The following is a 72,089-nucleotide window of genomic DNA, read 5'->3' on the forward strand; positions in this document are numbered from 1 at the left end:
GAATTATAGATTTATTTTAAAATCGGATCTATCAAACATTGAGTAGAAATTTAACTTCTAAATGTTTCGAGTTATATAGAATTGAAAAAACCCTGATAAGTCAATGGGAAAATTCTCTAGAATGCAATAGGACTCATCAGTTTCCTATCAAATAGAACAATTTAAAATTTTAAGAACATTTATGCAAAGAGAAATCGAGTAATTGTGAAATGATTGAATGGAATAGAATTTGTACTAAATATTATTCTACAGGAGAAAAGAAGGACAATGTTAAAGGGATTCAAGAATGAATGTAAAATACCACCTATTACAGAGGAAATCTAATTTAATATGACATATATTCACTACTGGTTGTGGTTAATTGTGTTTATCTCAGGCAGTGAGGAGGAATGATTGTTATCCTCCTCACCCAGGTTCAACTCCCACAAGTGATATATTGAGCTTATATTAAGTATATTGTTGTAACAACTTTGAATTTTGTTGTTAAATGACCCTATACCCTAAAGATTCTAGGGTTTAACCATCCTCAAAATGAGGGAGAGTACACTTTTCCCAAATTTTGTAACTTGGAAAAAAATGTTCACTACTGAGCATAAATGGCTAATGAGTGGATGTTGGGAGTGTTGAAGCATCACCATGAGAGTTGTGAAAGAAATAAAGATAGCTATGTTGCAAAATTTTGTGAGATGGGGATGGGAGAATGAGTTTTGAGGACAATTAAAAGTTTCTCTCAAATTGACATCATCTAAAAAATGATTTTTTTAATTTTTATTTTTGTATAATTTGTGTACGGTAGGTAGAAAATTTGTATTAGATCATATCAAAATGAGTAACATCAGACAATCTTTCTATGCTTACTTTCCTGTCACAAGGGAAACCAGACCAAAGACATAACATTAATTTTATTGTCCAAATAAAAGGCCTGAAACTGATAGAAAAAACCCATTACATTGTACCCACTAAAGATATTATAGCCTATTTTGCAGGCTTGAGACCCTATTCTATCCTTATTTGTCATTAAAATAACATAAACAAGTGTGTTGTAAGCTGCTTGTAGAATTTCCACGAAATTATGATCTGCTAATAAGAACAATCTGAAAAACACTTTCTTTTCTTACAAACACAGAATTTCTCTACTCATTTTGTAGTAGAATTAGGAACATAAATAAAACATAGTCACACATTTTTATTTTTTTACTAGGGAACCCAACTGGAAAAAACCCTTTGCTTGATGAGAATTTTATTGATAGAAAAAACTAAGCAATTGATCTCTTACAAAATATAGTTGTTTCAATCTAAAAGACAAACTTGTCCATTAGGGGAATTTTGAGGTCTAAAATGGGCCTCCTAAGGAAATTATAAAATAATAGTGGAAATAATACAATAATATTAGATTACATCATCAAATTTTAGAGGGGAAAAAAACTATTTTTCAACTCGTATTTTCAACTTATCTCCAAATTTCAAGTGGAAACACTCGTTGGATGAAAAATTTGATTTCTCGTCCAAGGAGTACTCATGTTGCATATTTTCAATGGACCCTATTACATGAAAAATGAGAAATACAAGAAAAACATGATTGCAATCACGTTTTTTCATGTATTTCTCATTTTTCGTGTAGCAGGGTCCATCGAAAGTATGCAACATGGGTAATCCTTGGATGAGGAATTAAAATTTTCATCCAATGAGTACTCTCAATCATAATTTGAGTAAAAACTTAGGGAGATAAGTTGAAAATATGAGTTGAAAAAATAGTTATATTATTTTATTATTTTTTAATCTTTTTACTTTTTTACTCCAAAAATGGTGAATCATCCCCCATGGTTGACACCATCATCTTTAATCCTATTGGTTCTTGTAAAGTTTATTTTGGTTGTACATTTTTCTTAGGAGGCCCATTTTAGACCTCAAAATTCCCCTAATGCTTTTTTGGTTGATCTAAGATTGAAACCCTTGCAAGACTGCTAATCTCTGTTGCCCTCTACCAACCTGTTCACAAGCTTCTTTTGCACACTCTTCCTCTCACAAGCTCCACGCACAAACATGTGCTTCCTATTTCTTAGTCTCACCAACTCGTGCTCACCAAAATAATGATTAAACTTGTGCCTTTGTTCCTTCTTTTAAAGGAAATTTGAATGATTAAAATTAGTGAGTTTTCTAATTAAGGGATGATTTTGTGATTGATTGAGTTAGCATGAGTTAACTTCTCATGCAACTCATCTTATTTCAAGTCAACCACTTGAAACTCAATCACTTGTGTTTTCCTTAATTAACTCACACTAGAAAATCAAGAAATCGACCTTCAATTTCAACAAATCAGTTACCTTCCACCTAACTCGTCCTATTTTTCAGGGACTAGTTCCTAAATTAAAAGAACTAGTCCTAATTTATAGGGAATCTCCTAATTTTTAGGAACTTGAGTCATGCACAAGAAGGAACTTGTTCTGGCTCCTATGATTACGACACAAATCAAGGAACCCTTTTCTTGCTAATATTTTCAACACTCCCTCTTAGCGAGGAAGGTGTTCCTGGAAGAACCTCGTCCACCTGGATCTGTCTTCAACTCTACCAAGTTCTCCGCTGCTGTAGCTGCTCCCTCTTAACTAGAAGAATTTCTTGCTTTCTTCTACAGAACCTGCTTTGAAGACCTGTTCTTTCCCACCATGCTCTGTGAGTCCACCACTTTAGTTATAAGTGCCATGTACCCAGTGTATCCCTGCGACTGCTTCTTGATTCTGGGAGGCTCAACTATCTTCTGATCTCCCTTAACCAAATCCTCTACCCACCTAGCTTGAACTCTCCAAATACTGGAAGTCTCTGACTGAGTGACTGCCTCTACTCACCCTAGGCTATGGTCCTCATCATCATCATCTTGCTAGTCAACCCAACTTCCAACTAGCTTAGACTAAAACTGAGATATTGGTCGAGGCTCCATCTTGAGAGCTCCATCCTGCTCTCGCTCAACCATCACTTCTCTACTCTGTGCACTACCTGCCTTGCTACTCAGGGCTGCACCTATCTCTACCTGCAACTTGTAGAGATTCTTCACCCTCAAACCTATCTGCTTCTTACATCCAAAAGTTAAGTGTTGGAGCTACGCCTTACCTCTATTGAAGATGACATCATATCGCTTGTCCTCAAGGGTGGCTACCGAAACAAAATTCTGCCTCAATCCTGGAACATAAAGAACATCTCTGAGGTGAAGGGAATTACCTGGCTCCCTCTAAAAGCTGACAGTACCAACTCCTCTAGCTGCATATTGACCATCATCTCCTAGCTCAATTTGAACCTATATTTCCTTCTCCTTCAGGTGGCTGAAACTCTTCCTATTCCTGATCATGTGGAAGGAAGCTCTTGCCACATAATGCTATCTGTTGAGCTTGCCATGCAAGCCATCAATGAGAAATCCTTCTCGAACTGGGTAGAAAAGTCATCTACCTCCTTTGATGTAACAACATGATCCTTCTCAGCCCTCTTCTTCTTACCAAGACACTTAGAAGCATAATGTCCAAACTCATGGCAATGGAAGCACTTGATCTTACTTAGATCCTTCTTCTTTCCCTTCTCATTGGACCTAGCCTCTCCTTGGCCCTTCTTGCCCTTAGCCTTGCTACCCTTGCCTTCCAGGGCATAGTTCTCCTCATCCTCTGTCATAATCGATCTCCCTTCTATGGTTCCTCTTCAGATCTCTTCCTGTATGCAGTCAATCCAAAACCTTTCCCACTTTGGGAAGTTCTCTCTCCCAGTAACAACATCCTGGAACCCTTTCGACGACTTGTGAAGTCTGAGTAAGGAAAAACTCACAAGATCATGATCAAATACAACCTTTCCCACCCCACCTAGTTCATCTCATACCTGAGTGAACCTTGAAAAATATGGGATGATGGGCTCATCATTTCTCATCTAGATACTCCTCAACTTCTCCTTAAGAGCAAGATTCCTGGTATCACTGGTACTCTGATACAACTTCAGGATTGTATTGTACATCTCATATGATGTCTTCTTCTCATGGATATGAGGCCCTATTTTATCTTTGACCCCTTCTAGAATGATCCTCTTTGCCTTGATATCATTCTTATTATGTTGGGCCAATTGCTAGGGGTCTTGAGGTGGTGCTATCACCTTCTTGATCTACTCTCCCACCCCATTATCTTCCAGCACTATCGTGATCCTCCCTTTCCAAGCTATGAAGTTCGATGCTCCCTCTAGATAGTGATCTTCTCTCAACCCTTGGTAAGCCATACCGCTTCCCCTAAGAGCTCTCTAAAAAACGTGCCCACTAACAGTCTTGTAGTCCTTCACAAGAAGTTGTACTTAGGGCTCAAATAATTTTGCCTCTCCTATCAGTCTTGTAGTCCTTCACAAGGATTGAACTTAGGGCTTCTTTTGTCAACCCTCTAACAGTGTTCCAACCTGTACACAAGATTTGTTGAAATATATATGTGTGTGTGTGTGTGTGTACAAAAGCTTTGTTGAAAAAAAATAAAAACCTATACATGAGTTCCCACTTCTATCCAAACACGACCTCTACCAACCTAGCATCAACACGATACTTGAAAGGAGGAATATCATACCTGAAGGATCAACTTCTTTCTCAATTCTTATGGACCTTTTCTTGTACAAGTGTCAGCAACCTTTGGCCTTGGTTAGGGCTACTGTAGCAGCTGCTACAACGCTCCTCTCAGCCTTCTATTGCCTTCAACACCTACGTTGAGCCTTCTTCTAGCACCCTTTCCACTTGAGTTGTGCCTGGGTTCTACTTGGCCCCTATAGAAACTTCTTTTGAGGCCTTACGACCCTCCCAAATCTCTATTACGAGAGCTCGGTCTATCTCTAAGAGACAAAGTTATTGTGGCCCATTCTGAAGAGATTATGCCCACTAATCTTGCACAGAAAACCTTTCAGACTTCAACCTTGCCACACAATGACCACCTTCCCAATCTCTTCTACCCTAAAACACAAGAAGAAACACTATCTCAGCTTCCTTTCACTTCAGACCAACACATAAGGGACTCAGCTACCACAAACCTCCTTTTCCTTGTGTGATGCACTCATGATGATCTTAAATATGTTCCAAGAGCTCTGATACCATGTTGAATTTCCATGAAATTCTGATCTACTGATAAGAACAATCTGAAAAACACCTTTTTTCTTACAAACACAAAATTTCTCTACTCAATTTGCAGTGGAATTAGGAACAAAAATAAAACACAGTCACACAATTCAAGACATTTTTTTTTACTAGGGAACCCAACTGGGAAAAACCCTCTGCTTGATGAGAATTTTATTGATAGAAAAAATTGAGCAATTGATCTCTTACAAAATAAATTTGTTTCAATCTATTGAAGCCCCGAAAATCCGGTCGACAACAAGGGGGATACCCCCCCAGTCCGGACCTTGGTTGGCAGCTCCTTATCTGTTTGGTATAGCGGGTCCGACTGGGGATAATGGGACCAGTTTCCCAATCTATGGGTGTGTGTGTGTAGAATTGGATGTTGCTGATCTAACAATAACTATCTAAGCTATTCTAATTCAAACTTTAATCTAATTCTATAGTATGGTAATCTAATAAAAACAGCACATCTAATCTATGCTAACCTGGGATGTAATTCTTCTATTATGCAATCTAAAGAGATTTCATATAACAACTGCTAATAAAGATCATTCAGTGATTATAAGAAAGGAAATCAATTAAGAAGAACTATTTCGCATATAAAGTTAGGCAAAACAGTTATGAACAGCGTATCGCATAATAAGCTATTCATACATTAAACATAAATAAATAGCTACCACCGTACAAAAGTGCCAAATGGTAACTCAAGCATTCATGCAATAACATATAAACAACTAAAAACTGTATATCACTTTAACATATAAGTAGAAATGGTCAAGAGATAAAAGTACCATTTATGACTGGTCCTACTCATAAGCTTCAAGCAACAATGATTTATTTCTCCTTGCTCTAACATCTACTAAGAGTATAGGAGTGCAACATCAGTAGCAGATATCAAATGCAAACATCAACAAATCTTGATCCATTCATTCACCAAAACCTCCTCGGAGGGTGAAAAAGTGCATGTTCTGAGAACAAGTTTTTGATAAATTTCTAGACCCCTCTCTAAATGCATGAGAAGGGTTAAATACTACTAACTAAATAACTTAATTACACATATTCAAGATACGGTTTAAATGACTGCCCTTTTTCTAAGCAAATTATTTCTAAAAATTAAATCTAATATCTAACTATTTCTGCATTTTCTCCTTAATGTTGCGAGCATTCAATATTTGCCTGGGTAGAGTCGGCTGACTGTCTTCCACTTTTGGTTGAGCTAAGCAAACAGAAATGGCAAGTGTTGGCACCATTTTTTCCAACAAAATAGCAGATATGATTTAGAATCATCTCTGGCTATGTGGATTTACTGTGTATGCTCAGTAATAATCCAAATTCCACTTGGTTAACCCTCAAATTGCCTCTGCCTTTACTTTCTTGCGTTTCCGGGCTTACGAGTGACTAAGCAGTTAGGGACTTTGCTTTTTGAGCAATTTTCTCAGCGATGTGCGATTAGTGCTAGGTGCTAATCGCGCATCGAAAACTGCCTCCGTTCTTTAATCCAGGCCTTTCTAGTGCGTTTTTCGCCTTTAGCGTCTTACCTTCACCGGGTATAAGCTTTAAAATTTTGTAAACATACTGCTTTTTGTGAACTTCTACCCTTGAGCGTTAAATCGTCTGTTGATATCAGCATTGTTCAACTATTCTTTGAACCGTGGCTCTGACTGGTAGATCTGTAATGGGTAGCTCAGTAGCGCTCTGGAATTTGTGGCTCTTTTGCATGTGGTATCAGTTCATGAGGGCATTTCTTCTCTGCTTCCGAGCTTTGGATCTTTATCCTTTTTCCTTAATCGCTCCCTGCACATTGCTTCATATTGTTTCTGTTTTTCATTCCTGCAGTTCACACATAAGGAGAGAGTAATGATAATAAAAATTGACAAGAAAGCTCTGAATTCTACAGATGTACCAAAACATGCCACCTGACGTGAACTAACTCTTCGAAAAACACAAAACTTGTATTTCATTAACACTTGGCATACATTCATTAATTTTCATTAATGCACGTATTCAATTTTTCTTCAATGTTGAGCCGAGGAAAATCTGCGATGGACGATCTGTGCGATTCGCATCGCAGCATCGCATCATTGCGTTATCGCGTTATCTCATTTTCATCAAGATGTGTTATCGCAGGGTTGACCGATCACACCGATCGCAAGATTACGGATTGTTGTTTCGCGCGATCACAAGATCGCTGATCGCAGTATCGCATTATCGCAGGATCGCAGATTGTTACAATTCGTTAAATAGTTATGTGTTGTTTTTGTGATGTTACGATATGCGATGTCGCATATCGGCCATCGGCGATTTCTTAAAGTTTTCGTTTATGAGCGTTTCTTAATGCATGCGATGTGATGGATTTCGCGTCGCATGCTCGCAATTTATCATTCTAGTCACAAGGAAATGTCCTATCTTCTTTGCGCGATGCGATATTTTCTTAAGGAGTATAATACATGAGTTTTAATTGAATTTTTTGAATTTTTTTACTAAGGGTCCCCACTTATCTAGTGTTATTGCTAATACTAAATAAGGAGGGGGGTTGTTGGTGGCCACAACAATTGGCGATTCACATGGAAGAACCAGTTATTTGTGTTTTCCTGTTGAATTTTTCAAACTTCCAAAACAGAAAGTTTTTTAAGAAAAATAAATTTTGTTATGGACAGATAGAGTACATTATGCTTTAAACTGTCAATGATATTTTTTTTCAACCTCTTTTCATTCTAATTAGTTGCTTCCTTAGGCTATTCCTTGTATTTACATCAGCCATTACTCGGTCTTGTAAAGATAAAATAAAGTCTCCTCTGTAAACCAGTTTTAAATATGTTCATTTTTCGTAGGTAGAGCCTCTACTGCCAGCAGGCGTTTATAGCCTCGACAGGGTTACCTATTACCCAGCAATGATCTTGTATCCTACTTAAGGTGACCTACAACTTTCAAAGAAAAATCCATATTTACACTTATTGCTTTGATTTTCTTTTTATTCTTAAAGAACAATGTCTTGGTTTGGTAGCCAAATTATGACACAGTCACTCACTTGATTCATAACTTTGCTGAACAAGCTAGCTCGTGATGAGACCCCTTGTCTTTTGATTGCAACAATCTTGAGTCATTGCCCTGTTGTGGTAGACAGTATTGGCAAATTCAGCAAGTTATGATATCTGTGATCATGATAAGCCGGCTCGTGATGACACCTCTTATTCTTCAAGATATAGTGTATCCTTGGATTATCTCTCTGAAAGCTGCGATTCTCCTTAGCAGGGAGGAAGTCATCATTTCATTAAGATAGCTCTGGACGACAATAATAGAGTTTTTGGGAACAACTGTTCTACAGAGAATCTTCATTTTCTTATTGATACCTTTCATTATGCTGATACAAAACAATTTATTCACTAAAGGTTGCTTCCCTCAAATTTCTTGAAGTTGAAACTCGTATCATATCTAGGATAAAGTTTTTAACTGTATCTGTCAATAATAAAGACCAATTTTCCAAAAGATTTGCTATTTATACAAGCGAAAAGCTCAAAATCTGAAAGAGAATTGGTGTCTTTTTCGTAAATACCTAATGTAACCACTCACAACTGGTTTTATTATGAAAAGAAAAACTATTCTACAAAAAAAATAGAAGAATAATCTTCTATGGAAAATATTTCTTGAGAATTTGTCCATTAACAGGCAAAGGATCCCTCCTGCCTGCTACATCCTGTAACACAAATGTTGATGGACCTATGACTTCAACAATCTGAAAAGGACCAAGCCACATCCTTTGAAATTTTGTGTGTTTGCCCTTTTCTTCATGAGCCTTATCCCACTTTAAAACTAAATCTCCCATCTGAAAATCTTTTCTGGTCATTATGTTTGAATCAAAAGAGGATTTTACAAGCGCTTGATGATGAGCATGCGTTTTCTTAGCTTGTTCTCGTTGTTCTTCTAATTTAATTATTTCCATTTGTCTCAGCTGTAAGGAGGAAGTGGGTACTTCATCAATGTATTGTACTAAAGACAAAGAGGGGATGGCTAAGTGAGTTGGAAGAACCACTTCTTTCCCATAAACTAAATTAAAGGGAGAAGTGCCGATTGAAGCTTTTTTCATTATCCTATCTGCCCATAAAGCATATACCAAAGCTTTGTGCCAATTCTTTTGATTCTGGTCAACTGTTCTTTTAATAATCCTAATTAGGTTTTTATTTGTTGACTCAGCTAACCCATTACCTTGCAGATAGTAATTGGCTGAATATTTAAGTTTGAATCCTCTTTTAAGTGCAAAACCAGTCATTGCATTTCCAGAAAAGTATGATGCATTGTCAAACATTAAAGCAGATGGAAATCCAAACCTAGTGATTATAAATTGATCAATGAACTCAATAATATTTTCAAAATTAGCTGTCTTGAGCGGAACTGCTTCTACCCATTTTGTGAAATAATCTGCTGCCGTGAGGATGTATCTATGCTACTTAGAAGAGTGAGGAACAATCTCACGTATTATGTCCAAGCCCCACTGACTGAAAGGTTGCTCGATGTTTACCGGCTGTAGTGGCATGGATGGCTTCTTTTGTCTTCCAGCAGTTGTTTGGCATACTTGGCATTTCCTCACATAACTATGTGAGTCTTTGAACAGCGTGGTCCAGTAATATCCTGCGCGTAAGATTTTATGTGCAGTAGCATCTCCAGCATAGTGTCCACCTGCTGGCCCATCGTGAAGTTCCTGCAAAAATTTTTCAGCTTCAGTTTTTTCAAGACACCTAAGAAGGACAGAATCATAATTTTTTCTGAAAAGAATATCATTTATGAGCTGATATTGTTTAGCTTTCAATCTTAGAGCTCTTTTCTTAGTATGATCAAGGTGTGAAGGAGCATACCCGTTCTTAAGATAATAAATGATATCAGCATATAATGATTCTGCATCGTTTAGGCTTACCTCACCCATTTGTACCTCTTCAGATGGAGTTTCAGAAATTTGCGATGCTCCGGACAGCATTTTGCAGAAGCCTTGACCTCTTACAATGTTTGCTGGTTTGATCTCAAGGTTGTATTCCTGTAAGGCAGTAACCCAATTGGCCCTTTTCTCACCCACATCCTTCTGCACTAGAAGATTCCTTACCGCTGGAAACGGTACTATGATCTTAGTATGGGTTTTAAGTAAGAAGGGTCTAAAGTACTTGACCGCTTTGAAAACAGCATAAGCCTATTTCTCCACGTCAGAATAATTGAGTTCAGCACCTTGTAAATTTGAGCTAAAAAACGCAATTGGAGCTTCCGCTTTTTCTTGATTCGCTTGAGTTAGTATCGCGGCATATGACTTATCTGAGGCAAATGTGTATAAAATAAAAGATTCTAAAAAATTTGGGGTTGCTAAAGATGGAGCATTAATAATAGCTTACTTGATCAGGTTGAATGCTTCATGTTTATCTTGACCCCATTTAAAATTTGAATTCTTTTTAATCATGGTTTGCAAAGGAGACACGATTCACGAAAAATCTGGAATGAATCTCTTTACAAAATTGATTTGACCAAGGAAAGATTGCATGGCTTTTTTGTTATGAGATAGGGATATTTCAGAAATTTCTTTGATTCTGTCGGGATCAATGTGAATAGCAGACTTTGACACTATGAATCCTAGAAGTTTCCCTTCACTTAATGCGAAAAAATATTTCTTTGGGTTAAGTGAAATTCCATACCTTAAACACCGTTGAAAGATTTGTTTCAGGTCTTTGAGATGGTCGCTTCGCTTCTTGGAGTACACTGTTATATCATCCAAATAAATTACTACAGATTTATTGACTAAACCTTTGAATGCGATGTCCATGGCTCTCTGAAATGTAGCACCAACATTAATCAAACCAAATGGCATCTTCCGATATGCATATGTGCCCCATTTAGTTCTGAATGTGGTTTTCAACTGATCATCAGGATGTACCAACACTTGATTGTACCCCGAAAATCCATCCAAGAAAGACATTAGTTCTGAACCTCCCACCACCTGCAGTATTTGCTCCATAGGTGGAAGAGGAAAATTGTCTTTTTGACAGGGTTTGTTAAGATTCCGAAAGTCAATGCAAATCCTAATATCTCCATTTTTCTTTCTAACGGGTACCATATTGGAGACCCATTTGGAATGCTTGACGGGAAAAATTATCCTGGCTTTCAGTAACTTGTTGAGTTCGGTTTTTATCTGATTTTCTAAATTGGGGTGGATTTTTCTCAGTTTTTGTTGGACAGGTTTTTCATTATCGATCATGGGAATAGTATGCTGGATGATAGAAGTGTCGTATGTTTTCAACTCATCATAATTCTAGGCAAAAACATTTTTATATTGTCTCAAAAGACGAATATACGCTAGTTTCTCTTCCGGGGCTAGGCCGAGGCCTAGATTAATGTTTTGTGGTTTAGTACCGGTCCCTAGGTTTACTAATTCATAGTTCAAGGTTGAACTGTAGAGTTTTGAATTGGTAGACCTCTTAAACTGATCTTTCAAATCATATAAGTCTTCTAACTTAACCACCGACTTCGGTATAGCATTATTAGTGCTATTTTGTTGCAATTGTCGATCGTGCTGGTCTTCATCGATTATTTGATTGGAGTAGGATCCTTCAGATGTGAGGAAATTTATGATATCTGGATCATCATTGAATACTCTCCAATTTGTGATGTTGTCAGGAATGGACGGTCTAAAGATTAATTCTATTGAGAATCTATCTGGACTAAAATCTTCGGAGGGAATAAGCTTAGAAGCTACGTTAGCCAAAAGGTCTGCACTAGCATTTTGGAGTCTGGGGATTGAAGAAATATTAAACGCTATGAAATGCTCAGTCAGATCTTGTACTAAAGATTGATAGTGTTTTAAGTGACCTGATAAGCAATGTATAGTGTTACGTATCTGCTTAACCACAATCTCAGAGTCTCCAAAGACTTGAATATACTTGACATCTAACCCGATTGCCTTGTATAGGCCTTGAACCAAAGCCTCGTATTCTGCTGTATTGTTTGTGCAATCAAATTTGAGTCTGCATGTGAGCATGATCTTTTCTCCTTCTGGACTAATCAGAATGCATCCTTCTCCTGCTCTTTCGTTAGATCTAGAGCCATCAAAAAATAATTTCCAAAACAAAGATGTATTTACAGGTTTATCTAAAAAATTAGTACATTTTGAACTATCAGTTCGAGAAAAATTTTCAACTTGGGACAAAACTGAATTTTCTAAATAAGGTGACGCATGAGCATTGAAATTGTCGAGGAAAGAATCTGCCGAGTAATTGCCAATGATACTGTTGTTATACGCTACCGGTCCATTTTCTCCCTCTAACTCTGTTACTATGTACTTCTGGTGTAGCTCTCGTTCAACTTTTATTTGATTTGGTTTACCGTTGTAGGGCAGCCACATGTGCGACCAATCAGTTGCGAAGTATCCATGGAGTTTTTCTGACCAATCCCTGCTAAGGATTAAGCCATAGAATTCTGGGATGTCAGCAACTAGAATGTCAATAACCTAACATACCTTCGGGTTGGATGACAATCTTATGGTTGCTTGATTTAGTTTTCCGATCACTTCGACTTGAGATCGATCGAGCTGAACTATGTGCACTGCGGATTTCTGTGGTTGAACATTTAATTTGGCACATATAGATTTGGGTAAAATATTCGATGAAGCACCGGAATCTATCAAACAATTGTGCACATTTTTATTAAAGATTTCATAAGTGAGGAGAAACGGGGGAGTGTGAGATATTGATCTTCCTCCAATCAAGGCAATGTCATTTGGATCAATCTTACTTATCGCGTTCATTGCAGGTGTTCCCATGTTGTGGGAAGCTTGAGAAAGTACAGCGGCAGGAAAAGGTGCAACTGGCACGGCATGTAATTCTTTCATCATTATCTTCTGTTGTTGTTTCAATTTGATCAGTTCGTAAAGGGTGATATTAGCCCTAGTCTTTTTCATGTCATCAATAATATTGTACTCCATTTCATCCGATGCTATCAGTGTTTTTGATGGAGTCGTATCATCTTCTTGGACTGGGCTAGTTTGAGTCGCTTTGGAAGTCGTTTTCTTTGTTGCGACTTTATCTTTTGTTGCAGAGCTTGCGCTCTTTTTCTTAGGGGTAGTTTGGGGAGGATCAAGCTGATTTTTACTTTGTGTGCTAACTGGAAATACTTCTTGATCTTCCTCTTGTGGGAGGATGAAGTCCCACATTCCTTGTAATTCCACAACTTCTTCATCATCGGTCTACCCTTCAGCGGCAATTTCCTCTTCCTCTTCCTCGGATTCAGCATTTGAAACGGCATTGGGTGGCTTTACATCCGTTGAAGGACCTCTTTTAAAAGCTCTGTAGGGCTTTTTTGAAGAAGTTTCTGCTACTTGCTTTTTTATGTCAACCATCTCATTGGACATGGTCTTTAGAACTTTCTGCAATCCTTCCAAATCAAAAGGATATTTTGGTTGTTTCTTCTTGGAGTCTTCCTTGAAGGTGACTTTTTTGGACTTACGTTCCTCTATCGCGGATCTCTTTTCCAGGGCTACTATTCATTTTTCTACTACTGTCGCCTCTTTCATGTTTTCAGCTAAGGTTTTTTTATTTGGCCTGTCCACGAAGATGGCTATGTTTGATGGCAGAGCGGTAATATACCATTCGTATCGTACTTCTTCACTGGGCTGAGAAGCAGTAGGAATTTTGTTGAAAATTTTGTTGAACCGTAAATTGAAATCCTTAATAGGCTCTCTAGCTTCGACTTTAAGATTGGATAGGTCTTTGATTAATGTTTCCGTTGATCTGTCATCACCAAACTTGGTTAGAAATTGGTCCTGGAAGATATCCCAACTTGTAATGGATCTGGAGGGTAATGAAAAGTACCATGACCCGGCTATCCCTTGCAGTGTATAGGGAAAAATCCAAACAACAACATCTTCATTAGTAACCCCGTTGAGATTAATGGAAAGCATGAAGTTATTTATGTGCTCTTCTGCTAGCATACCTGCCTCGGGATTGAATTTGGGCAGCCATTTCTCAGGATGGGCCGGTATTTGACTCAAGGGTGCAGGCATTAAGACTGCCCCAGGGTTGTTCCATGGAGACTAGGCCATCGTTGAAAGGCAAATAAAGGGAAGTGCAGAAGATGATGCCTGTGGCTGGGAGGATGAGGATATTATGATCATAGATGATTGAACAGGGGTTGTGGGGGTTCCAGTGGACGGATGGACGATAATCTGGAGTGGAGGTGTGGATGGTTGACTTCGCGGTGAAGTAGTTGAGATGGATGATGCGGACGAAAGAGTCTCACTGTCAGACTCTTGCGGTGATTTCCTTGCTCTTTTCCTAGTGGGAAGAGGTAATTCGGTTGGCTGAATGCCAAAATTTTCACTCTTTAACCTGGTCAGGGGATGAGCAGGGTTGTACTGCGAAGTCACGCTGCCTTGAGATTTATCAGACCTCTGAGGGGAGATGGAAAATCGTTGAAGTTTGTGAATCAGGGATTCGACTTCAGGAGGTTCAATGGTAGATTGGTCTGAAATATCAGGGTGGGTAGCAGCGGTTGATACTCGAGCAACTTCTGACTCTGGATTTAAATGTAATGGGGAAGTCGGGGAGATGACGAGGGCAATTTACTCTCAGAATGGTATTCAGATTTGGATTTACTTGCCATTCATAGTTCAGGCCCTCCTTCTAGCGCCAAATATGTTGAAGCCCCGAAAATCAGGTCGACAACAAGGGGGATACCCACCCGGTCCAGACCTTGGTTAGTAGCTCCTTATCAGTTTGGTATAGCAGGTCCGACTGGGGATAATGGGACCAGTTTCCCAATCTATGGGTGTGTGTGTAGAATTGGATGTTGCTAATCTAACAGTAACTATCTAAGCTATTCTAATTCAAACTTTAATATAATTCTATACTATGGTAATCTAATAAAAACAGCACATCTAATCTATGCTAACCTGGGATGTAATTCTTCTATTATGCGATCTAAAGAGATTTCATATAACAACTAGTAATAAAGATCATTCAGTGATTATAAGAAACGAAATCAATTAAGATGAACTATTTCACATATAAAGTTAGGCAAAATAGTTATGAACAGCGTATCGCATAATAAGCTATTCATACATTAAACATAAATAAATAGCTACCACCATACAAAAGTGCCAAATGGTAACTCAAGCATTCATGCAATAACATATAAACAACTAAAAATTGTATATCACTTTAACATACAAGTAGAAATGGTCAAGAGATAAAAGTACCATTTATGACTGGTCCTACTCATAAGCTTCAAGCAACAATGATTTATTTCTCCTTGCTCTAACATCTACTAAGAGTACAGAAGTGCAGCATCAGTAGCAGATATCAAATGCAAACATCAACAAATCTTGATCCATTCATTCACCAAAACCTCCTCGGAGGGTGCAAAAGTGCATGTTATGAGGACAAGTTTTTGATAAATTTCTAGACCCCTCTTTAAATGCATGAGAAGGGTTTAAATACTACTAACTAAATAACTTAATTACACATATTCAAGATACGGTTTAAATGACCGCCCTTTTTCTAAGCAAAATTATTTCTAAAAATTAAATCTAATATCTAACTATTTCTGCATTTGCTCCTTAATGTTGCGAGCATTCAATATTTGCCTGGGTAGAGTCAGTTGAATGTCTTCCGCTTTTGGTCGAGCTAAGCAAACAGAAATGGCAAGCGCTGGCACCATTTTTTCTAACAAAATAGCAGATATGCTTTAGAATCATCTCTGGCTATGTGGATTTACTGTGTATGCTCAGTAATAACCCAAATTCCACTTGGTTAACCCTCAAATTGCCTCTACCTTTGCTTTCTTGCGTTTCCGGGCTTACGAGTGACTAAGCAGTTAGGGACTTTGCTTTTTGAGCAATTTTCTCAGCGATGGGCGATTAGCGCTAGGCGCTAATCATGCATCGAAAACTGCCTCCGTTCTTTAATCTGGGCCTTTCTGGTGCGTTTTTCGCCTTTAGCGTCTTACCTTCACCGGGTATAAGCTTTAAAATTTTGAAAACATACTGATTTTTGTGAACTTCTACCCTTGAGCATTAAATCGTCTATTGATATCAGCGTTGTTCAACTATTCTTTGAACCGTGGCTCTGACTGGTAGATCTGTAATGGGTAGCTCAGTAGCGCTCTGGAATTTGTGGCTCTTTTGCATGCGGTATCAGTTCATGAGGGCATTTCTTCTCTGCTTCCGAGCTTTGGAGCTTTATCCTTTTTCCTTAATCGCTCCCTGCACATTGCTTCATATTGTTTCTGTTTTTCATTCCTGCAGTTCACACATAAGGAGAGAGTAATGATAATAAAAATTGACAAGAAAGCTCTGAATTCTACGGATGTACCAAAACATGCCACCTGACGTGAACTAACTCTTCGAAAAACACAAAACTTGTATTTCATTAACACTTGGCGTACATTAATTAATTTTCATTAACGCGCGTATTCAATTTTTCTTCAATGTTGAGCCGGGGAAAATCTGCGATGGACGATCTCTCTGATTCGCATCGCAGCATCGCATCATCGCGTTATCGCGTTATCACATTTTCATCAAGATGTGTTATCGCAGGGTTGACCGATCACGCCAATCGCAGGATTACGGATTGCTGTTTCGCGCGATCACAAGATCGCTGATCGCAGTATCGCATTATCGCAGGATCATAGATTGTTACAATTCGTTAAATAGTTATGTGCTATTTTTGCGATGTTGCGATATGCGATGTCGCATATCGGCCATCGGCAATTTCTTAAAGTTTTCATTTATGAGCGTTTCTTAATGCATGCGATGTGATGGATTTCGCGTCGCATGCTCGCAATTTATCATTCTAGTCACAAGGAAATGTCCTATCTTCTTTGCGCGATGCGATATTTTCCTAAGGAGTATAATACATGAGTTTTAATTGAATTTTTTGAATTTTTTTACTAAGGGTCCCCACTTATCTAGTGTTATTGCTAATACTAAATAAGGAGGGGGGTTGTTGGTGGCCACAACACAATCTAAAAGAAACTTGTCTTTCCTGCTTGATCTAAGCTCGAAACCCTTGTGTTGTAGTGGCTACAAACTCGTCCAAAATTTTGACTTAGCCCATCGTTACATAGTAATTTGTCACTGACCCCGCATTCCCTAATCCCGAACATTGTCGATCTGTGTTATTGACATCTGCCTTGTGTCATGTTGTAAATTATGTGTCAATGTCTTCCTTTTCATCTCAGGAAGAATACCTCAGTTCACTACCCCTGGAGCAGACCCTTTTTTACCTATTTTTTTGGGTCGTCGCAGGTCAGCAGTTGTTCCACCCACGAAGATGGTCAAGATTGAACTAGCCCTAGCAAAGTCTTCACTCTGTCTCTGTGTTGCACTCACAACGAACTACTTTTGGCGAGTTTTTTAAACAAATTGTCGAAGCTTCGAAGTGTAACAGCTTCATGGGCGGTCCTAGGGTTGGTTGTTGGATCAGATGAGCTTGCCTCTCTCCTTTGGGATGGTTGTTCCACCTTTTGTGCAACCTCTCAAAGGGATAAGCTCTTTCTCCCATCTCTTATGGAAGCTCTTCCTCCTATAAATACCTCCTCCATGGCTGAGATCAGCTAGCTTGGTAGCTTCAGAGTTCAAGAGTTTAATAGTAAAAGTAAAGAGTTTTTCTAGAGTGTGAAAGTAGCCTCTCATATAACTGTTGGCTTGTTGGGGCCTAACCCAGGTTTAGAGATGATTTAGCCAAACAAATCCCGGTATTACTGGCCCTTTCGGCAACAGTCTGCAGAGTGCAGACTGAGGTCTCACCCAAAGTAGTATGGGAGGGTGCTAGAACCAAGTTTCCGCACCCTGGAGATGTTTGATGATTTCCAGTGGTCTATGGTTCGACCCTACGTGCACATCACTATGTGCACTTACCCGTACCTCGCAACCTGAGATACTACCTTCCCACAGCCCTACTTGGGGCTCGAGTAATGTTATTACCCAAGTCCTTCCTCGCATCCAATATTAGGTGATTAACTAAACTTATTTATACACTTTTAGTTATACTCAACACTATTCATAATTCAAAATGCGCGCAGTAAATAAACAGTATAATTGCAAGTAATATAAAATATGTAATAGAACAAATACACAGAATTGGTAACAAAACTTCTCTTTATTATTCCCTTCCTTTGGTTACAGACTCGACACTACCCTATGCACTCAGCTGTAGGGGTCCACGCACTCAGCTGCGGACTCTACTAGGCCTCTGCACACTCATCTACAGAGCCTCTTCCTACTACTATGACCCAACACACTTAGACTTTTGCTCTATGCTTCGCTATCTTTCAGACTCCATCCGTTTCCATTCATTCGTTCGTTACTTTATAACTTAGAGCCTCGCTCTATTTATACAATCCCATGGTCCGCGGACCATGGGTAGGCTGACACTACATTCAAAACATAGGGCGGACATCCCTACGACTCTAACATACAATTCGCACTCCGCGCCCACAATTCGTGGAGTTTTTACAACAATATTACTCAAAACTTGGGCTTTGAGCCCAAAAACATGATGTGGGGGGATTCCATGCCCAACAGGCCCCCAACACAAACATCGAGACTCGCCCTCGAGTCACTTTGTTGGTTCAACGATCTTGGCATGGAGTCCCTCCAGCTGGTCCCGAATGGTCTTGATGTCCGCAACGCACTGAGTTGCTGCTTGCTGAGCCTGCTACATTCTCTCTTCTGAGACCTCTGTAACTGAACTGTTCCCATACAGCCGTACCAATATGTATTTATAGTCCCGCATCCTTGTCCAGCTCTCTGAAGCACAAATACTGTACTGTTGTCGGCTAGTCAGATAGTCGGCCCACCTATGTAAGGCTTCAAGCGGCTACCGTTCACTTTGCCTGGGAAGGGTTCTCCATTTAATTTGATTAGTTGGACTGCGCCTCCGTTTGTGACTTCCTTAAACACGTATAGTCCTAGCCAATGCATTTTGAATTTGTGCGGAAATGTTTGAAACTTACTGTCGTATAGCAGTACTAAGTCATTTACTTTGAATGTGTGCAACTTAATATGGTGATCATGCCAATCTTTTTCACGCTGTTTCTAAACCTACTGATGAAAACCTGCCAAGAACTGTTCCTCCTCAAGTTCTTCCAATTGCGCGAGTCTTTCTTCTAGAGCTTCACGGTCCGAGATCCCTGTGAATGTTGTTATTCGCAGACTAGGTACGATATATTCCATTGGCATGACAGCTTCCATGCCATAGACTAACTGGAAAGGGGTTTGTCCCGTCAGTTTCTTGCACATTGTTCTATAAGCCCATAGTACTGTAGGGACGCACAAGTCCCAATCGCTTCGCTGCGCGTTGCACACTTTCGTCAGCATGATTTCCAGTATTTTTTTGAATGCCTCTACTGTCCCATTCACTTGTGGGTGATACAGTTTACTCTTCTGATGATATATCTGGAATTCTTCCATGAGCGCACTGATGGTTTCGTTCAGAAAGTGTGTTCCGTAATCACTCATTAAGATCTTTGGACAGCCAAATCAAGTCCCTAAGTTTTGAATGTAGTGTCGGCCTACGGACCATGGGATTTTATAAATAGAGCGAGGCTCTAAGTTGTAAAGTAACGAACGAATTAATGGAAACAGATGGAGTCTGAAAGATAGCAAAGCATAGAGCAAAAGTCTAAGTGTCTTGGGTCGTAGTAGTAGGAAGAGGCTCTGCAGCTGAGTGCACAGAGGTCTAGTAGAGTCTGCAGCTGAGTGCGTGAACCCTTGCAACTAAGTGCGCAGGGTAGTGTTGAGTTTGTAACCAAAGGAAGGGAATAATAAAGAGAAGTTCTGTTACCAATTCTGTCTATTTGTTCTATTACATGTTTGATATTACTTGCAATTATATTGTTTATTTACTGCGCACACTTATATGAATTATGAACAGTGTTGAGTATAACTAAAAGTGTATAAATAAGTTCAGTTAATCACCTAATATTGGCTGCGAGGAACGACTTGGGTAATAACACTGTTTGAGCCCCGAGTAGGGCTGCCCGAAGGTAGCATCCTAGGCTGCGAGGTACGGGTAAGTGCGCGTAGCGACGTGTGCATAAGGTCGAACCGCGGACCACTGGAAATCATCAGACATCTCTAGGGTGCAGAAACCTGGTTCTAGCACCCTCCCATACTACTTCGGGTGAGACCTTAGTCTTTGCTCTGCGGATTGTTGCCAAAAGGGCCAGTAGTACCGGGATTTGTTTGGCTAAATCATCTTTGAACCTAGGTCAGGCCCCAACAAGCCAACAAATGGTTCCATTGTCGAGACCGAGATCTGCATAAGGGATGTCTAATGTCGTGCCACTGGAATCCAACAAAGAAAGAAATTGAAGAGTGGTTGGATAGGAAGATTCACGAGTTCGCGACGCAGGAAAACAAGAATCCACGAGTATCAAAGGAATAGTGGTTAGAGCGCTACTTATATACGGAAATCCACGAAATTTTCTTTGCGTCCTTCCAACAATGTAAACTTTGAAATGGGAATTGATACTGTTACCCGTTTTGTAGAGATAGCAAAAAAGTGACCCAATTTTGAAAAGGGGTGATGCAGAACACACATGTCTTTTTTAGAGCATAGTTTTTGGCACTTTAAATTTTTTTATGTACATTATGTTTTAGAATGGTAGTGATTTTCATGCTGATTTAAAAAAGTGGTAATTCTGCATCAAGCCATTTTTTAAAAGACCTATTTTTTTACTTTAAATTTTCTAATGTATGAAATGTAAATAATTATTTTCTAAATTTAATAATTTTTGAAGTGGTCTTCTTCTTCATATTTTCTTGTTTTTATTTTAATTTATTTTTTTTTGTAGTGAGGTTTTTATTGTTTTGTATATTTAAAGAAGAAGGTCGATATTTTGAATTTTTTATATTCTACATATTTATACATCGTTAATTAATATTTCAATCCAAATGAAATATTAATATTGTCTATAAAAAACAATAATTTTTAACAATTGACAAAAAAATAACCATTTTTAACATAAATATAACTAAAAAACTACATGTTTTGATCATTTTTTGTATTTTTTTGCTAAAGTTGACATGTCAAAATCACAATTTTTATAGGAAAATTTTAACTAAAAATTGTTAAATAATAGTTTTTTTTATGAATTTCATGTCAAAAAATAATAATAATCATTGTTTTTTTTCAAAAAATAATGATTAACATAAAAATGAATGCGAAAATCACATAATACAAATATTGAACACATAACAACCTTAATTGAGTGCTTATTCTTCTCATAAAATGTCAAATTCAAAACATTACAAGTATAACTAATTAATAGTTTCCAAAAATGAGCTTGATTTCCAAGCCTAACTTAAATTTAATCAACAATGTCACATAATCCAAACTCTTCATCCTCTGGAGTTTCATCATTGTCTTCTTCCACAATATTTTCTGCTTCATTTTGCTCATTTTCCTCTCTAATGGATCCTTGGTGTCTATGAATCTCCCAATGTATGCCTTTCCAATCATTCCGTGTAATGGTGGTTGGGGTTCCTTTGCCTTTTTCGCCACACGTGATTCACTAAAGTCCCCTTTCTTCAACCCAATTTCTTTCATTGCATCTGGAAGAAATTGAAGAGCATTAATTCTTTGAAAAATAAAATTGCACTGTATTGGATCTTTTTCAATGGCAATGCAATTTCTTCCTTTTTGAAGGCAACATGCTAGTGTTGTACCTAATTATCAAGCACAAAAGAAATAATGAAGTAAATTAGTACAATGACATATAAATTAATAAATAACATATTGAAATTCAATTCCATATAATAAAACTTACCTGAGCCAGAAAATAAATCCAAAACCCAATCTCCTTCATTTGACTGCCGCAAATACATGGCTAAATCGAGCTCCTAAATAACATTGGGTTACATTGTTTAAGTGCTCAAACGGCTCGATCAAGCGCTTAAAAAGGGCTCAATCGAGCAATCATTTTTTCCACCCAAACATGCCATCTCTTGCCAAAAAGTGTAACCCAACTCCATGCTTTCACCCTTATAGATTATGAATTTCTAACAATCTATATCCTAATTATTATTATTATCCAATTTTAAGGTCATAGCCAAGCCAGACACCAAATTGGTGTATGAGACCCCCTTGTTTGTGGGACAAGAGACCCACCTCCACGCAACGATTTGATTATTATGTCTACGAAGGCATACCTACTCTAACCCCTTCTGGTTTTTGAACATGTGTCCTCTTAGGAGGAAACAGATGATCTTAACCATTAGGCCTATTCATGCTCTAAGAAAGTGGATTTGATTAGCTAAAGATAGTAATCTAGAAACTCACAATTATAACTCATGATCACAACATATAACACACATGTAACACACATGTAACACACCTGTAAGATTACAAATTATGATAATATGTTTGAAAATACAAGCATAACTATTTCCTTTTATGCATCTCCAATGGGAATGTAATTATGAACTAGAACATTCATGCATGTTTTTTTCCATTAAGATGTTCATGCAAGTTAGTAAATTGGCGACAACCAAAAAGTTGGATAAATGACTTTAGTTAACTATTATGTAGTCAAAGAAATATTTTTTGGTTAAATCATGATCATTCATTATTTAAAATATAATATTTAACTATATATAGATTCAACACTTAAAAAAATCCTTAAAACTTTTTAACTAAAAATTTAAAACCTTTTAACTAAAAATTCACAATTGAAATTTGTGATTTTAACAAATTCCTACCAACTTATAAATAAATTCAACCAACAAAATATACTTAAAAAACTCTAAACCATATAACACTAACACAACACATGAGATAACATGGATACAAGTTGCCGCAGTGATGTGACCAACGGTGTGTACTATGTAACTGTCACTTGGAAGTTACAAACTTATAAACCATAAACCCAAATAAATTTATGAAGGTTTAACTACTCCAAAGAAATATCTGCGGGTCGAGTGGAGGTAAGTGCAATGAAGAAATTTTGACTAAATCGAATTAAATAAATATAAATTTACATTGAAGTAGTTTTAAAGAGTGATTTATTGTACTTAAATTTTAATTTTAATTTAGGTTGTTTAAACTAGTTTTTGATAATATGATTTACTATTATTCTAGATAATTGTGAAAAAATCACTTGTAAAATTTGATATTTTAATAAATCTTACTAAATTCTAAACAAATTAAATCCGAAAAAAAAATAAAATAAATAAAATAAAATAAAATAAATAAAAAATAAAATAAAATAAAAAATAAATAAATAAAATAAATAAAAATAATAAATAATAAATAAATACTTTTCAGAAAATCACACTTAACAACTCAACTCAGAAAAAAATTAATATCACACCATAATGATTATTATAACTACTACGCGGCAAGGGCTAATAATTCCACTTCCCACGTCATTTTTACACTGTAAGATCTGTTGCCAAGTCTTTTATTCAATGTGTTTATGGTTTTATTCCAAAACTAATGAAAAAATATTCTAACAAAATGTTAAAAATTATTCAACAAATAAGTTTATTACGAAAGGTTATTCATGGAAACCCAGAAACGATGTGTGCAATACCTACTATCTCGTGCAAAGCACACATGAAAACATACTATCTAGAAACACACAAATTGGTGAATGCGAATGAGAAGTGGATGCTTCACACGTTGGAAACTTCATAATCTTTTCCCAATCTTCACCGTTTTTAATGGCAGTTTCACACTCTTCAAGGAAGCATTTTACAGCACTCTCAACATATAAACTAGCTTTTGCAACATTCTTAGGGATTTCATCTGGATAACTATCCAAAGTTTGATATTCGTTCAATTGAGCTGCCAGTTGCACCAATTCCATCTGAAAATCATGTAAAGTCGTGTCTTCCTTTGCCTCCGTTGGTCTCAGCTTCGTTGGTTCCAGCAGCTCATCTAATCTCGCAGTATCAAATCCAAATACCCAAAAAATAAATAAATTACCTTATGACCTGGCACAATTCAATCATAAAACTTTTTCATTATTCTACAAATATAGACAATAAATAAATACCTGGGCAGTCTGTTCGTGGGTTGTCACAAAGTTGTAAAGTGCCTTCGAAAGTTCCGACCCGAGCATCTCTCTTTGTCAGAAACTTTGACTTCAAATTAAAGATTTTCTTAACAGTTGTAGGGATGGATGAGTGCTCAAATTCAAAGGAAGGATATGGGCCATTTGGTCCATGTACCACGGCAAAATTTATTACTTGAATTCATCAATAAATGAAAGTTTTCTTGATCATCAGATTGTTATTATCGTAGGTTGTTCTTTAAATATTCTTCGATTGTTGTCAAGCTGCACAGACCCAAGAAAGGATGTGGAAGAAAGGATAATTAGAGTACCTGTTCCTCTGTTGATCCAAGGGGAAATCATGAAAGTGGGCACACGGACGCCCAATCTATTGAATTTGAAGTTAGAGGGCTCCGGTCCAACGATATCATCTGGAGAGGGAACATTTGTCACTGGTGTGGGCACATGGGGCGATTCTAAGAATCGCGGGGTGGTGGAGCGATTCTCAGAATCACCCCATGTGCCCACGCCAGTGACAAATGTTCCCTCTCCAGATGATATCGTAGGGCTCACCCGGCGACCCGCCTGCCCGCGGGGTGGTGGGGCCAGGGCGATTCCGAGAAGTTCAGTTTTGCTGAAGTCCTTTGTCGCGGTTGAAAGAAATTTGGAGGAGAACCGGTTCGAAGTGTCTGACGAGGCCATCGTTCGGCCCTCCAATATCGCTAGCTCCCCGCTGAATAGCCGGCCTGAGTTCGCTCTCCGTTTTTTAGTTCTATCGATGAACCACGCCGACAATCCCAACAGTACGGCCACGACGATGATGGAACCGGTAAGGAGCCCGACCTTCAGCCCCCTGCTTGTGGATCCTCCGTGGGCTATGTTCAGAGACGACTCGGGCAAGATCTCCGAAGTGAAATTCCAGTCCAAAATACGCTGAATCTCGAAAGAATTCCCCGTTGCAGCCGAGAATCCCAGGTACGCTGATCTCGGAACGGTTCTTGATAGCTCGATTGTGTGGTTTAAGATGAACGAATAGGGAATTGGTCGGTCTGCATAGGCGGCATATATTTGCAGGGTTTTGCTCCAGCCATCATAATGGATTCGAAACCTTATCGATCACCTCGGCTTGATATCTATGTCGTTTTGACCGAGAATGACAGTTGCATTGAATTTGATTCCCTTAACGTCTATACCGACATGGTTTTCATCCGGAATTATTGTATTCTTGAAGGTGTCGAATTTGATGGCTAGTTGATTCATTGTGTTTCCATCTATCGAATTTGAAGCAATAGGGCAATTTTGAGAATTTTGTTTCAAATGAATAATTGATAAAAGCTAGCCAAAATAGTTAAAAACAATGTTCCACATTATAAAGACCTTGAATCATTAAATCAATGTAAAATTTTATGATTGATTAAAATTTTCATTGAATTCATAAACGTTTTAACTAGGGTCTATTTGTTACCAGAGTATTAAACTCGAATAATTACAATTTCAAAAACTTCTTTTAAATAAAATAAAATAATCATATATCAAATTAAACTTCTTTCTATCCCAAATCCTATAAAAATATTAACAAGATTTTAATAATAACAAAGTTTTACCACGATATAAAATTCAGAATAACGTTATTAACATTTTTGTCAAATTTAAAATAATCTAGAAAATCTAAATCATCAAAACTTCTATAAAAACATTATAGGATTTTTTAATCATTATTGGATCCAAACTTGAATGAATTTAGTGCCTTAAGAGCCACGGGGAAGGCCATGATGTAATTGAGCAAAAGGGATTTGACATCGGGGGTGTTGGAATTGGAATGCTGGATCCAGGAGTTAGCGTGGCAGTTGAAGTCCTTGGTACCACTGATCACTTGCATCCACGTCTTCCTGCCCTCGTCGTAGCAAGCATAGGACGCCTCGGTGCGGAACACCAGTAGGAATGCCAGAGCCGGGGCCGTCAGCTCGTAGGGCAACGTGCTCGACGCGTGGAGCAACGGCATGAACGACGGCAGCCACCCAGTGGACACACCCGTATCGTACGTGACGATGGCCACCGATATGACGCCCACGATACACAACGGCGGCACAAGCAACAAAATGACTCTCGAAGAGAAGGTGTACAACAAGTGGCGTATGTGTCTCTTGGACCTCCGGTGCTTTAACCGGGCCGCCGGGTGAGCCCTACGATATCATCTAGAGAGGGAACATTTGTCACTGGCATGGGCACATGGGGCGATTCTGAGAATCGCCCCACCACCCCACGATTCTCAGAATCACCCCATGTGCCCACGCCAGTGACAAATGTTCCCTCTCCAGATGATATCGTTGGACTGGAGCCCTATTACTTCAAATTCGACAGATTGGGCGTCCGTGTGCCCACTTTCATGATTTCCCCTTGGATCAACAGAGGAACAGGTACTCTAATTATCCTTTCTTCCACATCCTTTCTTGGGTCTGTGCAGCTTGATAGCAATCGAAGAATATTTAAAGAACAACCTACGATAATAATAATCCGATGATCAAGAAAGCTTTCATTTATTGATGAATTCAAGTAATAAATTTTGCAGTGGTACATGGACCAAATGGCCCATATCCTTCCTCCGAATTTGAGCACTCGTCCATCCCTGCAACTGTTAAGAAAATCTTTAATTTGAAATCAGAGTTTCTGACAAAGAGAGACGCTTGGGCCGGCACTTTCGAAGGCATTTTACAACTTCGTGACAGCCCACGAACAGACTGCCCAGGTATTTATTTATTGTCTATATTTGTAGAATAATGAAAAAGTTTTATGATTGAATTGTGCCAGGTCATAAGGTAATTTATTTATTTTTTGGGTATTTGGATTTGATGCTGCGAGATTAGATGAGCTGCCGGAACCAACGAAGCTGAGACCAACGGAGGCGAAGGAAGACACGGCTTTACATGATTTTCAGATGGAATTGGTGCAACTGGCAGCTCAATTGAACAAAGATCACACTTTGGATAGCTATCCAGATGAACTCCCTAAGAATGTTGCAGAAGCCTGTTTATACGCTGAGAGTGTTGTAAAACGCTTCCTTGAAGAGTGTGAAACTGCCATTAAAAATGGTGAAGATTGGGAAAAGATTGTGAAGGTTCCAATGGGTGAAGCGTCCACTTCTCGTTCGCATTCGCCAATTTGGGTGTTTCTAGATAGTATGTTTTCCTGTGTGCTTTGCACGAGATAGTAGGTATTGCACACATCATTTCTGGGTTTCCATGAATAACCTTTCGTAATAAACTTATTTGTTGAATAATTTTTAACATTTTGTTAGAATATTTTTTCATTAGTTTTGGAATAAAACCATAAACACGTTGAATAAAAGACTTGGCAACAGATCTTACAGTGTAAAAATGACGTGGGAAGTGGAATTATTAGCCCCTGCCACGTAGTATTTATAATAATCATTATGGTGTGATATTAATTTTTTTCTCAGTTGAGTTGTTAAGTGTGATTTTCTGAAAAGTATTTTTCTTTTCGGATTTAATTTGTTTAGAATTTAGTAAGATTTATTAAAATAACAAATTTTACAAGTGAATTTTTCACAATTATCTAGAAGAATAGTAAATCATATTATCAAAAACTAGTTTCAACAACCTAAATTAAAATTAAAATTTGAGTACAATAAATCACTCTTTAAAACTACTTCAATGTAAATTTATATTTATTTAATTCGATTTAGTCAAAATTTCTTCATTTCACTTACCTCCACTCGACCTGCAGATATTTCTTTGGAGTAGTTAAACCTTCATAAATTTATTTGGGTTTATGGTTTAGTGACAATTACATAGTACACACCGCTGGTCACATCACTGCGGAAACTTATATCTATGTTATCTCATGTGTTGTGTTAGTGTTATATGGTTTAGAGTTTTTAAAGTATATTTTGTTGGTTGAATTTATTTATAAGCTGGTAGGAATTTGTTAAAATCACAAATTTCAATCGTGAATTTTTAGTTAAAAGGTTTTAAATTTTTAGTTAAAAAGTTTTAAGGATTTTTTTAAGTGTTGAATCTATATATAGTTAAAGATTATATTTTAAATAATGAATGATCATGATTTAACCAAAAATGATTTCTTTGACTACATAACAGTTAACCAAAGTCCTTTATCCAACTTTTTTGTTGCCTCCAATTTACTAACTTGCATAAACGTCTTAATGGAAAAAAAAAACATGCATGAATGTTCTAGTTCACAATTACATTCCCATTGGAGATGCATAAAAGGAAATAGTTATGCTTGTATTTTCAAACATATTATCATAATGTGTAATCTTACAAGTGTGTTACATGTGTGTTATATATTGTGATCGTGAGTTTCTAGATTACTATCTTTAGCTAATCAAATCCACTTTCTTAGAGCATGAATAGGCCTAATGGTTAAGAGCATGTGTTTCCTCCTAAGAGGTCACAGGTTCAAAAACCAGAAGGGGTTAGAGTAGGTATGCCTTCGTAGACATAATAATCAAATCGTTGCATGGAGGTGGGTCTCTTGTCCCACAAACAAGGGGGTCTCATACACCAATTTGGTGTCTGGCTTGGCTATGACCTTAAAATTGGATAATAATAATAATTAGGATATAGATTGTTAGAAATTCATAATCTATAAGGGTGAAAGCATGGAGTTGGGTTACACTTTTTGGCAAGAGATGGCACGTTTGGGTGGAAAAAATGATTGCTCGATTGAGCCCTTTTTAAGCGCTTGATCAAGCCGTTTGAGCACTTAAACAATGTAACCCAATGTTATTTAGGAGCTCGATTTAGCCATGTCTTTGCGGCAGTCAAATGAAGGAGATTGGGTTTTGGATTTATTTTCTGGCTCAGGTAAGTTTTATTATATGGAATTGAATTTCAATATGTTATTTATTAATTTATATGTCATTGTACTAATTTACTTCATTATTTCTTTTGTGCTTGATAATTAGGTACAACACTAGCATGTTGCCTTCAAAAAGGAAGAAATTGCATTGCCATTGAAAAAGATCCAATACAGTGCAATTTTATTTAGCAAAGAATTAATGCTCTTCAATTTCTTCCAGATGCAATGAAAGAAATTGGGTTGAAGAAAGGGGACTTTAGTGAATCACGTGTGGCGAAAAAGGAAAAGGAACCCAACCACCATTACACGAAATGATTGGAAAGGCATACATTGGGAGATTCGCAAACATCAAAGATCCATTAGAGGAGGAAAATGAGCAAAATGAAGCAAAAAATATTGTGGAAGAAGACAATGACGAAACTCCAGAGGACAAAGAGTTTGGATTATGTGACATTGTTGATTAAATTTAAGTTATGCTTGGAAATCAAGCTCATTTTTGGAAACTATTAATTAGTTATACTTGTAATGTTTTGACTTTGACATTTTATGAGAAGAATAAGCACTCAATTAAGGTTGTTATGTGTTCAATATTTGTATTATGTTATTTTCGCATTCATTTTTATGTTAATCATTATTTTTTGAAAAAAAACAGTGATTATTATTATTTTTTGACATGAAATTCATAAAAAAAAAAACTATTATTTAACCATTTTTAGTTAAAATTTTCCTATAAAAATTGTGATTTTGACATGTCATCTCTAGCAAAAAATTACAAAAAATTATCAAAACGTGTACTTTTTTAATTATATTTATGTTAAAAATGGTTATTTTTTTGCCAATTGTTACAAATTATTGTTTTTTAAAGACAATTATTTCATTTGGATTGAAATATTAATTAACGATGTATAAATATGTAGAATATCGAAAATTCAAAATATCGACCTTCTTCTTTAAATATGCAAAACAATAAAAACCTCACTACAAAAAAAAATTAAAATAAAAACAAGAAAATATGAAGAAGAAGACCACTTCAAAAATTATTAAATTTAGAAAATAATTATTTACATTTCATACATTAGAAAATTTAAAGTCAAAAAATAGGTCTTTTAAAAAATGGCCTGATGCAGAATTACCACTTTTTTAAATCAACATGAAAATCACTACCATTCTAAAATGTAATGTACATAAAAAAAATTAAAGTGCCAAAAACTATGCTCTAAAAAAGACATGTGTGTTCTGCATCACCCCTTTTCAAAATCGGGTCACTTTTTTGCTATCTCTACAAAACAGGTAACAGTATCAGTTCCCGTTTCAAAGTTTACATTGTTGGAAGGACGCAAAGAAAATTGTGGATTTCCGTATATAAGTAGCGCTCTAACCACTGTTCCTTTGATACTCGCAGATTCCTGTTTTCCTGCGCCGCAAACTCGTGTATCTTCCTGTCCAACCACCCTTCAATTTCTTTCTTTGTTGGATTCCAGTGGCACGACATCAGACATCCCTTATGTAGATCTCAGTCTCGGCAACGGAACCATTTGTTGGCTTGTTGGGGTCTGACCTAGGTTCAAAGATGATTTAGCCAAACAAATCCCGGTACTACTAGCCCTTTCGGAAACAGTCTGCAGAGTGCGGACTGAGGTCTCACCCGAAGTAGTATGGGAGGGTGCTAGAACCAGGTTTCTGCACCCTGGAGATGTCTGATGATTTCCAGTGGTCCATGGTTCGACCCTGCACGCACGTCGCTACGCACACTTACCCGTACCTCGCAGCCTGAGATGCTACCTTCACGCAGCCCTACTTGGGGCTCGAACAATGTTATTACCCAAGTCCTTCCTCGCAACCAATATTAGGTGATTAACTGAACTTATTTATACACTTTTAGTTATACTCAACACTATTCATAATTCATATAAGTGCGCACAGTAAATAAACAATATAATTGCAAGTAATATCAAACATGTAATAGAACAAATACACAGAATTGGTAACAAAACTTCTCTTTATTATTCCATTCCTTTGGTTACAAACTTGACACTACCCTGCACACTCAGCTACAGGGGTTCGCGCACTCAGCTTCAGACTCTACTCGACCTCTGTGCACTCAGCTGCAGAGCCTCTTCCTACTACTATGACCCAAGACACTTAGACTTTTGCTCTATGCTTCGCTATCTTTCAGACTCCATCTGTTTCCATTCATTCGTTCGTTACTTTACAACTTAGAGCCTCGTCTATTTATATAATCCCATGGTCTGCGGACCATGGGTAGGCCGACACTACATTCAAAACTTAGGGTGGACAACCCTATGACTCTAACATACCATTCGCACTCCGCGCCCGCAATTCGCTAAGTTTTTGCAACAATATTACTCAAAACTTGGGCTTTGAGCCCCAAAACATGATGTGGGGGGATTCCATGCCCAACAATAACTTAGCTTGGGATGGTTTTGAGTGGAATTGGCTTGATTGCAAGAGTGTTCTAGCATTAGCCTTTTGGGTAGGAGAGATAGTTATTCGTCCTTTTGGGAGACAGTTCATGAGTGAATGCTTGCGGAGACATGCTGATAGGACCCTTCAAGGAGACTTATGACGTCAAGGCTTGGTTGTAAGTTTTACTTCAATTTACATTAATACAAATCAATAGCTTGTTTCCTATATCTTAAGTCGAATTGCGTAGTGATAGCTTGAAGCTCTTTGACTCTTTAAGTAGATTGTTTTTGTCGTACTCTATTATGTTCGTGGTTGTGCTATGTATGTTTTTTTCAGGTACAAGTGATTACAAGAATGAGAGCTGGAGCAACGCAACAGGGACTTCATCGAACGATGATTTGAAGGTAGGCCTTCATGACATCAACTTTCTAAGGAAATTTTCTTTGGTATTGTCTTTACTGTTACTAGACCCACTCTAGGGCTAGAGGGGTTGCCTTTGTTCGCAAAGGGAACTTGCCTGCATCACCAAGTTGGTGACCATACTGGGGATCTTCGTCTTTTATCTCTTGATTTGATTTTGCTTTATTTATTTATTGTCTCCTTTACATTTGGGATGAATTCTTCATGTTATGGGTTGTTTGACTACTCCTGGTAGTCTTCCCTCTGTCATAAGTGATAGGTCTAGCCTTCCCTCAGCTAGATTTTGAAATTTTTCCTTTGTTTTAGGGTCGTCGCAGTTTATTTTATGACAGTCATGAAGATAGTCACGCCTGCGCTATCTAATTAGTTGCGCCTTCTACTGTTTGGCGTGATTAAATCGCCTCACAGTCGCGAAGAGCTCTGAAATCGGCTCGACGTTGTTAACTAGTGTACTTCGGCGACGACGTCGCAAAGTGACTAGTTAGGGAGGTACGACATTTCATTGTCGATGCATGTTGTCAGTTTTACACTCGCGAATATTCCTGTAGGTTTCAATTTTGAAGTTTTATTTTCTGATTGGCCAGTGTGTCCTATCCTTTTGAGCTTGTCTTTTGCATCTTTATTGTGTGTCAAATTGTTGGGTCCCTATAATACTAGTGATTACCCCATTACTATTGTAGTTGTATCCGTTATTAATATTGTTGTGCCCCTATTACCCCCATATTGTTATTACTATGCCCCATAGAATCCCTCTATTGTTATTTTTGTGGCTTTATATTATTATTGTTAGGTCGGCTAGGTTATATTGTGACTCCTTAGACTCCTATATATAGAAAGGAGGTTTTGTCATTTGAATCATCCAAGAATTTCTCATTTATGTAATGTAAAGGAGGTTTCCCCCTCGAAGAGGCTGAATTCTAAAGCGTTTTCTATCTTTTTGTGAGCTAGTTTCATAACATTTGGTATCGGAGCTTTGGATTCTAGGGTTTCGTTGCTCCAAACAGGTCATCGTGGCATTTTCGCTATAATTTTTTTCTATGACGTTTCAGAAGCTAAAAAAAACCCATTTGAGAAGAATCACGCTGAATCTCGGGTCCGAATTTTAGAGCTTTTCGCTCTATATTTACGAAGATATGATCTCAGGAAGTTGGTCTTTTTGTAGACTCCTGAATTACATTCTAAATAGGTGACCTGGGGAAAATCATCATAACTTTCTCTCTGAGCATCGGATTGAAATTTCGTAAGAAGGTATAGAAAGAGGACGGACTGTAGTTTCTTGTATATCTTTTTCAGATCCAAAGGTTGAAACAGTGACTCATGGCAGGTCATACAATTTTGCTCTACTGAACTAGTCTATATTCGGGTCATCTTGGGAGATTGTGCATAACTCTTCTTTGGAGAATCCAACTTGGATCAGACTAGTGGCAATATCAAGATACATCAGATTCAATATCAAGCTTCTGCAAAGTGAAAAAAGATGTGTAGTTTTTTTTAAATTTTTGCATAAGCTTGGTTTGAAAAATTAGTTTGAATCGGTAATTGATGCCCCGAGGAAAGAAAATGCAAACACCTAGTAAGCAACCTGAAAGCTCTAGCATGAGTTATGAAGAAGAGGAAGAAATGCAACATGATATATCAAAATTACGAGACCAAGTGCAACAAGTGTCACCTGCACAAAAAGAAACAGAATCTAAGATGGATGGTTTAAGGAAAGATGTAGAAGCTAAGATGGATGGTTTAAAGAAAGGTGTAGAAGCTAAGATGGATTGTTTAAAGAAAGGCGTAGAAGCCAAGATGGATGGCATGGAAGCTAAGATGAATGGCATGGACGCTAAAATTGATGGCATGGATGATAAGATGGAAGAATTGAAGATAAATATGAATAAGTTGCTACAAGAAATGGTCACTAATGGTGAAAGGGTAAGAAAGGAAACTCATGATGAGAACAAAAGAAATGTTAATCATGATTCCATAGACTCTAATGTTGGATCGAAGACCCACCATATTCCAAAAATCAATATGAGGAAGTTTGATGGCAAGGATCCCGCAACATGGATATTACAGATGGAGCAATTTTTCGATCTCAATAATGTGCAAAACACACAAAAGGTACGTATTACAACTTTATATTTGGAACCAAATCAGTTTGTATAGTATCAATGGCTTTGCTCTCGTAAACAAATTATCACTTGGGCAATTTTTACGAAAGAATTGACAGCACATTATGAGGATACAAAAAGCAACACTTTTTTTAGCCAATTGATAAGTCTCAAACAAAAGGGTTCAATAATGGAGCACATTGAGGAGTTCCAAAAATTGAACATAAGGGTAAAGGATATTCCAGAGGAGCATAGGATTGATGTGTTCATAGGGTCTTTAAAGGATAATATCCAACATGATGTTCGCCTTTGGGAACCTGATTCATTAGAGAAGGCAGTCAGGTTAGCAAGAAAAATGGAAAGCAAAATTATGGCAACCAGGAAGCATACCACTCACAACTATAAAGATGGAAGTGTTGTTGCCCCTAGTCTTCCACAACCTATAAGGTTGGCACCACAACAATCGGAAGAAAAAAGAGCAAAAGGGCTTTGTTATAGTTGTGATAGAAAATACACTAAATGTCATAAGTGTGCTGAGAAGAAATTATTCTACATCGATTGTGAAGAGGAAGAAGAAAAGGAGCAAGAAAGGTCAAAAGAAGAGGATATACTCCAGGAACAAAGCCTAGATAAAGAAGAAATGAATCCGACCATATCTTGTAATGCATTGGCAGGAATTACCACTCCTCAAACCATCAAGATAGAAGGAAAAATCAAGAAGAAAAAGGTAATAGTGTTGATTGATTCAGGAAGTACCCACAATTTTATTCATTGTAAGGTAGCAAAAGAATTGAATTGCTTCTTATATCCAGCACCAGAGTGTCAAGTGATGGTTGCAAATGGAGGAACAATAAATTTCTTTGGAAAGTGCCATAATATCAAGCTATCCATGGGAGAATATGTATTGACCAGCCCAATGATTTCCATTCCAATGGGAAGTGTTGATGTTGTACTAGGAGTCTAATGGCTACAATCCTTGGGTACAATAGCTTTTAATTTCAAGAACTTTTCATGAAATTTTCTGTGGAAGGAAAGGAAGTTGAATTAAGGGGTATTGCAGGGAAACCGGGAAAGATAATCAGCTCTAACAGTATGACAAAGCTTCTAAAAAGGGAACAAAGAGGTGTAATTGCATAATTATGTTCGCTAGATGTTTCCACATTGGAATCATCTATTTCTCCAGATCTCCAAAAAGTCTTGGACAATCATTCCAAGGTATTTGAGACTCCCAAAGGTCTCCCACCTATTCATCATCATGATCATGCTATTCATCTGATTCCAGGAAGTGTTCCTCCAAACATCAGGCCGTACAGATATCCCTATGCCCAAAAGAGTGAAATTGAACATATGGTTGCAGAAATGCTAGAGGCTGGTATAATTCAACCGAGTCAAAGTTCTTTCTCTGCTCCAGTAGTATTAGTGCACAAGAAGGATGGATCATGGCGCATGTGTCTGGATTATAGGGAGCTCAACAAGCTCACTATTAAAGATAAGTTTCCCATTCCAGTCATTGATGAATTACTAGATGAATTGCATGGATCAATTTACTTCACCAAGTTGGATCTTCATTCAGGATATCATCAAATCAGAATGAAGACTAAAGACATTCCGAAAACAGCATTTAGAACTCATGAGGGTCATTATGAATTTTTGGTCATGCCTTTTGGCCTTACCAATGCACCTTCAACATTTCAAGGTTTGATGAATTCCATTTTCAAACCATTCCTTAGAAAATTTGTATTAGTATTTTTTGATGATATACTAATCTATAGCAAGTCTTGGAAGGATCATGTTGAACATGTTGACAGGGTGCTACAATTATTGGAGGAGAAACAATTATATGCAAAAAGATCCAAATGTTTCTTTGGAGTACAAAAGGTGGAATATCTGGGACATATTGTATCTCATGAAGGAGTTAAGGTAGACCCTAGCAAAATTAAAGCCATTAAGGAATGGAAAATCCCCACATCCATAAAGCATCTGCGAGGATTTCTCGGGTTGACAAGGTATTATCGCAAGTTTGTTAATAATTATGGGAGAATAGCAGCACCTCTAACAACATTATTGAAGAAAGATGCATTTTCATGAACTCCAGAAGCAACAAAGACCTTCGAGCATCTTAAAGAGGCAATGTGCCAAGCACCGGTCTTAGCTACACCAGACTTCACAAAAACCTTTATTGTGGAATGTGATGCTTCAGGAAATGGAATTGGTGTTGTTTTAATGCAACATGAAAGACCCATTGCTTTCGAAAGTCGTCCAATCAAGGGAAAGTTTTTACACAAAGCTATTTATGAGAACGAAATGTTGGAAATACTCCATGCACTTAAGAAATGGCGACCCTACCTAATGGGAAGACACTTCAAGGTAAAAACAGATCATGATAGCCTTAAATACCTTTTAGAACAAAGATTATCCTTAGAAGAGCAACAAAAGTGGGTCACAAAGATGTTGGGTTATGACTTTGAAATCATCTACAAAAAAGGGAAGCAAAATGTGGTGGCAAATGCACTCTCAAGAAAGGATGAGGACATGGAAGCATTATTGTGTGCCATTTCTATTATCCAACTAGATTGGATAAAAGAAGCAAGGGAGGAATGGAAGAATGATGAAGAATTGTGGGCACTTATTCGAAATTTACAACAAGACTCCAGTACGTCTGATACATTTAGCTGGCAAAATGATTCGTTATGGTACAAAGATCGCTATACCTCTGTAAGAATTCCCAGCTAAAACAAAATATTCTTATGGAATTGCACACTTCTCCCTTAGGAGGGCACTCAAGATTTTGAAAAACTTACCACAGGGTTAAGAAGGAATTTTTTTGGGAGGGCCTTAAATCAGATATTCAAAAGTTTGTGGCGGAATGTTTGGTTTGCCAACAAAATAAAGTTGAAACAATTAAGACACCAGGTCTATTACACCTTTATCCATTCCAAGCCAACGTTGGGAGGAGGTTTTGATGGATTTCATCACAGGTTTACCCAAGTCTGAGGGAAAGAGTGTCATCATGGTGGTAGTTGACAGACTTACCAAGTATGGACACTTTTGTGCATTATCACATCCATTTAAATCTAGTACAATTTCTACTGCATTTATGGAAACGATTCAAAAGCTACATGGAAACCCAAAGATTATTGTAAGTGACAGAGATCCCATTTTCACTGGAAAATTTTGGACAAAATTATTTTCTTGTCTTGGTACTCAGTTAGCTCATAGCTCATCTTATCATCCTCAATCTGATGGGAAAACTGAGATAGTAAACAAATGTTTGGAAGGATATCTTCGTTGCTTTGTATCTGATAAACAGACACAATGGGTCAAATGGTTTCCTCTGGTTGAATGGTGGTATAACACTTCCTTCCATACAGCAACAAAAATGACCCCATTTATGGCACTTTATGGATGTCAGCCACCATCCATCACATCATATTTAAGAGAAAATTCTAAGGTTCAAGCAGTGGAACATCACATCGAACATCAACAACATGTCCTCCAACTCTCAAAGGATAACCTCATGTTGGCACATAATAGAATGAAACAACAGGCAGATCAACATAGCAGCGAAAGAAGTTTTGATGTAGGTGATTGGGTATTCCTACAGCTACAACCATATAATCAAATGTCCCTCAAGCAAGCTAAGAAGGATAATAAATTATCACCAAAGTATTATGGTCCGTACAAGGTGTTGCAAAAGATTGGTACTATGGCATACAAATTGGAGCTTCCTGCAGCTTCTCGATTGCACCCAGTTTTCCATGTTTCATGTTTAAGAAAGGTTATAGGTGACAAGCTCCCAATTCAAACAATATTGCCAGAACTTGACGAGGAAGGAAAAAGTATATTGGAACCAGAAGCAGTCATAGAAACAAGAACTCGACAGTTATGAAATCGATCAATTTCAAAGTATCTTATCAAGTGGAAGAACTTATCCGCTGAAGATTCCACATGGGAGGATGAGAATTTTATACAGAAGCATCCAGAACTACTGAAGCGTTGAGGACAACACTTTTTTGAAGGAGAGGGGCATGTTGGGTCCCTATAATACTAGTGATTACCCCATTTCTATTGTAGTTGTATCCCTTATTAATATTGTTGTGCCCCTATTGCCCCCATATTGTTATTACTGTGCTCCATAGAAACCCTCTATTGTTATTTTTGTGGCTTTATATTATTATTGTTAGGTCGGCTGGGTTATATTGTGACTCCTTAGACTCTTATATATAGAAAGGAGGTTTTGTCATTTGAATCATCCAAGAATTGCTCATTTATGTAATGTAAAGGAGGTTGCCCCCTCGAAGAGGCTGAATTCTAAGGCGTGGATCTCTCTTTTCTATCTTTTTGTGAGCTGGTTTCATAACACAAATTTTTGATTGCTAGAATATTTGATTTCGGGTTTCATTCCCTTGAAACTTTGTGTTTGGCACAATCCCTTGCTTTGTTTGAGGCTTCTCCTTATTAACTATTTTTTCAAATTCCTGATTGGTATGTGATGTTTGGTTACCAAAACTTTCAAGTCTTGTTCATTTTCTTTCCTTCCTTCACTTGGCATAGATCACATTGCTTCCCAGTCAGTGAGAAAACTTTCTAGTTTTGCAAAAAGAAACATCTTCTTGGTTTTGAGTCTTTGATTCGTTTTTTAGTGGAATGTTTCTCTTTACTTATTGAATGATTTCATTCGAAAAGGGCTTAAAACTAGCATTGGTTTGAGTTTTGCATTTGGTTGCTTGTCATTTATTTGAAAAAATCAAAATATTGCATTCTTTTTGCATTAGGAAATGAGAACTAACTTTTGCATTAGTAAATTCTTGACATTTAGAAGTTGAAAAGCAAAGGATGTATTTTTCATTTTCTTAATTAGATTGCTTGCAAGTTAAGTGAAAGATAGAAGCATAACTCTTTCCTCTTGATTGGTTTGCTTGAGAAATAACGAAAAGTACCATTCTTGCATTTGCTTGCTTGTTGCTTTGCTTGCTTTGAAATGAACTTCTCACTTTTCTTTAGTTAGTTGTTCATTGAAAAGGAATGGTTTCTTTTCTCATTTAGTTGCATTTTAGGAGTTTTTGAAGATACATTCGGTAGGGCCTTGGAACTGAACTTTAATTCAAGTTCAACTGTTAAAATTTATTGAATTAACCTAAGAAAGCATTGAAACTTAACGCTCATATCTAGAGGTTTAGGCTAGAGAGGTGTTTCGGTGTCTTTAAACCTAGTGGCTGTTGTTTTCACTAAGGTTGGGTGATTCCTCCTTTTATGATTCGATAAGTACTATTACAGAGTTGTGCTCCCTGTACCGTCGCGTATATGATGGGAGACCCCACTAGGTTTCAATCCTGTTCTCCATATGAAAACGATTCGGCCTCCTTGCAGACGTGATACACCGAACACAGCATTCGGGGAGATTGCCTGATCGTACTTCTTGGTTAGCCGAGAGGTATTCTGCAGTTCACGCTTAACTAGAAAACCTTTTTCCTAGAGTTCCAAAGCAGTCACTTTCATTCCTTTTGACTTTCTAAAAGTAAAAGGATCATCTGAGCACTTGTCCTTTCGAGCTCGTTTCCAATAGAAAGTGATAGAGTCACCTTTCGTCCTTTTCTCGACTCTTAAAACATGAAAAGGAAAATTTTTGTTTCAGTGTTCTAAAATTAACTTCCCACAAAATATTCCTGGTAAAATTTATCTTCCTTAGTAATTCTTTATGGTTAATTCCAATGGCAACATTTCCAAATTCTACTACTCGAGGATTCCCCTCGGAAGGGAATCCTGATCCTTTTCCTTCTTTTGGAAACTCTAGTGCTCCTTATATGGCAACATTGTCCCTTCCTGTGTTAACCATTGGTTTACCTGTCTGGTTATTTTTGACCTTAGTAATACCGAGTGTCTCAACTCCTACCCTGCCGTCTCCTTCATTCGAATCACAACATGTTGATTCTAAGGTTGACCCCTTGCCTTCTTCCTCTATTTCTACACCTTCCTCTTCTACTTCGCCTGGTGAAAGTTTCAAATCTAGTAACCAGGAGGCTAAGAAGAAGAAGAAGTTAGCTAAGCGAGGGGCCGTCCATGCGACTGTTACTCTAAATGCACCTCCCATCGACAAACCTTTTGATCCTCCGTGGAAGGTCAAATTCCCTTGCAGGTTTTGTAAGGGTGACCATCTCCTTCGAGACTGTCCTGGTATTCCCAAAGTCTTAGAGGTATGGTCTCAAAATCTGGATCGACCATCCCCATCGACCTCTGGAGATCATGTCAATGCTACACTCTTGGCTAGTGATGGTAAGAAGAAAGGGAAGATTAGATTTCCCTATAGGTTATGTGAAGGAGAACATCTTCTTCACCTTTGTCCATTGATGGATAAAGCTTCCAAAGTTTTGGAAGACCTTACAGCCTCTCAACCCAAACTCCCTATTGGTTATCAGAGGCTTTCTTCTGGCCCTCTCCCGGTTGGTAAAGAGATTGACTTGGATTCATCTCTTGCCCATCCTACTCTTCCTGAGCCTGACTCTCTTATGTCTATTCCCAACCAACCATTGGTCGAAAAGAGTGTCGACTTGGTTTTGCCACCAATTGCTCACTCTGTTCTGGAAGAGCCTGGTGATCATACTGCTTATGTTCTTCTCATCTCCTCATATTCTCATGAATCGAAGAGTGACCCTCCCACCCCAGTTGTTCAGGAGAGTCCTTCTTCTATTCCTGCCAAGCATGGGGGCAATCATATGATACCCCCACCAAGTAGTTATGTCGTTTCTTTCGATTGGAGTCACTTGACTGCTTATCGTGTCCCGTCTTATGTGCCTTTCCAGATCATAGTACAAGCCTATAATACGGTAGTACTTGGCACGATATTAGATGAAGATGCACCTGTTAGCATCATGCCTTCTACTGCTTGGCAAGATTTGGGCTCCCCACAACTTGTGCTTGTCACCCAGAATCTATTGGCTTTCAACGGAGGGACCATTCAACCCTTAGGGATCCTTCTGAAGTTCCCTATTACTTTGGGAGGAAAGACCGTCTATATAGATGTGATGGTAGTCCAAGGTCCGTTAGATTTCAATCTTCTCCTTGGATGTGACTGTGTTTATGTTATGGGAGCTCTTGTTTCTTCGCTTTTCCGTGTGGTTTGTTTTCCGCACGAAGGAAGAATTGTGACTATTGATCAATTGTCATTCATTGGTCACCAAGCATCTCTTTTGCAACCATCATCCCCTATCAGCTCTTGTTTGCAAGCAGTACCTTTCCCGCCACAGGTCAATTATGTGGCTACCCTTTCCATCTCCGCATCTACTGATGATCACACAGATGGTATAGTACATTATGTACTGGGGGCATTGGAACCTGATCTGCCTTTGGTACCACATGACATGTATTCCTCCCAAAGCATGGTTCTTCCATCTAGTGAGGATCTCTTGGGATCCATGTTCTCGTATGGTCCATGAACAGATGCGATGATGATAGTTCTTGGTCTTGTGTCAACATCATTAAAAAATGAAACAAGAGATGAGGACAGTTCTTTTCTTGTGTCAACCTCATTAAAAAATGAACCAAGAGATGAGGATAGTTCTTTTCTTGTGTCAACCTCATTAAAAAATGAACCAAGAGATGAGGATAGTTCTTGGTCTTGTGTCAACCTCATTAAAAAATGAAACAAGAGATGAGGACAGTTCTTTTCTTGTGTCAACCTCATTAAAAAATGAACCAAGAGATGAGGACAGTTCTTTTATTGTGTCAACCTCATTAAAAAATCAACCAAGAGATGAGGATAGTTCTTGGTCTTGTGTCAACCTCATTAAAAAATGAAACAAGAGATGAGGAAAGTTCTTGGTCCTGTGTCAACCTCGTTAAAAAATGAAACAAGGAATTATGAGCATAGTTTTTGTCTTGTGTCAAGCTCGTTAAAAAATGAAACAAGGGTCCGGAGCATAGTTCCTTGTCTTGTTTCAAGCTCATTAAAAAATGAAACAAGGGTCTTGAGGATAGTTCTTTTACTGTGTCAACCTCGTTCAAAAATGAAACAACTCCCTTTTCCAGATCGAGTCTTTGATTAAGATCTCGTAAAATCCCAGTCAAGTCTTTCCAAGATCTCGCAAGTGAACCTTCATTCCATCCACCTAGTTGAATGCAATGAAGCTTGGGGGGCCTGTACCTCGATTTGAGTCATTATGCTAGGGGCATGCAAACTTATAGCAACCATAGTTTAAGCATAGTTTTTCATTTCAAGCTTGTGTAAACATGAAACCGACACCAAGCAAAGTTCTCTATGGTTCAAGCTTGTGTAAACATGAACCCACACCCAATTTTAACCCTCGTGATTGCCATTTTTATTAGCTACTTTCTATTAGATGAGCCTTGGTTGTTTCATTCCATCGCCACCATCTCTTCGGCCGATCATATGCTTTCACTTGGTTGTTTTTCCTTTCCTGAGGGACCGTAGTGATGAGTGGTTTTATTAGCCAGCGTCTTGACCCTTACATGTTTTGAGCAATTCCACCATTGCCGAAACTAGTTGCTACCCTTTATACCACTCATCCTTCCAGGACGACTCACCTTTAAGATCTTTTTTGACTCGTAAAAGATGAAAAGATTGCCGAGTATTTTTCCCTTTTTGACTCGTTAAAGAGAATAAAAATGGGGGTCCGCTTTCAGCTCTTTTCCGACCCATTAAAAATGAAAAGATGGTCGAGCCCTTGTCTTTTCAAACTCATTAACAGATGTGAAACGTTGTACACCCAGTATAAATTTACCCCTTTTTTGAGCTGGGAGGCACTATTTATGAAAATGGTACTCCTTGGCTGAAATGGTCAAGCGGTTTCCTTGGGTATTGTTTTCTACCTTTTCGGATTCAAGGGACAAATTTACAAAAAGGGACCTTTGGAGTTTTCTTTTCTCTATCTTTTTCAAACTCTCTAAATATGAAAAGACTCCGAGTTTTACCTATGTCGGACTCGTTAAACCCTGACGACATTGGACTTGTCATCATGACGAGACCGAGCTTCTCCTTCCTAGGGCTCGTTAAAATCACTAGGTCGGATTTTTCCGAAGGACAAACTTACATTACAAGCATATGTTATCCCCTTCAAGCTTGTGTTTCAAAAATAATTGGGGTACTCGCCAGAAATGGTGGGGGGAAATTTGGAAGTATTTCATTGGTTGTATTAATTATTATGGCAGCTTGTCGCTCTTGAACATCAACACTCTTTCTACTTCATGTCAAGTTGGGATATCCTCACTTTATCATTGGCCTTCTGGGTTTTGGGTTAACAATTTTGCCCCATTCCATCAGATCCTTATTGCATCATCATGACCTTTGATCCCTTGGTACCAAAATGCTACCAAACTTCAGAGTTGTGTCGCCGATATGTTCAAGAGCTTAATCCTTCTATAGTTTGTATCCTTACACACCTTCCTCAGATTCTTTGTCTCATCCATATTCATCTTGTTCCTTTGTCTCACATCGATGATGTGGGAAACATTATGGCCCTCCTTCAACCGATCGCTTCCTGTCGACTTCAACTCATTATCCGGGAAGTTGATCTAGAGACTCCTTTCTAGTACCTTGGAGCTTGCATGCCTTAATGGCAAGTTCTTCACATTCGACGATAGGCTTTCATTATTAACCTTCGATCGGGTGATTTCATGGGTGTTCGACTTCAAATCATTCTTCACACTTAGTGGATTCTACTAATGGTACCTTGAGAACCATTTACATTACTAGTGGTCTCTCTTGCACTTGTTAACGATTTACATCATTGACTGGTAATCAAGTGATTTTCTGGTATTCTCGACTTCAGCACATATATTCACATATTAGAATTTGCACCATGATCGGGTTGGGATTCAAGACCCTGGGCTTAGATTACACAAGTCAAGGTTGTGTGGATTGGTTCATGATAGAATACATGACTCTTTTTATTGGATGGCTGTGACCATACCTGAGTCTTTTATATGGTCCTTTTGATTGGATGGTTGCGTCCATACCACATATCATTTATGTTTATCTTATGTATGGCTGCACCCATGCCTTATGCACATGTATTTCCTTTCACTATGTAGTCATGTCTCAGAGATATCAGTTGTACTTGTGTTTGCAAGTTCTCCGCGATGGTGTTCTGTTTTAGTTATGGATTCGTAAAACATTTCACCCCTCCCACTCACTCCGCCTTCATGCTTTAGGGGGCATCTGTTACACAGTAATTTGTCACCGACCCCACATTCCCTGATGCTGGACACTGATTGTCTGTGTTATTAACATATGCCTTGTGTCATGTTACAAATTATGTGTCAATGTCTTCCTTATCACCTCAAGAAGAATACCTCAGTTCACTACTCCTAGAGCAGACCCTTTTTTACCTATGTTTTTGGGTCATCACGGGTCAGCAGTTGTTCCACCTGCGAAGATGGCCAAGATTGAACTAGCCCTAGCGAAGTCTTCACTCTATCTCTGTGTTGCACTCACGACGAGCTACTTTTGGCGAGTTTTTTAAACAAACTGTCGAAGCTTCGAAGTGTAACAGCTTCATGGGCGGTCCTAGGGTTGGTTGTTGGATCAGATGAGCTCGCCTCTCTCCTTTGGGATGGTTGTTCCACCTTTTGTGAAACCTCTCAAAGGGATAAGCTCTTTCTCCCATCTCTTATGGAAGCTCCTCCTCCTATAAATACCTCCTCCATGGCTGAGATCAGCTAGCTTGGTAGCTTCAAAGTTCAAGAGTTTAATAGTAAAAGTAGAGAGTTTTGCTAGAGTGTGGAAGTAGCCTCTCATATAACTTAGCTTGGGATGGTTTTGAGTGGAATTGGCTTGATTACAAGAGTGTTCTAGAATTAGCCTTTTGGGTAGGAGAGAGAGTTATTCGTCCTTTTGGGAGATAGTTCATGAGTGAATGCTTGTAGAAACATGCTGACAGGGCCCTTCAAGGAGACTTACAACATCAAGGCTTGGTTCTAAGTTTTACTTCAATTTACATTAATACAAATAAATAGCTTATTTCCTATATCTTATGTTGAATTGCGTAGTGATAGCTTGAAGCTCCTTGACTCTTTAAGTAGATTGTTTTTGTCGTACTCTATTATGTTCGTGGTTGTGCTCTGTATGTTGTTTTCAGGTACAAGTGATCAGAAGAATGAGAGCTAGAGCAACACAACAGGGACTTCACCGAACAACGATTTGAAGGTAGGCCTTCATGACATCAAATTTCTAAGGAAATTTTCTTTGGTATTGTCTTTGTTGTGACTAGACCCACTCTAGGGATAGAGGGGTTGCCTCTGTCCGCAGAGGAAACTTGCCTGCGTCACACCCGTTTTGGAGCCTCCCTACCAACCTTTCATAGCACCTTGTCTTTCTTGATAAAGTACACAAGCTTAAGTGTTTTTCATCCACAAAGGCAGTTTGTCGATCATAGTTTGATCCATTCCCCTCACAGGTTGTTCACCCGGACTTGGTCCAGCTGCAAGCTGAGAAAATTCCCCAAGAAAATTGTGCATTTCTAGAGGGCAACCAACCTTCCCTCCAAAAATTACACAATCCTATCTGGCATCCTGCTAGCCTACAAGATTACATAATCCTGCCAGTCAGCACTCCCAATAGGATTTGTGCAATTTTCCCCAGCAAGGCTGCTCAACCCAAAATTTGTGCAAATCTAGGCAGCAGTCGGCTACTCTGCCTAGAAATTGTGCAAACCTCCTGGGCAGTTAGCCCAGCTCCCAACCAGAAATGGGCATTTATCTCAAGTAGTTGAGCAGCTGCATGCATGAGCAGTTCAGTTGACCAGTTCCACCCGGGACCAAGGAAACTTGACTTGCATGCATGCATGAGTTTCTATTCCTTGAATAGAAAAAGGTAGCATGCAAAGGCATCCCTTGTTTCAGGGATCTATGTTTAGCAGTTGGAGGTTACATGCAAGGATCATTTCAAAAACCTCCCACCAAGTGTCGCTTTCCCTAGATTTGTGGCATGCGCATCACAACCTCGATGTTATCAAAACTCATCAACCAGATGTTGCAGAGCTCATTCCTCACATCAACCTTGCAGCTCTGACATCCCACATCACATTTAGGAGCAGTCGGCACATTTAGCTCAGTTCTTTCGAGGTAAGCCCGCTTCCCATGCCTTATGTTGCTTTTTTGTTGCTTTTTGTGTTTTCGCTTGTGTGAGTACTATTTGCTTGATTTCAGTGAGCGCTTGCTATCGTTTACATGTATACTAGCTTGTCCTAGCACTATTTCAGTTTTTGTTGCTATCTCACTGTTGTCGCATGCATGAAACTGTTTTTCACGAACGGTCGTCGATTCGACTACTCGCCTCACCCACATGCATGTTGCTCTGTTTTCTGAATATGTCATTCATATTTTGCATGCATGATCATTCACTTATGCTTATACTTAGTATCACCATGCATTCACACTCACATTCACTTTCAATTTCATGTCGGCAAGTCTGGGCAGCCTTGGCCCAGACTCTGCCTCACCAAGAGCCTCACCAAGACAAGATTGCGCAATCCTAAGAGGGAAGGCTCAGTCTTCCTCTCAGGAAATTGCGCATTTCTACCAAGGCACTGTCCTCCAGCAATATTTTTCACATTTCTGAGGGACAGTGACTTTGGCCCAAAAAATTGCACAATGCAGTCACTGAGCCTGCAGCCATTGCCAACTGAAATTGCGCATTTCACAATTCCAATAGTCAGTAACCAGACTAGACTGTACATTGCACAGTTCCAGCAATCAGATAGTCTACCAACAACCCAGACTGTGCCTTGTACATTCTTGGCAGTCAGTCCCCTGACCTCCCGGCCGAAATTGCGTAACCTTCATGATCAGTCATATAGGTATGTTGCAAGTTAGTTCTCAAGTTAATTTTGGTTTTCGACTGACAGATTTCTTTCCATGAGTGTTTCCATGTCTCCAGGTATCGCAGGTGTTCATCTGACTCTCAGCAGTGCAGGTACAATGGTTTCCAAGAGGGAAGAGTCAAAGACACCGTTCAGAGCACACCTGGAGATGCGGTCGATCAAATGTCTATGAGCTTTCCTACCCACGAAGATATCAAGTTGTTTGTAGACAAGAACATCAAGATATCACAACAAACAGCATCATGAACAACAACTAAAGGCAACATACCGAATGTAGTGAATGCAACGAATGCAATGAATTCAGTGAATACAGCAAATGCAGCAAACGCAGGGAATGCAATCAATGCAAGAGGAAGGTTGTTAACAACATAGGCGAAACAAAGTTGCAAGATCAAGAAGATCCATTGATAATGAAAGCAACTTTGGAGACTCAAGCTATGAGGTGACGACGCGACATGAAGATCGTGCAAAGATAGAGAATGGAACAAAGAAGGAGTTGCATGTGATGAAGAACCAACTTAAGGAAGAACATGAAGCTACACAGACAGACGAATGAGTTGCAGGAGGAACAAGAATAGAAATGGGCGCAACATGCACTCATAGATGAAATTGTTCCCGTACAAGTGAAAGATCCATTCCAACAGCTGGCATGGAGCAGACATGGTGAGCAATGTTGTTGATTACATGCAAGGGATTTAGTAGCATGCATGTTATTGTGTGCACGCATGCAATCCAACCCATTCAGTACCCTCACCAACGCGAAGAAAAGAAGCAAGTCCAACTGGAGTTGAACATGTGCTTCGACAAGTTGATGTGCATGGCCACCAGCGCACACTTGAAGATCAACACGGACACTATGCATCAGTGTGTTGCTGGTTCAGCCGCACCCAAGAAGACCATGTGCATGTTAGCAGATGAGTTGGATGAAGGAGCTGAACCAATGCATTGGTTGCAACAGAGGCAAGAGTTCGCTTTAGCAAGATGTCACCATGGGGTGCATGCACACCATCACGGATGACCAAGCTTGGCATCAACTCACCACCTTCACCATCACAAGCATGTCAAAGCGTTGGTCTCATCACAACGGATGAGTGCCAGTGATGTCTTGCAAGACTTGCTCAAGCCATGTTGCCTCACATGAGTACATGTGCATTATAATGTAATATCATGTCAAGTGTACGTCCAGTGTCAATAGTTGGATGTAACAGTCATAGAGTAGGTGAAGAGTCATGAGGATCATTGAACTATCACAAAGGGGAATGTCAAGGGTCACCCCACCCTTTGCTATAAATAGTCCCTCATAAATCATTGTAGATGCTTTCGGTCAGCCAAGCTTCTGATAAGGCTATCTTGGACAAAGCTTGGACAGTATTGTAACGCGCCTTGGCTTCTCCACTACACGGAGCTAGTTCATCTCTTTGGAGGAGCAAGTGGATGTGGATGTAACGTTCCACTGTTTGGGCTAATAGGTTTACATGGATGTATTGTATGATTGGGACTTACACTTCCTTATATAATAAGAGCGAACACATTTTCATGCATATGTTGTTACTATAGTTGGACTTTTCCGGTTTCTTAGCAATGTATGTTTTTTCACTTATGTAGTTGTGTATGAACTGCTTTGTATGTGATTATATGAATCTTGTTACAGATGTGTTGTTGGTTTAACCATCACTTTGGATTGCCGACTGATCTTCTTTCCAGCTTGTGATGCATCTTCGCTCGTGTGTTCCCTTCTCAGCTGAGTACTGCTACAGGTTGCCAAGGGGCGCACTCATCTCACCCCCCATGTGTTAGAACCTCTCATTCACCTTCCTTGACTCACTGCAATGGTCACACCCTTACTACTGACAGAGTTATCTTACTTGCCTCTGTGCAACATCACGGTCAAGGCATTACCTTACAACCCACTGCTAGGACTCCTACACCAAACGGTCTAAGGTCTAATTGGGACTTCTTACCGGGGAGATCCCCTTGACATGTTGGCGGGTCTAGCACCGTCAACACCTTGCAAGACTATTGATCTCTGTCGCCCTCTACCAACATGTGCACAAGCTTCTCTTGCACACTCTTCCTCTCACAAGCTCCACACAAAAACTTGTGCTTCCTATTTCTTGGTCTCACCAACTCATGCTCACTGAAACAATGATTAAACTTGTGCCTTCGTTCCTTCTTTTAATGGCAATTCGAATGGTTAAAATTAGTGAGTTTTATAATTAAGGAATTATTTTGTGATTTATTGAGTTAGCATGGGTTAATTACTCATGCAACTCATCCTATTTCAAGCCAACCACCTGAAACTCAATCACTTGTGTTTTTCCTCAATTAACTCACACTATAAAATCAAAAACTCAACCTTCAATTTCAACACATCAGTTAACTGCCACTTAACTCATCTTAATTTTTAGGGACTGATTCCTAAAATATAGGAACTTGTCTAATTTATAGGGAATCTCCTATTTTTTAGGAACTCGAGTCATGCACAAGAAGGAACTTGTTCTAGCTCCTATGATTAAGGCACAAATCAAGGAACCCTTTTCTCACTAATATTTTCAACACTGTTTCCGTAAAGAGAAACTCTCAAGAGGGGAATTCCACCTGGATTATAACAGGTGGGCCTGTATCCTCGTCTGATTCTGTGAATTCCCAATTAGCAAGCTTTCTTGCCATTGTTTTCATCTTGATATCCAACTTTTCAATTTGTTTTCGAGCCTCATCTAGGCATAGTAGAATCTCTTGTTTCTCCTTCGATTGCTCCACCAACACCTTGCCCATTATGATTTTGAGTTGTTAGTAAATATCCACCTTTTGCATGTATCTTGTGTGCCTCGATCTTGTGCTTCCTGTGTCTAGAATCCAATTGCCAATTTTCTCCATGACCTTTTTAGTGGCAATAAATCTATGTTCAATTCTGGCTTCCCTCTCAGCATTCTCAATTTTTCTTTGGATTGTTGGTGGGATATTATTGTAATAGACTTGTGCCAAGTGCTCCACTATTGTTTTTCCAAGGAGGTCAATGGGACATTACTACTTTCACAACCTCTTTTGCTGTGAGAGCCTCTTTTGCTATGAGAGCCTCTTACTCGAGGCATGGTATTCCACCAGCGAAGAGAGAAGGACCTAGTTTAGCCCAGACCCAAAGACTACTCACCAGAGGGCCAAAAGCAAAACCATTTTTTGATTGAGGATAAGATAACTAGAGAGTGAATATAAATAAAGTATGAAGGAATTGAGAGCGTAGGGATTAAAAAAAACCACATCCATAGGATCCATAGGAGAATACAAAGTAGATCAAAGTCAAAATCAGGAAGAGAGCCTAGAAAAACTTTCCATGAAAGTAGTGTCAAAACTGGTAGGAAACCACCAGAGGAATTCTTGGGGAAAATTCAAAGCCTTTGATCACTGTTGTGAAGCTTGGATAATAGAGAGAATGAGCCATTATTGACTAGGCTCCAGGGAGAACGAAAACAACCATTGAGCCACACAGACTCACAGAGTCAGTAATCTAGAAGCTTGAAACTTCAAGAGGGCCTAAACTGAACCAGAGTGAAACAAAGAACATCATGAAGAGACTAGAAGGAGACCCGAAAGAGACCAGAGGAGAATAGAGAGACTCAGAACCTCTAGTCCATTTAACATCCAAAGCCTGGAACTTGCAATTACATTTAAAAAACATTTGTCCAAGGGCAACTGATTTATAGTACTAATGCAAACCAATCCATAAAATCCAAGGGATGTGGATATGCTGAGTGATATGATTTTTGGGAAAGGTCCATGTTCCCATCATCCAACATTCTTGCAAACCAAATTCCAAAATGGCATTCCCTATTTCCTCCATAACTATCATGTTGTCAAATCTCCTTTGAGTGCAATGATGCCCTTTGGAGTGGAGCCCCATCACCATACAGAACCAGCCTAACTCATGAACCTCTATAATTTCCAGTACATTTCTTGCAAATGGTGCATGCTGCTTATATGCATGCAGCTGCTAGGTGGAGGAGGCAACTATAATTTGATTGTTTTGCACTTGACCACTCATCATGCACTTAACCTGAAATTAATGCTCACCCTCCATGGGGAAAATAATGAAATTTAAAAAAATCAAGATATTCAAAATTGCTTCAAAAATTAAGCAATGAGTCAAAATAAACATGACATAGATACACACCATTCAGGTTTTATATAAAAAATAAAAAACCAAAATGATATTTTAATAACATGACCCACATACAGACCATTCAATATATATATATATATAAGTATTAATAATAAAAACACTAAAATGATAATTTAGCTATTTAAAATGAGCGAGTGGATACATAGTTCAAATTTGAAAAATACGTAAATATCATTTAGTCCAAAATTTCTGTCCACATTAAATCTTCACTGCAGACCTTTGAACCTCTCAAAATCTTGAGAATGGTTGCAACTTGCTATGCATGATCCAAAGACCAAATAATTAGTATGGATTGCTTTCTTGTTGGTTTGTGTGCTTAGCAAACCAGTTATAGATGACAGCTTGCCTCCATAAACATGTCAAATAACATTTTTCTATTATTGATCTCAAGTTTTTTTTCTTTCACTATTGTATTCATCATTTTCCAAGTTGACCTCGTATGGGATCACTCTTGGTTGAGTAGACACCAAAACAACATTTTTTGGCACTTTTGGGGCCACTAGGTTGAGGGATGCCCAGTTGTCCCTTGCACATCCTTGATTCTGGCAAGAGACACCTTGGGGGGATGTCCATAATGAAAAGGGAGTGTCCCCATTCTTGGTCAATTACCTTGCAACATGGGAATCCCATGGATGGGTTCCCTAGGTGTAGGATGTGTTCTTGTCTAACATTGAATGAAAGATAACATAACAAGTTTCAAAAGAGATAAAATCAAATGCTAAAAGGCCCAAAAGTAAAAACGGGAAACAAGTAAAAGAAAGAAGTCCTAAAGGTGTTAAGAATAAGTTTTCTTAGCTCCAAGGCCAAGAAAAATCGGGCAATGAGATTCTTGTGGTTCACTGATTGTGTTTCTAAATTCCACTTTGCATGAATGGTATAGTATTGAAGACTTTCTTATGACACCTCCAGTGGTTAAAGTTGTTTGGAAATTGGAAGTAAGAGGTAATGACCCTACAATTAGCATAATAGTAGGAGAATATTTTTCTTTGAGAGTTTTTTTTCTAATATGACAAACTCAATAAGATTCTAAAAGTAGGACCCCACAAAAAGAGAACAAATACATCATGTTTATCCCTACTGGAATACTGCTTTGGCTTAAACTGAATAGCATGGAAATGAAAATAATTACACTGATAGGATGAATAATGAATGTAACTGGCGATGGCTATTGATTAGAACTCTTATCAGCATTTAGCACAAGCATGTTAACTGTTGTTCGAGTTTCTCATTGTGTTTATCTTCTGGTTCCATTTAACATTTGACTTATTTGGTTTATATATATATTTTGTTCCCTAAATCCATTGTGGACACCCGTTCCATTTAATCCCTATTTTGGAATCTTGTGCAACATAGGTCCAAAGTCCAGTTCTAGTTCAAGCCAATGTTGGGCTTTCTTGGAGCTCTAGTCAAATCTATTGTAGATCACAGCACAAAGGAATTCAAGAAGCATTTCCTGGTATTTATGAAACACATTTCTAGGTTTTCAATCAAAATTTGTTCACATTATTGATGTAAAGAGATCCCAACGATTGCAAGGTTAAATGAATTAAAGTCTTAATCTTGTTTGGTTTTGCATCATGATTTTGATATTGTTAGAACTACAACGATTGCAAGGTTAAATGAATTAAACTCTTAATCTTGTTTGGTTTTGTGTCATGATTTTGATATTGTTACAACTATATCTACGGTGTGTGGGGACCTTGTGTTGTCCAATATATGAAATATATTTATTGGGGTTAATTATGTAGAGTAAGGTATTGATGCATGACCCATCTCCCATGAGAATGGGTCAAAATGATCAATTCATGACTAATCCTCAAGCGAGATGTGTCATGCATTATTAACTTTCTCTACACAGTTAATTCCAAAAATAATAATTTATATTTATAGGTTCTCTTCAACTTTGGAATTATGATGAATTTGTTGTTATTTTTTATGATTTTTAGGGCTAATGTTTGCAGAAGGTAATCTTCTGTGTTGCTATTTTCCCACTGAAATTCTAAGTTTTTTCATTTTCTTCAGTGATTAGGACTAGAATCCAGCTATTTGGAAAGTTCGTTGTCCAATTGTCAATTGGAATGTATAGACTTAGGGATCTAGCTTGCTAAATTCACAGGGAACGTGTACCACCCACAATTGAGAAAATGAAAATTGCACTAATTTATTTCTGCTAACCATTCGAGCTGGTACACTTCATTTTTGATTTGGCACTTTTGTTAGAAGGTTAGTGCGCTACTTGTATTATTTGTAAGTGTATCATAGTGTGGATTTACTAAAACTAAAGATAGTAATCTGAGTTGTATGCCATAATTGCCAATCCATATTGTTTGTGGTGTCCTGAGATGTTGCTTAATGAATTTTTAGCTGGCAAAGTAACTCATATTTCAACCAAAGAAAATTTGGTGTACCAACACTTACATTTTAGCTTATCATTTGTTAGCAGTCAACTTTCTCTTGTGAAGATATATTTGCTTTGAGCATGAGATTTTCTTTATTAGTATTTCAATATTTGTTTGCTCTGGATAAGTATAATATATTTGCAGTTGCTTCATATTGAAGTGGATAAGGGTCTTCACTATTAGCCATGGGGTGTTGGTAGGAACATTATCTAATAAGAAGTTAGGGAAATATCCATTACAACTTGTCAACTACATTATCTGTCAATAATAAGCATGGTTATGCATCTTGACATGGATGTCCTTTTGCAGTTTTTCCTATATCAACTATTGAGAGGGCTGAAGTACATACACTCAACAAATATTCTGCATAGAGATTTAAAGCCCAGTAATTTGCTTCTAAATGCAAACTGTGACCGAAAAAATGTGATTTTGGGATTGCACAGACTACTTCAGAAACAGACTTTATGACAGAGTATGTTGTTACTCATTGGTATCATGCACTAGAAACACTATTGAAATGTCCTGGGTATACAGCAGTCATTGATATCTGGTCAGTGGGCTGCATTTTTGTGGAGAACTAAAGCAGGTGCCCTTGTTTCCTGGTAAAGATTATGTTCAACAATTAATGCTCATCACTGAGGTAAATGCTTATTCATTCTTTTTTTTTTACAAAGATGGGCAAGTCTATGCTTAAAACATAAATGATTTGATGTCAATGATAACAATTGAGATACAAATTGAAATGGGCTGCTTTACCTATCTTAAATCATCAGACACTGATTTCTTCTGTGTTTGGTTTCTTAATAGTTAATTGGTTCACCAGATGACTCTGATATTGGCTTTTTACTGAGTGACAATGCTAGAAGATACATCAGGTAACTTCCACAGTTTCCTAAGCGATCTTTTTCTTAGAAATTCCCTAACATGGCTCTAGCAGCTGTAGATTTACTTGGAAAAATGCTTGTATTTGATACAAGAAAACACATTACATGTATTTTACTTGTTTCTCTTATAATTGGCTAGTTATTATTATTTTCAGATGTGTTGTGATAGCATCAGGTTTTTTGCCCCGGAGAAGGGAAGTTCTACACTGAAGATGTGCAATATGATTTTAGTTTTTCTTATCTCATCTTCAACTGAATCATGTTATATGTTATTATTGTGTTGCTCTTTAGTTCAAGAGGCCTTGAGTCACCCTTACTTGCCAAGTCTGCATGACATCAATGATGAAACCAGCTGCCCCAGTCCTTTCAACTTTGATTTGAGTAGCCCTCGTTCACTGAGGTACATATAAAAGAGCTCATTTGGAGGGAATCTCTTAACTTCAACCCAGGCATGATGCAATAGCTGGAGCAGACAGACTTGATATTTATCTTGCAATCCCTCTTTACTAGTTATGTTATTATGTTTCTGCAAGGAAATCCTTCTCTTGGTTTGTTATTGCCTTCTGAAGGTTTGCAGAACATTGTGTAGGTGTGCAAACTTATTTTATTAGAGTCAGGTTTGCTTTTATTCTTTGAAGGTCTGGTAAAAGAAAAGGAATTGATGGATATGCTTACATATCGATTGGGGAAATTGTGTATTCCTAATCTGAGCTAGCTATTGGCCTCTACTTTATTATCATTGGACATTAAAATGTAATTGGGAAACTTAATAATCTAAAGTAAACACCAAAGGAATTTCTAAGTTTTGTCTTGCAAACATGATTTCATACATTTGGATTTCCAAGTGTGACAGATTACTTGGAAATGGTGCCATCTTTGGTACTAATAACATTTCTTGGTATTTTGTACACAACACTCTTGAAGAATTATATAATCTGGGAGTTATATCCATAACTGGAAATTTGGAATATGGGAGTTGGTTGTATGGATGAAAATTTTAATAATATTTGATTTGGGAGTTGGTTGCAGGAGTTAGAAGTCACTTTATTGTGCTCTTCTTTATTGCAATGTATACCTTGGTCTTGATGTCCTGTAATTAATTCCTTAACCAATGTCTGATTTATGGTGTAGAATTCTCAGTTAATTGGTGGAAATGAACAAAGAAGATTGTTTATGAAAGATATGCCAACACATTTTTAATGGTTTTGATTGTTTAGAACAGTTTTAGTACTACTGTAATGGGAAGGCAAGGAAATTTAGGGTCCTTGGTGGTTTATGTCAACGAAGTTCATGAAACTGAGAAAGTATGAAAAAGTTGAGGTCATCATTGATAGTGTTACAAAAAAACCAGGATCTCAACATGCCAACTCTGATGAAAATATTTATAAAAGCAGGGAAATCATGGAAAAACACATAAATAATGAATTTGTGCTATTAAAATGCCACTGGAGGTGCTTGTAAAATGAAGTAAGATTTTCTGAAAGTTATTTACTTTGTACAAACTGTCTACTTTTAACAGTATGGATTGTGTTGATAAAATGTAGTGTAGATCCTATATTTGTTCACCAATCTAAGATTTTGATGTTGGTGCTGGTTATTGAAGTACTGAAAGGACGCTTCAAGTGAGAATCTTGAATTTTCAACAAGGGATTATAGAGCATTTGAGGGTGTGCAGTCACTCTCTGTCTTGTGTGTACAATGTGTATTCATTGGAACAACCTAAGATGAGTATACATGTGAAATCTTCATGAGTGGAGATTGCAGATTACTTTGAAGTCAGTAGAGTACAGATAATATAGATAGATCCAAGATAACCGGAGGTGTGATATGAATTAGGCTAATTGGAATTTAACAACCAGTTTTTTAACTCTTCCTTTTTCTTTAATCAATGCTTTTACTTGGAAATAAGTGGTTTTTTTGTCCTATGATTTTATTTGATATTTTTGGCAACCATTTCTTGCATTATGATTCATAACTTTTAGTCTTTGTTTCTTTTTAATGCTAGATGATTTCCACAACTCTGAACTATATCCAGAAAATGTAGCATGGACAACTACGAGTGTAAATGAAGTTTACTTCTCACATTTGAGAAATTGGATGTGTTATGAATTGCAGTGTCAAATTTGCGGAGACCTGATAAAGAGGTGATGAATCGATGACCTTCAACTTCAGATTGTATGAGAAGGGATGCTCATAATGAACTTTGTGTTGATGTTAGTTGCCATTGGCACTGGTAAGACAAATGATTATTTTATTTTGAGGTAGGTCCCTTATTTATATGATAACAGACTATCTATGATGCCTCCTGTTAATATGTTGTCTTGATGCAAATGGGAAAAGTTATGTGCTTGTATTAACTTGCAGACATCGACAGACTTGTGGTGGGGAGTACATAAAGATAGTTGAACCACCAGGGTATCAAAACAAAGGAAAGCATGCTAAAAGCACTGGAAGGTAAATAATAGCTTTTGTTGTCTAGATTCATCTAATATTAATTGAAAGAATGCAAAGTCTTTTTTTTTAACCTAAGTTGCATGAAACTTGGAATTGGGTATGGGTTGCTGAAACGAGAATGTTGTGAATGTGTGACCCCAAACAGGTTGTGTACACAGATACATATATTACAAGAAAATAAGAATGATACACATCAATAACAATCAGGCAATAGCAAACACCGAAAGGAGGAGATACAATCATTTGTCTTTTGGTGGGGATCAGGTTAGTAGCCTTGGAAGCAGAATTGACAGAAATGACAAGAGAAATTCAGACTCTGTGCAGGTTCTTTAGGTCTAGTGATGTTGGTCTTGGGTATTTAGCAGTTTAGCATAGTAGAGAAGCAAAACAAGCTAGGAGAGATGGCATTGGCATTGTCTCTCACACAGATAACAATGGAGGGTCTTTTTGCAACATAAAGAATCTAGATAATGGAAATAAGTTTGTGGTGAATGAGGTAGGCGAAGATGGCATGTGAAACAAGCTCAGAGACACAGAAACTGGCAAGAAGCTAACCATGGAGGAGTTTGAGAGAGCTGTTGGGAATTCTCCTATTGTCCAGGAAATCATGCGGTGGGAAAGTGTGGAACGAGCAGAGGAGAAAGAGGATCCTGACTCAAATGGAAGGCTTAGTTTCAAGTCCAAAAAGAAAGGGGGTTGGTTAAAAACTATCAAGGTTATTGTCCACACAATTTGGGGGACCAAATATAAGAAGAGCAGTGATGAGAGGGGCACTTCTTTCGAAAAGGGGGGAAGGAGATCTAGTTTTGCTACAGATGATAGTCAGAATATTCTCCTGTATATTCCACAATAGATGAAAGTGTGTCAATATGGCAAGTCTTGCAAGGAATTAACAGTACTTTACATGCATCAAGAAATCCAAGCTCATCATGGTTCTATTTGGACGATGAAGTTCAACGTGGATGGCCATTATGTTACTAGAGTTGGTCAAGACCGTGTTATTTATGTGTGGACACTAGAAGGTGATAGAATCAGACCGCAAATTTGCTGCATCTGCCAATAAACCAGATGATAGTGCCTCCAATGCCCTATTTTACAATCAATGGTTCACCAGAATTGGTTTCCTTGAATATTGAAAACCTCGTAGATAAAATGAAAAGAGGAAAGGCCACCTCTGGTAGAAAGAGATCGATAATGGACTGTGCTTTGCTGCTGGAAAGTGTATTCTTGCTTTCGGAAAAACCAGTTTGTTCTTTTGAAGGTCATTTGGATGATGTCTTGGACCTTTCATCGCCCCATAGTCATGTTATGATGTCCCAGAAAAATAGAAAATTGTATGAAGCCATGCAGGAACTGTGTGTATTCTCATCTTCTTATGTAAATAGCATTATGATATTAGATCAGCCATAGAAATGTGGCGAGTTTGTGTTTGTTAGAAGAGATTTTTAACTAATTCCAAATCAAAGATGGTCCTTTCATGGCTTATCATAATTTTCCTATGGACATCTTAGCTGTTTCTGAAATTAGCTATGATGTTGGCTGTTGTCTGTGCCCTGAGGAAGCTTCCACCAGGACACTGCTGAAAAATGACAAAGAACTTCCCCATTAGGCCAAAAACCTGTTTAAAATGGTTGAGTTCCATTGCCACCTTGTCCGTCCAGTGCATGGTATTGTATTTTCTAGGACAAGTTGGTCATGACAACTATTTTATTAGTTAAACCTAAGTGTTTCATTTAATGAATGTCCAAAACAAACAGGACATGAATGAGAAATCCATATAGGGTAAATATAATGTATTGAATATATAGATGAGGGAGAAACTTGGGTTGGTGGAGAGCAATTGTCTTGCGAAAAGTAAGGGTTAGTTTTGTAACTTGTTTCCATGGATCTTTTCACCTTCAACAGATACAACAACCTACATCAAATCCAACTATCATAGCTCCTATGTGTGGCAGAGGTGTTTGTAGTGATAAAAAAGCTCTGGTCAAGGCTCAAGAGAGGTGCAACAGTCTTATAGAGTGTGATCAATCATAGGAGTATATACACTAACCTTAGGAGCAGTGTTATCCTTAGCATAGTGGCTATTTTAGTGTGTTGTTCCAGAGTTAGTTGTGTTCTTTTGTTAAGCTTTAGTCAACTGTTGTTCTAGATTTGGATTAGGCACTAACCTTAGGAACAGTATTATCTTTAGCGTAGTAGATACCTTAGTGTGATCCCTTAATTCAGTTAATGACTACCATGCAACTGAGGTTCATACCGAAGTTGTGACAGCTCACAACCTTAGGATGGGTTTTTTGGAGCTTCTAGAAGCCAAGTGGTTGTGACTTCTGGAAATGCCCAATATCCTAAGGCTGAAAACCCATCCTTGCATACTAATACCACCCTGCTCATGAGACATAGCACCACCTACAACAAAATTCCAAGGCACTTCTACTGAAATTGTGACCTATGGCAGGATTTATGAATCTTTTCTCCAGTTGGAGGTCAGTTGGACCGTGTACATTCAGTTGAATGAAATAGAATTAAGGCACGTTGCGTAGTCTTTTTTTTTCCCATCTCTTGGACTAACGTGTGAACTACTGAATCATCTAGTACAAATTTTCCTCCAGAAGTTGTGAAATTAAGCTCGCCACATCTTCTTTTGCTGAAGTATTGGCTTGAAAGGTGTGAACCCAACCACTACTCTTTATCAAGTTATTACTTATTGGTGGTGGTGTTGTTGTTAGAGTGCACATGGTAAATTACCAAGTGTTCATTAAAAGGTGTCAAAATATATTCAGAGTTGAGTTTCAAAGGTCTATGCAATCTTCAAAATGCATGAAAAATTGAGAAATATCATGGAAAAGTTGGGGATATCAATTCAATATATATTTGTCTAGGCTTAAAGTGTCCAGATTGCCTTCTCACTGTGACTTGATAGACATCAATAGTAACATTATACCCAGATTTAGGTTTTTGTTTATTATATGCTAAGTGGCCATTGTCATGAAGGTCAGGAGTTTTCTAAACTCAAGAGTATACAAACTGAGCTCACAAACAGATTTAGAAGTTATTGTTTTGAGGCTTCTGTGATTTGTATTTCGTGTAGAGTTTTCTTCCGGAATCATTGCATCCATAATTGTTTGAATCGGCATTTCGAGCCATCCACCGTGGCTCATCATCAGGATAGATCAATAAGTGTATAAGACAGATCTCGATGGAATGAATAAATAGAGGTATGAGATAGTGATGGAACGGGAATTATGGTAGCCAACCATGTCTTAGGGAAGGATAATTATACAATTATAATAAGTGACAATTGGATTCCTACTTTAACCTCCTAAATCATCTCCTAACATCTCCCTTCCCTCTTTTCACTTGACCTCTCACCTCCATTTCTAACCTTCTCTCTCTTTACGCCTCACATTCTAATTAATCACTAACCCTAATTTTAATTTTAATTTTAATGTTTAATTTAGATTTTAACTAAAAATGTAAGATTTGTATATGTTTTTAATAATAAAAAATCTAAAAAAATCTAGAATAAAATTATTTTTATTTTAATCTTAATAAAAAAAAATTAAAAAATTGGATTAATATTAATTCTTAATCATTTATTCTAAATTAAAATTAATTAAAAATATATATTTTAATCTTAATCAAAATTTTAAAAAATTTGGATTCATATTAATATTAATATGAATATGAATATGAATATACTAATAATTTTTAAAATTTAATAATATTCTTAATAAAATTCTAAATTATAATTAATTATAATTAAAATTATTTTTATTTCAATCTTACTGTGAAATTCAATTAATTCCAATTAAATCAAAATTATTAATTGTAATAATTATTAAGTATTATTAATAATTATCGTTATTTATTAATTATCCTTCTCTAAGACATGGTTGGCTACCATCATTCTCGTTCCATCACTATCTCACACCTCTATTTATTCATTCCATCGAGATCTGTCTTATACACTTATTGATCAATCCTGATGATGAGCCACAGTGGATGGCTCGAAACGTCGATTCAAACAATTATGGATGTGATGTTTCCGGAAGGAAACTCTACACAAGATTTAGAAGTGTTAGATGGTTTAAATATGAATGCCACTTAGTTCGACCATTTTATAACTGCTATTTACATTTTCTCATTCGAGCGCAGATAACAATGTCATTTTCTTACTTCTTGTTAATGAATATTAGTAGAGAAGTTAAAATTATAGATTGTACTCATTTTAAATTTCAAATTCACAATGAATTCAAATTTCAGAGGCATTGATTTGTTTTTTGCAAAAGTATACATGTTTTCAGAATAATTTTGAACAACCCCATCTTAATGCCCTTCATTTTAAGTTTTTATAATTTACCTCTTTGTATTACTTACCACTTAGCATAGTTCCATCTTAACCCCAGATTTGTTAAGTATCTGTATTAATGAGATGGATGGGCCATAGGACTACAATTTATGGTTTAGGTCCCCTGGAACAATGGAAAATGTGTGCTCTAAAAATGAACAACCCCATCTTAATTCCCTTCCTTTCTAGTTTTTATATTTTACCCCTTTGTGTTGCTTACCACTTAGCATAGATTCATCTTAACCCTATATCTACTAAGCATTAAAAGAGATCAAAAAATACCCAAGTGCAAACCTTTTGAATGGTCAAGTGGTGGGGTTAGAATAGATCTATGTTGTAGAAGTATAGGGATATTATTGTTTGACATTAGAGATTGGATGTTAAATTTTAATTTTTATCCAATTTTGACATTAGAAGTCTGTTAAATTTAGGACATGTTCTTTTCTTAGGATAGAATCTTCACAGTTCCATATTAGCCCATTGATTAATTCAATTATCATATTAACAATTTCTGAAGAGAGAACATAATAGATGACGAAGACAAGCCAAGACAAGAGGACACAATAATATGGCACAAGCTAGGGAAAAAAACCCAAGATGGGGAAAACCCTTGATCAAATCTTCTTATTATTAATGTCAATTGTTCAGTAGAGAGAGAGTGTGTACAATAGAACAAAGTCAAACAGACTTGCCAATATGAAAGTCCATCCTTAGACAAGAAAGCGGCTCAATGGTTGTAACTCCAGCACTATGTCAACAGAGGTTGCTCCTAATCTCGTTAGGGTTGCATACTATATGTTGTTGTCTCACTCAATTAACCCAACATACCTCCATTCCACTGCGGCTGACCTAGGCACATAAGAAGCTTCCTTTCACTGGCACTTGGGACTAACCTAGATCCAAGATAAGCTACTCTTGGTCCTCTAAACTAGTATCTATGGCCCTTGCTGAGACAATAGATCAAGAGAGGGGTCTTAAAAGATAAGAAATTCTTTCTTAGGATGATCACAAACTGGCCCAGAAATCATTACACAATTCAGCCTCATGTTCTACTCATTGAGTTTATCTTGAAATGACAAGAAGGCCCATACAATTTGCGTAGAGTATTCCCTTCAGTCTAGTGGTTGTCTCTCATGAGTATCTCGACCCGTGACAAGAAAGAAAGCACAAAACATAAACCCTTTTGACGTCCTTCTGAACTCGATTGCCTCAGACTTGATTTTAGACATTTGATGATGTAAATGAAGATGGAGGATGCCTCTATATATATGACAATTTGTCCTTATGAAGGTGAAGCCGACCTTGACATTTGGAGGCAAATTTGAATTTCAAATTTTCAATTTTCCCGCTTTAATAAAGTCATGACTTGTAGAATTTCTTTTAAATAAATAAATATTTTCCCTTATCCAAATTTGGTGTTCTATAGGTCGATTTTGGTCCTCTCGAAAAGAGGAATTCAATGCCACAATTATCTTCCTCAAAGGAGTTGTCCAAAGTGGGATTTGGCCCTAGTTGCCAATTTTAACACTCCCTCTCAACTAGGGAGAATCCCACCTGTCAAACCAACAACTATGTCACTGATCATCATGCCATCATGAACCATCTATGTATATCGACGTGTCTTTCCTCTGCTTTACTCTGCTCTGCTGAACATTGAAGTAATAATGAAGAATAATTGATCTAGAGTAAGACCTTACCATGCTCCACTGAAAAAAGTCATTCGAGAGGTAAAACCTCAATTAGACTTGATCCCAGATCAAGTTAAAGAACACCAAACATCTTATTCATAGGGAGTACGACAATACCCGATGCGTCCATCGGTAGTGCTATGGTCCCTAACCACTTTTCCCAACTCATTGGCCAAATGAGAGGTACTTCCCATCTGCCCCGGACTACATGGGTAGGATGATACTGAATCAATAGCAGGGAAAGAATGTATCACATGCTACTCACAACCACACGTAGGGAAAGGACGAACCACATCCTACAATCACATGTAGGGAAAGGATGAACCAAATCCTACAATCACGCATCACAATCACACATAGGAAAAGGATGAACCACGTCCTACGAACACAAGTTACAATCACATGTAGGGAAAGGATAAACCACATCCTACAAACACAAGTCATAATATCAATCATTGGAAGGATCCTACACGTGGGGAAGGATGAATCACGTCCCACCAACATGTCAACCACAAATTGTAGGGATTAAGCATCCTACATGTGTGGAAAGGATGAAACACGTCCCACTGACATGTCAACACGCAGATGCCTGAATGCATTTCTCACTAGGGTATCCGCATGAGAAGGTGAACCACTCATCCTATGCATATGTCATCACTAGTAGGGGAAGGTGAGCCACTCACCCTACACACGTGTCGACAATCGTAGGGGAAGGTGAACCACTCACCCTACACACATGTCAACCACCATGGGGTATCATAGGGGAAGGTGAACCACTCACCCTATGGTCGCTCATAGCTCAATAAGTACCCCAAGCCTTTAGGGGCTCCCAGAGCTCAATGTTCAATCTTAACCAAAGATCCTTTCATTCAGGAAATGGTGACAGGCTTCTCTCCAAAAACCGGAGCTATTCATGACTGGTTGTTCATTGGGAGCCTCATTTCTCCACCCAGAAGCATAAAGATGTATATATAAATGTGAAGGCACACAACTAACTTACAATTAGTCATGCTAGTAGCAAAGACCTTAGTGGCACTTTGCAATCCTCTGCTTCTTGCATATCTTACTCCCTTTGAATATTGGGAAGGTAATCTCACCCAAAACATAACCAACTGTTATTAATCCTTTAATCAAGGGATTCTTATATGAGAGAAACAAAATTTTAGGAAGCGTATGGTCAAAGAAAAATTCTAAAGCCTTTTCTTCACCCAAGAAAAAAAAATCTTCTTATGAGATTATCTCAATATAACTGAATGATCCTTTATTGCAAGATGACAGTTACCAGCACATCAGTTTACAAAATATATCTATACATAATGCAGCCAAGATGCCAAAATCAGGGTCTGTTGTTCATCGATCTCAAGCGGTCATGCACTTTATTCAAGGCACCTATGCTGATACAAAGAACAATTTCAAAGTGCCATCCACTTCTTCTTCTTTAAGTTTGAAAGCTTCAAGTGAGATGCGCCCCAGATAATAGATGATCTTTTTAAAACATCTGTCTTGTTCACAACTTTGATTGTGAACAAGACTGTAATACTGTCATCAACATATCATCACGACTACTGGACTTGTAATGATATCATGCATTATGTTGAACTGAAAAGGGAACAAAAATGATGTTGAGTTGCATTTGCTGAGATGTCATAGAAGGGGCAGTGTCATACATAGAAGGACTGATGCTGCATATGGCTAAAAATATTTACAGGGTTCTATCCTTGATAGCTGTAGGTCTATATACTTTCAGGAATACCATTCTTACTTGAGAGTTACATAATTGAAACTTTTCAATAGAAGGTGGATTGATTCTTGAATCAGATGCTTCCAGATGCTTTCATTTCTTGATGCCCATAGCTGCTATAAGATAGGAAATCTCCATAAGATGGCTCATCTGATATTGGGCTGATTATGTCAATGGACAGAAACATATATATCATCATCATTTGTCCCAGTAGTATGTACAGATGTAATAATCCCCCTCTTTTTTTGTTTATTTGAGCTGTTGCCTGAGACTGAAGGACAAAGTGATGAGACCTTACTAATGATTCAAATATCATAATTTTGGTCACTGTCAAGTAGCACAATCCTCCATATTCTGCATATGAACTTCTGTAAGTGAATCATCACTGCTCAAGATATATTCCAATGATCATTCCTATACATCTCTATCTCTCATAATTGTCAATTTATATAATCTCCACTAAATAACAACTTTTTCGTGAATCAAGCATCTAACATATTTTTAAGCTCAACAACATCAATTATGCTACTAGGATGGAGTAGCACAAAACTAAGATACTGTCAAGAAGATAAATGTGTTTTCATAAGGTGTTGTTATATAAAGTTTGCAAGCCTTTACTGCTAGACTGATCAACTTGCTTCAACAACACTGAATTCACGATGTCATAACCACACTAGTGAAAAGACCAAGGCTTCTCTATGCTACTGTTGTTGTCTTATGAATTGGATTCTGTATTCAATCTGCCCGTCACTATAGCTGCCTTCAGGAGATCTCTCAAGACTGCTACAAGATTCCATCATACATAGCTCTTGTGCCTCAGGTCTGTGGATTACCGATGTTCTGCTTTATGTCCTTTGGTTCTCTGTTCAGATTAAAATCATAATGGACATTATTCTTAAAGAGCTATAAGACTGTCATCCTTGAGGAGGGATGAGGACATATATGTATGAATTTTATGAATCCTTAAAAATGTCTTCTCTGATGCTCAAGTGCTAATAATAAAAAACTGATGGAGTGTTTCTTCGACATAGTTGTAAAATAGATGTAGCATTATTTCTTTTGCTAAACCATATGATCTTTCAGAAGTTGATCATTGAAGTAGAGCTCCCTTACAAATTTGTTTTGATATCAGCTCAAGAATTTATGTTGGAGTTATGCATCCTTTCTCTGAGACATATCTTTATGCCAATTAAAGATCTAGTGTTGTCTCTATTGGATTTCTTATTTTCAATTTTTAGATTAGACCATAGAGAGTAAGCTTCATGATCTATGCAGGGTTGTGATGGTGTTTGATATACCAGGGAATCCAAGCTCACTGTCACAGGGATCCTAGCTTTCTACAAATCTTCAATATGTCACAGGACTCAATGTAAATATGAAAAGACTGATCATAGGAATATTCCCATCAACATAATTCATGCTTCGACCATGGCACAATCAGTGGATTAGTGGACCAAGAAACTCGTCCCTTGATCAATGCATGACCAAGTAATTTGATTATTATGTCTGCATTACAAAACCATGTATTTTTATTCTTTTGGCTTTGGTGCATGTAGGAGTTCCTTCTACAACTCAAGATTTCTTTAATCGAGATTCTCAGAAAAGAACTTCAATTGTTCTTGAACAGAGGCCACTAACCAAATGAATAAACATAGAAAAAAATATCACTTCAGACTAGAAATACTCCAAATTGTTTGGTGTATAGAGGCCAAGTGGTTTTGTACAACACAAATGCCTAGCACTTCGCCCTTTCTTATGAAGCTCCAGACCGCAGATCTGATCCTTAGTGGGTCGCAGATCTGAACTGCAAAGAGACACAAATATGCATGTGAAAAGTTATAACCGCCATAAAAAAAATAAAATAAAATAAAAAAAAAAAAAAAAAAACTTACTCAACAAATATCGTTAGTAGGAGTTAACTACTGAGTGGTGCCTGTTATGAAACCAGCTCAAGAAAAGATAGATCAACGCCTTAGAATTCAGCCTCTTCGAGGGGGCAACCTCCTTTACATTACATAAATGAACAATTCTTGGATGATTCAAATGACAAAACCTCCTTTCTATATATAGGAGTCTAAGGAGTTACAATATAATCCAGTCGACCTAACAATAATAATATAAAGCCACAAAAATAAAAATAGAGGGATTCTATGGGGCACAGTAATAACAATATGGGGGCAATAGGGGCACAACAATATTAATAAGGGGTATAACTACAATAGTAATGGGGTAATCACTAGTATTATAGGGACCCAACATGCCCCTCTCCTTCAAAAAAGTGTTGTCCTCAATGCTTGAGTAGTTCTGGATACTTCTACATAAAATTCTCATCCTCCCATGTGGAATCTTCAGCGGATAAGTTCTTCCACTTGATAAGATACTCTGAAATTGAACGATTTCGTAGCTGTCGAGTTCTTGTTTCTGTGACTGCTTCCGGTTCCAATATAATTTTTCCTTCCTCGTCAAGTTCTCTCAATATTGTTTGAACTGGGAGCTTGTCGCCTATAACCTTCTTTAAACATGAAACATGGAAAACTAGGTGCAATCGAGAAGCTGCAGGAAGCTCCAATTTGTATGCCATAGTACCAATCTTTTGCAACACCTTGTATGGACCATAATACTTTGGTGATAATTTATTATCCTTCTTAGCTTGCTTGAGGGACATTTGCTTATATGGTTGTAGCCATAGGAATACCCAATCACCTACATCAAAATTTCTTTCACTGCGATGTTGATCTGCCTGTTGTTTCATTCTATTCTGTGCCAACACGAGGTTATCCTTTAAGAGTTGGAGGACTTGTTGTTGATGTTCGATGTGATGTTCCACTGCCTGAACCTTAGAATTTTCTCTTAAATATGATGTGATGGATGGTGGTTGATACCCATAAAGTGCCATAAATGGGGTCATTTTTGTTGTTGTATGGAAGGAAGTGTTATACCACCATTAGCCAGAGGCAACCATTTGACCCATTGTGTCTGTTTATCAGATACAAAGCAACGAAGATATCCTTCCAAACATTTGTTTACTATCTCAGTTTGCCCATCAGATTGAGGATGATAAGATGAGCTATGAGCTAACTGAGTACCAAGACAAGAAAATAATTCTGTCCAAAAATTTCCAGTGAAAATGGGATCTCTGTCACTTACAATAATCTTTGGGTTTCCATGTAGCTTTTGAATTGTTTCCATAAATGCAGTAGAAACTGTACTGGCTTTAAATGGATGTGATAATGCACAAAAGTGTGCATACTTGGTAAGTCTGTCAACTACCACCATGATGACACTCTTTCCCTCAGACTTGGGTAAACCTGTGATAAAATCCATTGAAACCTCCTCCCAACGTTGGCTTGGAATGGATAAAGGTTGTAATAGACCCGGTGTCTTAATTGTTTCAACTTTATTTTGTTGGCAAACCAAACATTCCGCCACAAACTTTTGAATATCTGATTTAAGGCCATCCCAAAAAAATTCCTTCTTAACCCTGTGGTAAGTTTTTAAAAATCCTGAGTGCCCTCCTAAGGGAGAAGTGTGCAATTCCATAAGAATCTTTTGTTTTAGCTGGGAATTCTTACAGAGGTATAAGCGATCTTTGTACCATAACGAATCATTTTGCCAGCTAAATGTATCAGACGTACTGGAATCTTGTTGTAGCTTTCGAATAAGTGCCCACACTTCTTCGTCATTCTTCCATTCCTCCCTTGCTTCGTTTATCCAATCTGGTTGGATAATAGAAATGGCGCACAACAATGCTTCCACATCCTCATCCTTTCTTGAGAGTGCATCTGCCACCACATTTTGCTTCCCTTTTTTGTAGATGATTTCAAAGTCATAACCCAACATCTTTGTGACCCACTTTTGTTGCTCTTCAGAGGATAATCTTTGTTCTAAAAAGTATTTAAGGCTATCATGATCCGTTTTTACCTTGAAGTGTCTTCCCATTAGGTAGGGTCGCCATTTCTTAAGTGCATGGAGTATTGCCAACATTTCCTTCTCATAAATAGCTTTGCTTAAAAACTTTCCCTTGATTGGACGACTTTCAAAAGCAATGGGTCTTTCATCTTGCATTAGAACAGCACCAATTCCATTTCCTGAAGCATCACATTCCACAATAAAGGTTTTTGTGAAGTCCGGTGTAGCTAAGACCGGTGCTTGGCACATTGCCTCTTTAAGATGTTCAAAGGCCTTTGTTGCTTCCGGAGTCCATGAAAATGCATCTTTCTTCAATAATGTTGTTAGAGGTGCTGCTATTCTCCCATAATTCTTAACAAACTTGCGATAATACCCTGTCAACCCGAGAAATCCTCGCAGATGCTTTATGGATGTGGGGATTTTCCATTCCTTAATGGCTTTAATTTTGCTAGGGTCTACCTTAACTCCTTCATGAGATACAATATGACCCAAATATTCCACCTCCTGGACTCCAAAGAAACATTTGGATCTTTTTGCATATAATTGTTTCTCCTCCAATAGTTGTAGCACCTTGTCAACATGTTCAACATGATCCTTCCAAGACTTGTTGTAGATTAGTATATCATCAAAAAATACTAACACAAATTTTCTAAGGAATGGTTTGAAAATTGAATTCATCAAACCTTGAAATGTTGAAGGTGCATTGGTAAGGCCAAAAGGCATGACCAAAAATTCATAATGACCCTCATGAGTTCTAAATGTTGTTTTCGGAATGTCTTCAATCTTCATTCTGATTTGATGATATCCTGAACGAAGATCCAACTTGGTGAAGTAAATTGATCCATGCAATTCATCCAGTAATTCATCAATGACAGGAATGGGGAACTTATCTTTAATAGTGAGCTTGTTGAGCTCCCTATAATCCGGACACATGCGCCATGATCCATCCTTCTTGTGCACCAATACTACTGGAGCAGAGAAAGAACTTTGACTCGGTTGAATTATACCAGCCTCTAGCATTTCTGCAACCATACGTTCAATTTCACTCTTTTGGACATAGGGATATCTGTACGGCCTGATGTTTGGAGGAACACTTCCTGGAATCAGATGAATAGCATGATCATGATCACGCATAGGTGGGAGACCTTTGGGAGTCTCAAATACCTTGGAATGATTGTCCAAGACTTTTTGGAGATCTGGAGAAATAGATGATTCCGATGTGGAAACATCTAGCGAACATAATTGTGCAATTACACCTCTTTGCTCCTTTTTTAGAAGCTTTGTCATACCATTAGAGCTGATTATCTTTCCTGGTTTCCCTGCAATACCCCTTAATTCAACTTCCTTTCCTTCCATAGAAAATTTGATGAAAAGTTCTTGAAAATTAAAAGCTATTGTACCCAGGGATTGTAGCCATTGGACTCCTAGTACAACATCAGCACCTCCCATTGGAATGGAAAGCATTGGGCTAGTCAATACATATTCTCCCATGGATAGCTTGATATTATGGCACTTTCCAGAGCAATTTATTGTTCCTCCATTTGCAATCATCACTTGACACTCTGGTGCTGGATATAGGAAGCAATTCAATTCTTTTGCTACCTTACAATGAATAAAATTGTGGGTGCTTCCTGAATCAATCAACACTATTACCTTTTTCTTCTTGATTTGTCCTTCTATCTTGATGGTTTGAGGAGTGGTAATTCCCGCCAATGCATTACAAGATATGGTCGGATTTATTTGTTCTTCATCTAGGCTTTGTTCCTGGAGTATATCCTCTTCTTTTGACCTTTCTTGCTCCTTTTCTTCTTCCTCTTCACAATCTATGTAGAATAATTTCTTCTCAGCACACTTATGACCTTTAGTGTATTTGCTATCACAACTGTAACAAAGCCCTTTTGCTCTTTTTTCTTCCAATTGTTGTGGTTTCAACCTTATAGGTTGTGGAAGACTAGGGGCAACAACACTTCTGTCTTTATAGTTGTGAGTGGTATGCTTCCTGGTTGCCATAATTTTGCTTTCCATTTTTCTTGCTAACCTGAATGCCTTCTCTAATGAATCAGGTTCCCAAAGACGAACATCATGTTGGATTTTATCCTTTAAAGACCCTATGAACACATCAATCCTATGCTCCTCTGGAATATCTTTTACCCTTATGTTCAATTTTTGGAACTCCTCAATGTGCTCCATTATTGAACCCTTTTGTTTGAGACTTATCAATTGGCTAAAAAAATTGTTGCTTTTTGTATCCTCATAATGTGCTATTAATTTTGTTGGAAATAATACTGAGAGGGGGGGGGTGAATCAGTATTATCAGATCAATAAAACTTTTTCAATACTCAGAAACATATACGCTACTTCAGTTAAGTGAACCAGCGTGTACACGCTACTGTGTCTAAAGCAACCAGCGTATAACCAGAAATATTATGATTCAGTTAGTTTATCTTCAGTAAATGCATCATGACATTATTAACCATATTAAAAGTAAACAGGTGCAGTATAACAGAACAGCTCATCACACAAAAGCCACACACATGAACACCATGATATAATGTGGAAACCCAATGTGGGTGAAAACCACCTGCTGCAAGTCGTCTTTATCTTTCTTTAATAAGAAACTTCAGTTTACAATCTTTTGTACTGGTGCAGCCTTATACCAGTACGTAGGCTACAACCTGCAGAAGGCTACAACCTTCTCTCGTTTTCCAAACTCTCCTAGAAGGGAGCTCCAACCCCCTTTGCTCTTGTACTAGCTAAGATACTAGTACGTAGGTGCTGGCCTACAATCTTCTTTCCTTCAGGTACCACTTTTCATCAATTTTTCAGACTGGATACTCCTGAAGAACAACATTTCAATTTGAAGACCATGATTCATTCACTTTTCATAACAAATCATAGAAGCACAAAACAACCAATACTAGCATCATCAATCTTTGAATCACTGAACCACTGAAACCCTGTCAACACCCAGTCACCAGAACACAGAGTAGACTACAGAACCCTGCAATAACAGACAGACCCAACTGCAACCCAAAAAATAAGCTTCAAAATATATACGCTACTTCAATGAAACAACCCCGCGTATACACGCGCTTTTACCGAAGCCAACTTGCGTACAGATCTAAAAATAATTTCTCATAACTTGCAGTTGTACCAGACATCAGTCATACTCAGAACATAACATTGCGTCAGTATGCAGATCTAAAAATATGCGTAATCAACCATATACCGATAGTTCATTTCAACCAATTTGATCCCGATCTATCCTTCCATCAACCGATGTGATCTCTCCTTAGCTCAGATCAAGCAATGTATCATCAACCCAGAACCTGCATACTAGATCTCTTTCTTCATTAGATATTCAAGACTTTTTTGATACAATTGCCTAATGATCTTCTTCTCCTTATATAGCCTTAGGCCCTTCTCAATACCATGGTCCAAAACCATAGTAATACAATACCATCAACTTCAAAACTCGAGATCAACACGACTGTCGAGATACCTTGGTCCAAAAACATAGGCTCAAGTACCGAGGACTAACTACCACGGACCAAAGGGAAGCTTCTCGACATGTACGCTCTTTTCTGTTCATGAAACTGCGTGTATACGCGACTTTGTATATAGCGAGCCTGCGTATCCGCAACTTAGTATATAGCGTACCAGCGTGTATACGCATATTGGGCTTAATGAACCTGCGTATATGAAATTTCTCTTCATTCTTGTAGTCTGGAT

General features: G+C 37.9%; 1 pseudogene; it reads left to right on the plus strand.

The window, feature by feature from the left end:
- Positions 1-26,184: 26,184 nt before the first annotated feature.
- Positions 26,185-55,039, plus strand: LOC149253029 (mitogen-activated protein kinase 6-like; annotated as a pseudogene).
- Positions 55,040-72,089: the final 17,050 nt, after the last annotated feature.

The sequence above is a fragment of the Pinus tabuliformis genome, chromosome 7 (genome assembly GCF_031772625.1).
Source record: "Pinus tabuliformis cultivar Carrire ecotype Pingquan chromosome 7, CPIR1, whole genome shotgun sequence".
Lineage (NCBI taxonomy): Eukaryota > Viridiplantae > Streptophyta > Pinopsida > Pinales > Pinaceae > Pinus > Pinus tabuliformis.